At 35.4% G+C, this 72,089-nt stretch overlaps 1 protein-coding gene and 1 long non-coding RNA gene across 6 annotated transcripts; both read right to left on the reverse strand.

Annotated features, from left to right (window-relative positions):
- Positions 1-22,225: 22,225 nt before the first annotated feature.
- Positions 22,226-30,571, reverse strand: LOC107838871. Of its 2 annotated transcripts, none has more exons than XR_001664824.2 (3): positions 30,164-30,361; positions 30,019-30,077; positions 22,226-22,361 (listed from the first exon to the last, which is right to left on the reverse strand). It is a non-coding gene; the product is annotated as an uncharacterized LOC107838871 (long non-coding RNA). The 2 variants fall into 2 exon arrangements; XR_001664825.2 differs by having other exon boundaries at positions 22,232-22,361; positions 29,991-30,077; positions 30,164-30,571.
- A 12,571-nt stretch (positions 30,572-43,142) lies between these two features.
- LOC107838872 (DEAD-box ATP-dependent RNA helicase 15) lies at positions 43,143-52,300 on the reverse strand. 4 transcript variants are annotated; one of them, XM_016682110.2, is made up of 12 exons: positions 52,115-52,275; positions 51,853-51,987; positions 51,012-51,112; positions 49,283-49,455; positions 48,934-49,165; positions 48,685-48,803; positions 48,113-48,169; positions 47,848-48,032; positions 45,243-45,387; positions 45,072-45,155; positions 44,918-44,981; positions 43,143-43,590 (listed from the first exon to the last, which is right to left on the reverse strand). In XM_016682110.2, exons 2-12 carry the CDS (start codon positions 51,963-51,965, stop codon positions 43,583-43,585), a joined length of 1,281 nt encoding a protein of 426 aa, XP_016537596.1. In that variant the 5' UTR covers positions 51,966-51,987; positions 52,115-52,275; the 3' UTR covers positions 43,143-43,582. The 4 variants fall into 4 exon arrangements, with proteins under 4 accessions (XP_016537596.1, XP_016537593.1, XP_016537594.1 ...); XM_016682107.2 differs by lacking the exon at positions 43,143-43,590 and adding an exon at positions 43,688-43,968 and having other exon boundaries at positions 52,115-52,300; XM_016682108.2 differs by lacking the exon at positions 43,143-43,590 and adding an exon at positions 43,688-43,968 and having other exon boundaries at positions 51,853-51,984; positions 52,115-52,276.
- Positions 52,301-72,089: the final 19,789 nt, after the last annotated feature.

Raw genomic sequence — 72,089 nt, forward strand, 5'->3', positions numbered from 1 at the left:
TAATCACTTACTAATAGTTACATGAATTGGATAGGTAGTAGATTGTAATATTAACTCTGTGCTATGTATGTTTGAGATGCCACTTAGCTCCCTTAGTGTGTTAAATTCAGAACTTGTCTAGTTAATATTGCCTAGATTGTAGGATAGTCGGTTATAAAAGGATCATCGATTATTTTTGTTCTTAGTCCACTTTTAGCCTAAATGACCTTCCCTATGTGAAATACTATCCCTTGCTCTCTAGTTTGAGCCTTATAGCATGTTTTTCTTATTTTACCATTCACCTTCCCATCCCATTGTGTCACACCGTTATGTTTCATGTTCATACACAGTTGGTTTTGAAAAGTGAGATAGGAGGGGGTATTGTGATTTGAGCTTAAACTGTTGATTGACCGCCTTGAATAGCTTAGATTCTCCTAATTAAGTGTTGTGTGTTGTTTTGTTGTGTTGTGTTTCATGAGGACATGCAAACATTCTAAGTTGGAGGTGTTGATGTGCTATAGAAATATAGCACTTTCGATGCTTAAAACAAGGAAAATAAGCAAGTTTCTTACCTTGTTTTAATAGATATGATGCGTTTTGGGTATGATTTGCAGGAACTTCAAATTACAGATGATCAATGCTACTAGGCATTATCTAAGTAAGATGGTTAGATTTTATCAAATAACTAGAGACTCAAAAGGTAATAGTTAACTGGGATCAAGATAAGGGTTAGTAAGGAAATATCCTGAGACTCAAAATGTAAAGGGTGAAATTTGTCATCTCATCCAAAAGATTGTTGATGGTACATAACTTATCGATTCTGTATTCAAGGTGTCGAGTTGGTTTAATAAAGCATGATAAGCCTACAGAGTTAAGAAGCAACGGGGAAACAATCCTAGTGTTCACTTATAATTGATTATAACCGAAATTGATATTCGCCGCATGATATATATTGTGACTCAAAACCCCCCATTTACTTTTCCAGTTATACGCGTTGATTATAACAGTCGAGCACCACGATTCCACGTATTCCCATGGAATTTGACCCCAACCTTTATTGGGTTACTATATTTGATAGAGATTGGATAACCTTCAGAGTGAAGGTATAGCTCAGATGTTATCAGCTTTGGGTCCAAAATCAAGTTAAAATCCCATGTAGGGTTCGCTTGTGAAATTGCACTTTTGAAATCGTCAACACGTCCCTCTATGCTCAAGGATCATTTATCCTCAAGAATAGGTAAATTTTGAGGTCAAATGATACCAAAATTAACTCAACAAATATCTAGGGATATGAGTCTAAATAAAAGAATTAAACCATAAATTAAATGGAAACTTACAAGGATTTTGATGAGGAAATGGTTATCCCAAGCTCGCTACACCCTATAATCTCCTGATGATCACTCTCCCACTCTTTTACACTCTCTATGGGTTTTGGCGCTTGAGGCTTGTAAAAATGGGGATAATATTGAGTAAAGGAGGAATTTAATACCCTCCAGGTACCGCTTAAGCGATCATAACTAAAGTGGTCCACGGATCGCCTAAGCGATCCCGCCTTAGGCTGACCTCCTGCTTAAGCTATCAGTACGTCTCTTAAAAGATGTCCACTTAAATAAATGGGCCTTCGCTAAAGTAGACCAATTGTATGTCCATAGCTGCTTAAGCAACCACTTGTCCGCTAGCAGCCTCCTTTTAAACAACCAAAGGTCAGCTTAAGTGGAGGCACTAGCTGAAACATAGAAAAACTTTAAGTTTCCATCGACCCCTTGAGATTTATCCAAAATCCTATAAGCACAAATAAACTACGGTACCCTATCAAATTTGACATTTCGGATTCAATAGAGCCATGAATTTCCATCCGAGCTCGTTTCAATAAAATGTGGGCCCCACACCCGTAGGCCATTTTTATCAAATTCTAACCAATAGCCTAAAATAAGTCTGGAAGCCTTGGGACCCAAACCAAAGGTCCCCCTAGCGTAAAATCGATGTTCTAGAGATGATGAAATTGTCTTATGAGGTCGTTAAACTAAATTTTATGCTTGATAGCCAATCCTTACTAGCAAAGACTTCAAAATAGAAAATTGGCTCTAAAAACCAAACGAACTGCCCAGTAACTGAACTGTCAGCATTAGTAAGTCACAAATGACTTGGGATGGCTATAAGTAAGCTCTAAATAGAGAAAATGTATGGAAAGTAGAAAATGATTTGAAGGGTCATTACAATACCCATATTGTTGTACTTTTGATTCAAGTCCAAAAAACTTTGTAAACCTCAAAAATAAAAAGTAAATATGGAATTTTAATAAAGAATCATGTTAATCAGGCTGTAAGGGGTTTAAATATGAATACCCATCAAAAATTGAGTTGAAATAAGATTAAAAATTGAAGAAAAACTCATATTTCACTTTACTAGGTAAAACCCAAAATTTCAAGTTTAAAATCCAAGCTTTGAAAATGTTTTTTACAATAAAATCAAAGAATAATCATAGAAAATAGGTTTAGAATCCAAATCAAAGTTGAAGAAAAACCCTCTCGGAAATGCCTCAAATCGTGTTTTACAAGCTTGAAAAAGGTGTAAATAGAAAAAAAATTATGAAATTAGGGTTTATATATTATTCTGATGAATATTACCTCATGATTGTGGGACCCATCATAAAATTATGAGGATCAAAGTTGACCATATCTAAATTAGTCTTCATAATCATAAAAAAGATCTCGCAATTTTAGCGTCCTATCTCTTGATCACAATGAAAAATTACTTGACTCTTCCCAATCATGGCCCTTGTCATGTGATCATGATGAGTAATTAACTAAACTGGACACCAACTATCATTCCTATTCTAGAATATTCCAAAATAGACCCTTGAGATTCATTTGGTACCTCACAAAAATAATTTGTTAGTACTACTAGTCTAATTTTGACGTTCTAAACTTAGTATAATCATCGGATTCACAAAGAGTTTGTTACAAGTTACAACCCAGGAACCCATTTAGGCTAAATAAACTATTTCTCACTCAAACACTCAAAAATCATTATAGATCCTTGGAACTTCAACCAACCATCCTACTGACCCAAAATCTACATTCTAGATCAAATAGATCTGATAAAATCACCATTTGACACTTAAATCATATAATGTTGACTGAAGTCAAATAGAACACTTTAAAGTCTACTCAAAACCTTAAACACATATAAATTTTATATTGGAATACTTTGGGAACTGACCAACCATCCCCACAATTCATAGATGATAGAAATTAATAAAAGGAAAGGGTAAATAGTCAAAACACAAAAAGATAAAAATTTACCATGAGGGTTGTTACATCTATAAGCTAGGAGCACACCACAAGACCAAATTACACATCTCATTGACCGAATGGAATCAGCAAGTATGACAAGTACTAGGCTTTGAATCAAAAGAGATTTAGAAGTGGCTCGAGCATAAAACAGGGATACTCACATGGTATCATAGATGTTTATTATAAGAAAAGTAATATTATATTATAAAAATCCCAACAATCTATAATAAAACATGATAATAATGAAATATACAAAGTTGTATGTGTGTGTATATATATATATACTGCAATGCAAAATGAGTCCAATATAGTGAAACTCAAAATCTTACCTCAAGCCACCTAATATCTTACCTCGAATGTAATAGAGAGACCCAAAATCTTTTCTGGGTTTGCCCAACATCTCAACTCAAATAGAATTAATGGGACCTAAAATTATACCTCAAGCCATCCAAAATCCCTCCTCATATGGAACAATGAGTAACCAAGTAAAGGTGGCATGATCTAAGATCCTACTCTAGACATAGAAAAAATAATGGCATGATCCGATGCCTTAAGTTAGATTTAGTAAAAAGGTGGTATAATATCTCTTTCTAAATGAAAAAAAGTATTTTTCTTCAAATCCAAACCGTAACCATGTGAATGAATTTATGACTATGTAAGTGTCACTCAAATAAAAGTTCCACATGCAACGAGTTCACATGTATACATAAAAGTTCCTAATGGCAGCTCAAGTCGTACAAGTCCTTACAGTATAAATAATACTACAGCAACATTATGAGTAACTATGCAATATATATATGTAAGGAAAACTAAATTACACAATATCAAATACATAAGAGAAATGCCAATGATGCAATACAATGATATTATAAGGACGCAATGTCTCACTATCACCTCATATATACCTTTCAAGCATAAGCTTCTAGGAGAGGACCCACAAGGGGTTCACAACCACTATACTATCACAATCTCATCAATATTGGCACATCACTCGGTTAAGATATTTTATAAAGTGTCTCATTTCTTCAAAAATAGTGTTTTCCAGTGGTACCGTTCCATGAATATGGATGAATGAATGAGGTTGCATGCTCATAACCAAAATCATATAATGAATTAATTCAACAATGGTATAAATAAGCTTAAGTCACCCCAAATCTCAATATATAACGATACAAGACATCTCATGGTAACACAATTATAGAGAGTCATATAAGATATTAATAATATCAATCTAAAGCCTCACACAAGCATTACAATAATAATAAATGACAAATAATGCTCAAACAAGGCCAACACCAGCCCTTACGTTGGCATCTTAATGATAACATCATCTCAAGTCAATAATAATAGGAAGACAAGCCCCCATATGGGTAACACAATGAAATAATGATCTCATAAAATGAATGGTTAACTATCTAGCTCGCTCTAAAGAAAGTTAAGCCATAACCTAAAGTCAAAACGCGAGCCTAGACCCCTCAACAAGAAGCCTTTCCTTTATGTGTAGCCTCAAAACAATCCAGATCTATCAAAAATATAATCTACATATCATTTGGGATTTAATGATACCCATATTAGCCACTTTTATTCCAAGTCCAAAACCACTTTAAAAGTTGACCCCAAAATAAAAAAGGGGAAATTGGAAATTTTATTAAATAATCATGTTACCTATAATTTAATGATTCTTAATATAAAAGCCTATCCAAAAAATTGAAATCTAGTTTGAAATCATTAAAAAATAATTTTCTCACTTTATCGAGTAAAACCCAAATCCCAAGTTTAAAATCCATATTTTGAAGATGTTTTTACAAGATAATTAATTAGTAATGATACAAATTATGTTTATATGCTTACCCAAACAAAATTGATGAAGAAGTCTATTTGAAATTGCCTATCCCAAGGTCTCAAGGTCAACAAATAGAGTTGGAATCATGAAAATGGGATTTAAATGGTGTTTTGATGAACAGTGTCTTCAATGCATGCACACTCAACCTTGAACGTGCATGGAGAAGGAACCCAACCCAACCTAACAAGTAGCTTTATTCATGCACGAAATCTTTGTTTCATGCACGGTAACTAGGTTGGTCTTAAACATGTGTGCGAGCTATAACTCGGTGCGTACAGAAGGACCACATGGTGTACCAACAGTTATGGCTCTGTGCATATAGAAGGACTACATGGTGACCAATAGTTATACTAAAACTGAAGCTAAAGTGCAACAAAACTCCAAATGAACCATCATAATTCATTTAGGACCCCATGAAAATAACTTTGTAGTGTTGTTATACTAATTTTGACGTTCCAGACTCAATGTAACCATTGGATTTACAAAAAGAGGTCTTTTTCAACAAGTTACCCGCAGGAACCCTATTAGGCTAAAATAACTAGTTTCTCATCTAAATGATCAAAACTTAAAATAAATTCTAGGAACCTGAAGCATCCATGGTACTAACCAACAAATAATATTTCAAATTTGATGGAATTGATAAAACCACCATCTGATGCTCGGATCATAAAATATTAACTAAAGTCAAATATAGCAGTTTAAGGCTACTCAAACATTAAAATCACATAAATAATTCCCAAACACTTTGAGAAGCATGTCAACCATTCTCACAACTCATAAATTATATAAAGCAACTATGACAATGTAAAAATGGTCAAAACATAGAAAAAATTAAAAATCATAATAAGAGTTGTTACATTATCCACCACAAAAGCATGTGTTTATCCTTGAACAAAAAAAAGCAAAGAAAATGCTTGAATTGGTAAAAATATGGAGGTAAATACTCCGTATATGATGAGTGGTGAATTTATCACTCATTTGCACTCAACATTCGTGGACACTACTATGATTTAAACCTATAAATGAGACAAATTTATGGTTAAATGCTTTAATCTCCACATCTTGCAAGCATACAAGTGATGAAAAGAAAAGATGTGAAATCGAGTTTAAAAAGATCAAAAAAAGAAGTAGAGAAGCAAAAGATGGAAAACCCTACACAGGAAACTGGACTCAGAAACCGCAATCGCGGTCGCATAGCCGTGGTCGTGGTAGGTCAAGCTTAGTGAAATGAACGAAATCGCGGTCACTAGAGGGCGATCACATTCACTGTGATCATTAGAATATCAGTGAGATTATTGCCGAGCGGGTTGAATGAAAAAGGGAATTCAGTAAAATGATGTAGCTAATTCCACTACCTATATAAGGCACAAATCTTTTTCCCTTTGGATTATTATTGAATTGGGAAGATTGAAATTTAGAAACTTAGTGAACCCTAGAATTTTGGGAACTCTTGTGTATTTAAAATTTCAAGTTGAGTTTTGTGAAATTGAAGTGTAAAGTGAAGATTCTCCTTATTCTCCACCATTATGGATGCCATGAATGAATCTTTTGGTATATTTTTTTTCCTCTACTTCATGAGTTGCTAAGTTTACTTGTCTTGGGATTATGTTGAACTAAGGTGCAATTATGTATGGGTTGTGATGTATTTATATATATATGCTAGTTAATTGATGATGGGTTTTACTATTGCTTGGTTAAATTAATTGGGATTTGTAGGCGAAAGCCCCAAATACCCCAAATAGGTTTGTTGATGAAAACCCCAAATTCTTAAAAGCACAAACCATAATTGAAAGAGGGATTTGGGTTAACTTTTAGAACCCATATCATCCTTGAAAGAGAGATGTGGGTGACAAGGTGATAGTAGACAATTAATGGATGTAGTGTGCTAATTTTCACTATCTTAGATATAAGGGTGATTAAGAAGTTAACTATATCTTGGGCATCTTCCTAGAAATAGGGATGCCCAATTGAGGTAATAGGTGGTTGAGATTGACACACTTGTTAGGTACCCTAAAGGGTCAACGAGTGAAATTTTTGAGGTTTTGTTTACAAACTAACTTCAAGGACTTTCAACCTAGCTTACCACATCATTGACCACTAAAATTTATACCAAATCTTCATGCGTACATGCATAATTTTCCCTTAGGTAGACATAACCCCAAGATCCTTCTTATCTTGAATTTAAGTCACAATTGTTTCTTTAATTTATTTATTTGAGTTGATATTGAAAAAAACCACACACAACAACCCCCCCCCCAGACAAGCATTTGGTGTGTGATGTGTCGAAATAGTGGTCATTCTGCAGATATGTGTGCTGCAAATCCTGAGCTTGTAATATTCGTGGGCAATGTTCAAAGTCCGAATTATGGCAATGCCTATAACATAAAGTGGTAGGCTCAGCCATTAAATTCAGGATGGAACAATCAGCAGCAGCAGTTTCAGCAACCCCAAGTTCAAGTAAATCAGACCACAAATAGCAATTTGGAGGAGAAGATGAAATAGATTCTAGCTACTCAATCAAAATTGGCAGAAGATATGAAGAATGAGCAGACCATTACAAAGAGTTTAGAGTTACAGTTAGGTCAAATACAACAGGCACAAAATACCAAGCCTCAAGGTAGGTTGCCAAGTGATACTAGAAATCCAAAATAATTTATGGCAATCACTTTGAGGAGTGATAAAGGGATTCATGGAGAACCTCCAATGAAAACTAAGAAGGTAGATGCTGATTTAAGTCCTAAATAGGTAAATGACCAAATTGTTAAAAAGTTGAGGAAGTTTGAGTACTCAAAAGAAGAAGTTTTTAAGGAAGGGACGAAGATCCCACAACTACCTTTCCCACAAAAGCATATAAAGGTAAATGAGGATGTGGGCTTCAAAAAGTTCTTTGACACATTTAGAGAGCTACACATAAATTTATTTCTTTTAGATATTTTGCATGGAATGCCTAAGTACGCTAAGTACTTGAGGGATTTGGTTGCTAACAAAGTTAAGCTATAGGATGTGGAGGCTGTAGCACTCATTGAGGAGTGTAGCTTTGTGGTAACTCAAAAGATATCAAAAAATCTCAAGGACCCTGAGAAGTTCACTCTCCCCATTCAAATTAGCAACAGCAAGGTGGCTTAGGAACTTAGTGATTTAGGGGCAAGCATCAACTTGATGCCCCTATATTTTTTCATTATTTTAGGCTTGGGAAAGCCTAGATCGAGCTCTATGCTACTGCAGTTGGTAAATGGGACCATAGCCCACCCTGAAAGAGTAATAGAGGATGTTCTCATAAAGGTTAGTAAATAGATTATTCTTGGTGACTTTATTATTTTAGAATTTTAGGCATATAAAAGAGTATCATTCATTTCAGTACATCCATTATTAGCGATAGGAGGATATTTGATTGATGTGAGAGAGGGCACGCTCACAATGAGGTTTGAGGATAAAGAGGTAGTTTTTAAAGTGTACAAACCGCTTAACACACTATCCCATTATAAATACTTGTGTATGATTACTATGATAAAGGGGATAAGTGTGGGGTGGTGGATCTTGTTCCATAAAATACCTCTTCAGACTACCTCATTAATTACCATGAGCGACAACCACCTAAGCCTGACATATTATAGATTAATGAGCCTAAAAGGCTATATTTGAGAAAGTTTTTTACCTTGCGAGTTCACACTCAAGAGTTTAGAAATAAATAAGAAGATGGCCTCCAAGTATGAGGAAAAGGATTAAGGAATTTGGTTGAGTTGAGTTCGATCATGTCGTGACACTAAAGCAAGTGCTGCTTGGGAGGCAACCCAATTTAAGTAGGTATGTTTTATGTTTAGTTTTTTAGTTTTTACTTCTCTAGTTTTTGTTTTTGTTAAATCACAAATTGATGTGAAGTCTTAGTATAAGAAAACCTGAGCTAAGGAGCATGGCGGAGAATAAGTATGAGGTCCTCGGACCCTCTTGATGTATAAAGATGCTACTAGCTAGGCCTAGAGGTCTCAGTAAGTATTTCTATCTCTACTTTAAAAGTATACTTTAGGGACAAAGTAGATTTTTAAGTGTGGGTAGGGAATTCCCATTTTTAGGAGTAATTTAAAATTTTTGTGTTAGGAATAAGTAAGATGTTCTTTTTCGTTCTATATTTAATTGCATGATGCAAGTGGGTTTATATGAAAAAAACATGTTGATTGTGTGAATGATTACTTTTGAGACTCCTAGGCTCATATTTATGACTCTTATACTTGTTGGCTTAAAGTTGAATTCATGTGATTGTTTAGTTGAGAGTCTATAATGATCCTATTTGAAGTTGAGCATGTGTCATGTGTTATGTGAGGTATTTGTATATTCCTTGTTGCATGTGATATTTAGAACTTGCATAGTGTGCGTGCAAAGTGAAATAAAGAATGTGGGTTTAGGAGATGATAAAGGTATTTCTTTGATATCCTTGATTTATACCTTATTTTTTACCTACCCTTGTGCATGATCTTAGTAAGCCCTGTTGAGCCTTTAATTTTATTTTTTTTGGCAACCTCATGTGTAGCTTAATCCCTTCTTTGATAGACCTTAATTTGATCCAAAGTTCCTAAGCGCTTTAGTGTAAAATTAATGAGTTTAGGTGTGTGAAATTGAAGAAGGAAAAGTTGAAATTAAAGCCCCAAAAATGGTATCTATTGGTGCTTAATAGTGATATGTGTTGAGGTGGGGAGTTGACTAATGTAAAGAAATAAAACTTTGTTCAAATTGAATGTGTTGTACATAGAATACTCCCACCATAATGTTGAAAATAAGCTTAATAAGATGGGATGAAAAACAAAGGGGAATGGGGTAGATAAAAGTGGTGTAATTGGATTGTTGGAGTTGAATTGAATTTCAAAAGCGATGTATTAAAGCACTTAGGGAAGATAGTCACTATTAAGCCAAAATAGTTCCTACCTGTCCCTTAGCCTATATTACAACTATTGAAGACCTACTTGATCTTAAGCCTTAACATTTTGATATTAGTGGAGTACTAGACTAAGGGCAAGCTTATGGTTCATTATGTGTAACTTGTGAATTCCTTGTGAGAGTGAGCGTACTTGATTCTTGTATCCATTCTGTATAAATTGCATTTATATGAGTGATTATGGGTAACTCTCTCTTGTGGTGAGGTCACATGTTTAATGAATTTGGGTGTTTTGTATTATTTCTTTTACTGAGCAATAAGCATGAGTTTTCCAACTTGGTGAGTCAATTCTTGAGGCTAGGATATTTTTTAGTAGTATTCTTGAGCTTTCAATTGTGTATGTAACATTCTTAGTGTAGAAACCTGCATTCTGTGTAGTCATTGTAGTACTAACTTAAGTGTCTTGCATGTAGTAAAAGTGTAGAGTTTCCTCAGCTTATGATGCTTAGAGTTAAGAGTTGTTCGGGAAAGAACAAGGGTTTAAGTGTGGGGTGGTGATGTGGGGTGTATTTATGCATTTTAGCATTGTTATCCTAGCTTATTTAGACTTATTTTTGTAACACCTTGATTTTCTGAACCGGAATGCTAGACGGTGCTCATGACCCCGAGGGACCACAAGCTAACCCATGACTGATATCTGTACCTGTACATTGCATAACATACATGTAATATGCGTAAAACATAAACAATAGACCATAAAATTCAACTGAAATAATTATAACATTCATGTGGGTGAAAACTACCCAAGATAACTGAAGTCTGAATCAAAACTGAACTAAATCTGAACTGTATCTGAAAGCACCGAAGTACTGACTGAATAAGGAGTTGAAGGAACATATCTCCAACTAAATCCGTAAACTAAAAACTAACTGAAACAATAAATGAATCGAATCATATCATCCTCGAATGAAGAGGACTTACTGAAGCTCTGTATACTGGAATGTGAATGCTACTACTGGTCTGGAACTCGTGTCTCTAAACCTATGGTGTAACATGAAAAGAAACCACCATAGCGCAAATGCGTCAGTACAACTGGAGTACTGAGTATACAAGTGAGGTAGGCTAAATGAAAAGGATTTACAAGCATGAGCAATGCTAATTGACCGACTAATATGAACGTGAGAGTGCAAACATACATACATAATAACTGGAAATATAAATACGTAATAGTGGATCTGTACGCTAATACACGATTTACTGATTTCTGACATAACTGAAACTATGGTTCTATCAACATGGGTGACTGTTATGACAGTCCTGGGTCTGATGGAACTATCTGAGTTCCGTAATATAACTGAATTTGACAGTATCTGGCAGTCCTGGTATACTGATATCTAAAGAACTATCTGAGTTTTTTTATTGAGACTGAGCCTGAAACTGTGGGAGGTAGTTGTTTAACCAACATGCCCCAATAATTTATATAGCTAAGTTAGGGTCCAATCTCCGCCCCGATTAGAGGGGTGTCAATACTGCGCACTGTTAAAGACAGTTGTGAGTGACCCTCATCTGGCAGGTACTCAAATGAGAATGGTGGGAACCCTAAACTGACAGGTTAAGCCACCTCATCAACTCTAGTCTGACAGGTTAAGATGTCTCAACCTACGCTGGCTACGTAGTTTTGGAACACAAGGATGACTACTAAAAATCACACCCTAAACTGAAAGGTGAGTTCCCATCCTTGAGTTCACTCTGTGCTAACTTTTACTCCCATCTAACGAGACTGAACATGATTTAACTGACTGTACATGGACTGAGTAACTGACTTCCGTTGACTGACAGAATAGCACTACTATCTGAGATTTTGCTGAGATCATGAGATTTTGGAGGTTTCCTGAGTCACATGACTGACTGAGTTCTATAGATCATGGCTTGACTGAGATTATCGGGGTAACGTGACTTGGCTCTAGGCACACAACTATATTTTTCGGGTACGAATATCCCCAGGACTCGATGGAAGGAAACTGACACACATCACATGACTTGATCACAAGAATGGAGTTCACAATTCATAATATCATAATTAGGGGATAATATACCACATGTAGTTTTCAACATCTTGTGCATGGTAGGGAGTGCATGGGATATATATCATGTACATTCACTTCATTATCATAAATGCTCCATACCACAACAATAGCAACAAAACAATGACATGGAATTCATATTAAATTATATAATTAACATAGACTTGTCATGTAGATAATATGGGACCATGTAAACATGAAATTTCTAGCATTCTAAGCATTTTATCAAACATCTTGCATGCATTCTTTAAGGTATAGGTGTGTTCATGAATTTCACCATATAAAACTATCCAAATTCATGGGTTCTAACTACATGATCATAACCTTCATGAAAATTCATCAAATTACTACTCTATAGCACAAACAACAACCACCAACATGAATACAATCATATCACCACAAAACATGTATGATTTGATATTTAAAGATTGATTCTTGAACTCCATGGACGAAAGGAATCCGTGGATGAACACTATGCATACTTGACTCAAGGTTCTTGATGTTTTTGAACTTTAAGGGTTTGAAATCCTTTGATTCTTGAAGAGGATTAGGTCTTGTTCTTGGAGATTAAATTTAGAGAGAAACCCTATTTTTTGTTTGTGAAATAATAATGAGCAAAATGGTTGAATTCAGACTCATCTGAGTATATATAGGTGAGTGGTAAGTGACCAAAATACCCCTATTAAAATTACCTGGAAATAAATTGAACGTGGCATGTGACGGTCCGTCAGACACTTGACGGTCCGTCACTTAGCCAGTCAAACGTGGACCAGAAATGGGGTTCACTGGATAAGAGTTGACAGCCTGGATGACGGTCTGTCACAACTTTGACGATCCGTCAGCTCGTCCGTCAGTCCTTATCCAGTACATGTCTCAACTGCCTTGGCTGTGATGGTCAAAGTAGAGGTCCGTCACTTATATGGTGGTCCGTCAACTTGGCCGTCATACCTGGGCGTTTCCGATAGTTCTAAGTAAAACATCCATAACTTCCTCGTCTGATGTCGAATTTGGACAAAATTGGTACCGTTGGAAAGCTAACTCAATTTTTCACGTGATAGAAAGTGAAAATCTCAAAAATACCATGTGTACAAAGATAGGTTTTCATTTTAAAGTAAGTCCTAGTATCCTTGAGATGATTTCTAGCTAGGAAAAAGGCACGGGTTTTACAATATCTCCCCCTTGAGAGCATTCGCCCTCGAATGGAACTGACTGAGAGGGGAGACAATAATCTAAACATGAGTAACTGGACATGATCTTATGACTGACAAACTGAACGCATTATACTAAACATGCATATCTAATGCACATGTAACTGATTCATGAATGCATGACTGAGGTTCTCGCAATGAGAATGCATATCTGATGCATGATTATGTACTAGACTGATACATGTATGCATGGATGAATATGCAATGGTACTTGATACAAAATTTGTGATGGAATATGAACATGAAATGAAATATCAAGTTGTATTAAATGTTGAACGTGAAACTAAATAAGCTTAAGGAGGACTGTTACCTTGAGCCTAATCAGGGTTGGCGGAGAAAAGGTGAGGGTACTTGGTACGCATATTTGCTTCTGCCTCCCAAGTAGCTCTCTCAACGGACTGATTTCGCCAAAGAACTTTGACTAGAGGGACTTCTTTGTTCCTCAGCCTACGAATCTGATAGTCTAAAATTTTAACTGGAATCTCTTCATAAGAGAGGCTGTCCTGAACATCAATGTTCTGAATAGGGACTACAACTGCTGGGTCACCTATGTACTTTTTGAGCAAGGAGACATGGAAGACCGGATGAACTGAGGCTAGATTTGATGGCAATTCGAGCTCATAAGCTACCTTGCCAAAGCGACTGAGAATCCTGAAGGGACCGACATAGCGGGGACTGAGTTTCCCTTTCTTGCCGAACCTCTTCACTCCCTTCATGGGAGATACTTTGAGATAGACATAGTCATTGACCTCAAAATTGAGATCCTTTCTACGAACATCTGCATAAGATTTCTGTCAGCTCTGAGCTGCCGAAAGTCTCTCTCTGATCAACTGAACTTTCTCTAAGGCATCGAATACAAGTCAGGACCGATGACTGAGGCCTCACTAACTTCGAACCAACCGACTGGAGATCTACACCTCCTACCATAGAGAGCTTTGAATGGAGCTATCTGAATACTGGAATGATATCTATTATTGTATGCAAACTCAATCAGAGGCAAGTAGTCATCCCAACTTCCCTTGAAATCAACTGCACACACCCTTAGTATATCTTCAAGAGTCTGAATGGTCCTCTCTGCTTGACCATCTGTCTGAAGATGAAAGGTAGTACTGAGATGAACTTGGGTACCAAGACCCTTTTGGAACGCTTTCCAAAAGTGAGAGGTGAATTGTGTACCTCTGTCTGAGATGATAGATAATGGAACACCGTGTAATCTAACCAACTCCTTGATATAGAGTTTAGCATAATCCTCAGCTGAATAAGAGGTACAAACTGGACTTGGTCATTCTATCTACAATGACCCAAACTGAATTATGCTGATGACGAGTTTAACCAGACCATTCCTAGAATAACATCAAAATCAACCATGTCTTTAACTCTATCAAAAGGCCACCACAGTTTCTCTACTAACAAAAGCTACCAAACACACCCCATAGAATCTTCTCTTCTGACAACCACAGAGTCTCCTACCGAAGAAACTGAAAAAGGGTTCGATAGACACTCAGAACCAAAACCAAAATACACAAACAAATGAGGACACATAAGAAAGAGAAGACCCCAGATCAAGTAAACAATACACATCATGGGGAAAGAGTTTCAACATACCATTAACAACATCTAGAGATGCCTCGAACTCCTGACGAGTAGCAAGTGCATACAAATGATTTCACCAGTGTCAGAGCCAGAAATAGAAAAAGAAGCAGAAATAGCACCCTTCGGTGCAGGAGCTGATAAGGTAGAAATAGGGACCCTGTTGGCCCCAGAAGAAACTTCAGAGGAACCCTATTGGCCCCAGAAGAAACTCTAGAGGGACAATCCCGTTGCATATGCTCAATCTGGCCATAACTAAAACATCGGTTTCTCCCCTTCTCACACTAACCACGGTACGGCTGACCACAGAATCTGGAAGAAGGATATGATAGAGCAGACTGAGCCCCACCAGTCTGAGATTGGGCACCCTATGCCCCATACCTTTCACCATGCTGAGAGAAACAATCACCCGACGGTTTCGGGTAAGGAGTACTAGTCGTAAAGAAAGAACCAGAACTCTCCCACTTCTTATTAAGCCACTTTCCTCTGTCTCTACATTTTATTGTTGGCCTCCATCCTGATCAGAAAACTTAAACTTCTTACTCTGCCTCTCACCAATCTCAACCTGCTTCTTCTTCTCCTTTTTGACCTGCTGCATATACACAATCCATCTGGAGATTTCCATGTCCTTGATCAACAAGGCAGCCTTATTCTCAAGAATCAACTTACTAGACAATCCTGAAGCGAACATTCTCATTTGGGTCCTCATATTAGATACCAATTCCGGAGCATATCAGGACAACTGATGAAAGTTCAAGGCATACTCTTTGACTATCATCCTTCCTTACTTCAAGTTAACAAATTATTCCGCCTTAGCTTCCCCCAATTCCTGAGGAAAGAAGAGATCCAGGAATGCACTAGAGAAATCATCCCACAAGGCAGAACCAGCATCCTCAGCTCTCGACTGTACCCACTCCTCGTACCATTGGTATGCCACATCTTTAAATTGGTAGGCAGCAAACTCCACATTTTCAACCTCTAAAGTATGCATAACTCGAAAGATCTTCTCCATCTTATCAATAAAGCTTTGAGGATCCTCTTCAACCTTTGTACCAGTAAACATTGAAGGATGCAACCTAATAAATTAGCCAACTCTAGTGGACTCAAACGAACCCCTAGCAGCAGTGGAAGAACCGATTGTTTGGACTGAGATGTCACCAACTGAGTCAATAGGGTAATGGAGCTACAGAACTCAGCATTAGTAACCTCCCCGGGAGGCGACTGAGTATGAGTGTCACCCTCAGGAGTGAGATTAGTGGAGAAGGGTGAGACCCCACGAGGACAGTCAAATGCAGCGACCCTGAATCGGTTATGGACCCCAGAAATTGGATGAGCTCCGTCTACATTGTTCTCTGACGGGACTGAGGAGTTTGCAAGAACATCAGATCTTCTTAGAGGCATGATATGAAAGACGAGCAAACAGAAGAATCCAAGACCTTAAACTTTGTAGCTCGAAATTAATACAATAAGAAAGGAAAACATTCCTAAATGTCTAATAACCTCCCTCTTATAAGTGTGGCGCGCTACACGCCCATAAAAGAGACCCTACTTGACACGACTTTGTCAGACACACAATGATACCAAACCTAGGCTCTGATACCAACTTTGTCACAATCCGGACCAGGGCCTGGTAGTGACAGGCATCCTAAGTCCTACATGGACCAGAGATCACCCCTTAATCAAATCAATCCAACACAATATATCTCTGAGTCGGATAAATTCCGAACGTACAGCAAGATACGGGTTTAATTATATAAGAAAATCAGAGTCTAATCATGATCAACACTATCGGGTATCGCGTCAATGTCAATACCAATACCAATTCTGATACCACTACTGACACCACCCATAGTCTAACAAAGCCTCTAATCAAATCCAAAGAGTATCCGATTGGGACATGCCCTCGACCATAGCCAAAACTAAGTCTAAACAAAGTCTAAAACATAGGACATAAAGACTATAAAATGAAGTCTTCCAAAGTATGAAGCTCACCACTTCAATGTCAACTCACGAACCAACTCGAACACTTGATCACTGTGTAGGAAAAGTAGAAGAAGCTCTGTCCCCTGTATCGCGTGAGGATACAGCATCTGGAGACGGTTAGCAGTTGGAACGCTAGCATGTAACTCAAGGATAGAGGAATGAAATAATGTCATCATTCAAAACCAAGTCAAATCATCATATGTAATCATATGTATACATATATATATTGTGACGGGACAAGGAACAAGGCTTAGCATGAACTTTTAAAATCTTAACCTGGGTTGGGTAGCATAACCGTCATATAACAAGGCACCCACAAGCTATATGCGCCCGGCTTTCCCCTAGCTAGAAAGGCCCCGGTGCATGTAGCCGCATGAACCAAAGAACATCCATAATCGAATATGCCATCATGGGGGACTCAGACCTCCCGACATAATTAAGGTGACTTAAGCACCATTATGAGGGGACTCGGACCTCCCGACATAATCAAGGTGACTTAAGCACCAATGTATACAATATGGGAGACTCGAACCTCCAATTCATATATCCATTCGGGGGGACTCGAACCTCCAAGTCATAGACACCCGCACCAGCTAGCGCAGTTTTCAGTGTTAGTCCTTCCGACTCCACTTTCACGGCCTGGCTACACATCCCTCTTTAAATCCCAATTAAAACATTCTTTACACATATGCACAATCATTAATCCAATTACTTATCAAAGGCATCCCGTTGGTATCGTTATACCAACCCCACTTGCAAGCGTTCAACATGCCATTAACCATTATCATCCAACTTTGGGTCTCGAACCCATTGTCTATACAAAGACATCAATTCAATTCAACCTTTATGGACTCAAACCCATTTAGCCAATTAAACCACCAAGGCTACAATGCAAACCAATTTATAACCCACAAGGTCTTCATAAAACCATTTACCAACCATTTACATTATTGGGCCAATGCCTTAGTTCAAATCATAATTCAGTTCAATTTATGGTCATCAAGACCTTTATAAACCATTCATCCTTCATTAACACTCTTATGTCGTATTAGTTCAAAACACAATTCATATGTGACAAGATTCTTCTCATTGACATTTTCACAGGTTGAGGGCATACCACTAACAAACCATTATTCAAGCCATAAACCATCAAGTTAGGGTTAACCATGACCCCCTTAGTTTAAATCATAATTTCCAAGCACCGACATATACAAAACCATTATTAAAACATGTATGAACACAAGTTAAATCATGAGAAAACAATACTTAACAATATCCATTCAACCCTCAACCATGGATTTCAAAACCACTATTTATGAACCATGAACAATGTTTAAAACACATGATTTGTTTGAATAACAATGAAGAAAAAGTCACATGCCTAAGTTACGGAGATTCACAGAGAGATTTCGATCCTAAAGCCTCTACATGACCACCTTGATAAAACCCTAGCCCAATCTCCTTGAGAAGTTGTTAGAGAGTTTTAAGAGTGTTTTGATCTTTTAAGTGAGGAATGAAAGGCCAAAAAGTATTATAAGACGCGGGGTCTTAAGATCTTGGGGTGGGAAATGTCTAAAATACTCTCAGCTTAAAAGTTGTAGAAGACTCGCAGGAGGGTACGGTTGAACCCCTCCACTCGTACCCACATCATACGACTGGTACCTTCCACTCGTACCTCGATCAGAAAGTTGGACATTATATTCTGTCCAACATACGACTCCCTCACCTAATGCGTACCATCACCATACGACTAGTACCCTTCAAGTCGTACCCTAAGCAGAAACATCTAGGCAAGACGCAACATACGTTTGGGACCCTACTTCTCGTATATACATACGACTCATATGGAGTTTTCTCGTACCAAGAACAGAACTTGGCCAATGTGACACTGACCAACATACATCTAGGGTCCTAGACCCGTATCGACACCATACAAGTAGTATGGTGTGAGTCGTATGATGCACAGAGGGTTTAAGACTCAGAAAATTTGGCAAGGGCCAAAGTTTGGGATGTTTCATCAAGCTAGCTATATCGGAATTTATTAAAAAGAAGAAAAGAAAGATAGAAATGACTGATATGACATTAAGAGAAGCAGCAAAGTTGACATCCATCACTTTGCAAAACCCTAAGACCTTGGATTAGGGAAATCATACCAAAAATGATAAATTTACTCGCATATTTGGTCTAATGGATTGCTGATGTAGGAAGAAATAAAAACTACTAAAAGTCATGTAAAGGCAGATGCCATGATGAATGCACTCCCTGTCAATACTGTCATTCCATTGAACTTATATATTCCCGACTAGTTCTGGGAGTATCCAATAAAAGCTACAAAACTTATTCCTCACCTACCGACTTTGGACATAATTACGATAAATCAACCCAATAGAACCCACTGATATTACCCTACCTACGACTCGAGCAAGATCAAGATCAAAAGCCAAATGCTAGTCACTATAAATATACCATACTGCCATACAAGATCTACTACCTACATGCCAAAATGCCATACATTCATACCAAACTCAGTTACTAATCTACCACAATATCGTATCATCATATCAAACTCCAGTCCCTACTTATCCAAATCATCCTAATTTTCAAAACCACCCCGCAAACAAACATACCATCATCCATTCATGCCTTCAATAATCCACACCTTAAAAGATACTCCTTCAGTTCAAACCAAACTAGACCATTAAGATGAAAAAGAGAGAAGACGAAAAGAAAGAGAGGAAGAACGTGAGCAAAGGATAACCACAATAAAAGAGGTTATTTCCCAATTTATGGACACATCCAATCAGTAAAATATTTTATAGGATTAAGGTTTGAGAAATTTTGCGTACATCCAGATCTAAATCTACTTGAGAGTTAAAAAGGACCAAAGTTTGATACCTCCGACAACGTTGGAATCTTATATCTCATCTATGAGTTTATTGTGACAAACTCAATGGGTTAGGCAGAAATAAGGTACTATTGATGTGGTTGTTTTGCCAAAGTTTTAGAGTGGAAGCTTTAAAATTATATATATCTCATAATCTGCGCAAATGGATTACATAGAGGCTTATGTCCAAAGCATTTGTGGAAAGATTTCAATTTAATGTTGAGGTGGTCCCTGAACGATTACTTGAAAAACATAAAAATGTCCATGGAGATTTTTTCATGAATATGTTGTCCGTTAGAGAGCAGTAGCTGCAAGAGTTCAACCTCTTAATAGTGAAGATGAATTGACCACTACTTTTATCAAGGTTCAACAATCCTATTATGATAGGATTCCTTCTTTTATAGGATAAAAATTCTTTGATTTCTTCAAAGTGGGGGAGCTTTGGAGGATGCCATTAAGTCTAGGAAGATCACTACACAGCATACTATTGAGAATAGCCTAAATGGTGCTATGGAAGTGTCAAAAGGAATGAAATTAGAAGTGTTTAATGTCAAAGCTCCTCATATGTACTGGCCTCTAAAAAAGGTAATATCAAAAGACCAAGTTATCCAAAAAAAACTGTTGGTTCAAATTTTAAGAAGCCTCCCAAAGTACTCAGACCATTGATGGAATCCCAAACTCAATTTATGAAAGATTAAATGCAACAGGTATGCTTTATCTTATAGAAGGAAGACCAGCCAATCCTTTGGAAAATTTTACAGGCTGACCAATGATGTGCTTATCATTTAGTAGGTTGAAACGATATAGAGAGTATTTCTACCCTCAAACATAAGATCAAAAAGATGATCCACAACAAGTTGATCACAATTGAGAAGGCTTCTCCAAATGCTAACATATTTGTTGCTTAAGAGTGAAATCAAGGCATTTCATATAGGGTCTTTTAAATGTATTCCCTATCAAAGGTTAAAAACAAATCTGCACAAAACTAGAAAGAAGTTTGAATTTAAAGTTATTGATTTTCTACTTTTATAAATGCATATTTCACCTTCTTTCCATTATTATTACACTTTTAATTACAACATAAACTATATGATTTGAATTCTTGAGAATGAGATGCATAAGTAGCCTATGTCGTCTTTGGTCACGATTTTGGTTAAATTTCCAATCTCTAATTGTATTCGTTAGAACTATATTTGACTTGATTATGACTATAATGGGATACTAAGGTGCCACACCGACTCAGTCATGTTCCCCAAAAGCTTTTCCTTTATTTCTAATGAAAACAAAGGCATAAATTTTAAGAGGACCTCAAAAGTTCTACAAGATAATGTCTCTCACAAATCAAGTTTGCAGATCACGTAGAAGTGTGCAACTAGGTAGAATTTTGAGCAAGGACCTCAAATTTCCAGGACAAGTTTACATAAGTTCCTTATATGTTCTAGACTAGGGCAGAATTTTTTGAGAGGACATGAAAATAGGTGGTATATGTGTTGGGATAAACCCCTCTGTCCCAACAGACCCACCATAATGAGAAACTTCTGATCTTGAAGAGGTAACCCCAACCTGACCTCTAGCTGGTTCGGATGCTATAGTTCGACCTTTATCTTGACCTTTGCCCCAACTGTGCACTAAAGGCATGGGCTCTAAGTCTCTAGCCAAAGAAGAAAGTGCCTTTACCATCCTTGAGAGAGTGAATAAGAGGATTTCAAGTCACATTAACCTATGAACGCATCAAACAGAATGAAGAAGTAGATTTTTCCTAAAGTCCTATAGCCTCTCGAAGATGGATATTGGACATCTCCACACCAATCCACAAGACTCTACTAGACGCAGATGGTACTTGTGAGACCAACGAACCTGGGCTCAAATACCAACCTATCATAACCCAAAAATAGGGACTATGATGGCACCGGTCATACCCTCCGATACATGTAAGTGTATCCCAACCTAAACACAATAATCAAAGTAAAACAAAAGTGGAAGAAGTAAGAATGGAAATAATCCCCAAATGATATAAAATAGGTATAATCTCAACACAACACCCCAAGTCTTATTGTCACTAGTATAGGCCTATAATACCAAATATAATGAAATAGTCTGAAGTGTCTCCAATGCAAATAAGCAACAACAACAACAACAAACCCAGTGTATTCCCACTTTGTGGGGTCTGGGGGGGGGTAAGATGTACGCAGTCCATACCTCTACCTCTGATGAAGTAGAAAGGCTGTTTCCGAAAGACCCCCGGCTCAAGTTACGAGATATCAAACAAACACATAGTACAGCACAGAAGCAGATGACATAACATAGATACTGCAGCCATAAGGAATATAAAACAGAGTAAAGCAGGAATGCAGGAATATAAAGCAGAGGAAAGCACACAGATTCGTAACAAACATAGAACACGGAACACGGAACAGAACATTGAATACGGAATCATACCAGGAATACACCCCCACCAATTACCTCCCTACATTAGCGACCCGAACAGGCCCTAATCCTCCAATGCAAATAAGCAAATGATAAAAAGAGAAAATCTGGGTACGCTTTGAGATCTGACTGTCGCTACCTCATCTCTGGAAAATCTGACATTGGGAGCCGCAATCAATGTTTAGCTACTCACTCAATACCTGTATGTATGTGCAAAAATTAAAATCAAGCGTGAATATGAATCATGTGTACTCAGCAAGTATCATCGACAACTGACTCTAATCCAAAGTGATGGTGATAACCACCATACCAATCATCCAAGATTACCCTAGATAAACATACACTTAGAAAAACCCCAGCCTATTCTAGTAGATAACAACAATTAACAATGTAGCCCAATCAGTTCAATTAAGGCAGACATGAAAATGTTTAATAGTAATAGTAACAGTAATAGTAATAGGCCACATTAGGAGAGAATTTCACCAATATAGTATATTTTATCCACTCACCATGACCAACCAGCAATCCAGGATAAGATGGGGAAATACATATCACGCACCCAATGGAGGTGACGTAATAGTCTCAATTGATCAAGCCATAACCAATATACAACATATAATAGTATCTCAACCGCAATATCACCCAAGAGAAAATGTCACGTAATGTAGTGATATGGAGATGAAACGCAATGGCCAAAATACAACCTGTATACACCTTCAAAGCCTAAGCTTCAAGAAAGGACCCATAGGGGATTCACAACCTATATACTAATCACAATATTTTATTTTTTCTGAACTTTCCTTGGTCAAGTCATCACACAATCTCACATCAATCGATCTTGTTGTCACATTCCTTGACTAAGGCATTTTATAAAATGGTTCATTTTTCTTTACAAAGAATCCAATTTCTATGGTAGTACCAGTTCTATGAAAGTGAGTGATGAATGAGTATGCAAGATCATAGAAAAATCAACAATGCATAATAATCATCTCAACAATGTATAAATGAATCCAAGTAACTCAAATCTCACTAAATCACAATACAATCCCTCAACACAGGCACTAAAATAGTAAAGGAATGATATAACACACCAGTAAGGTCAACACAAACCCCCACTCAAGCATCACAATGATAATAAGCTCTCTAAGTAAGAAAAAAATTATATAAGACTCCACTCAAGTATTACAATGATAATAATCTCCATAAGGTTTATATAAGCCCCACAGGGGCATCACAACATTGATAATCAATCAAAATAATATAAACATAGAGAATTCACTCAATCCATAGCATGCTTACACAATAAGTTTCCTACCTTTTTCAATTATGACACATTAGACACAAATGCTGAAAAGGGGAAATATACTCATCAACAAGCATGTTCAAGATCTCACTTTTGCTCACATTACAAAGCAATTCTGCAAGAATTCCTCTTTTTAACTTACTCGTTTATAGCCATAATCTCTTTTATAACTTAAATAGTTACTAACCCAAATCTCCTTATATCCAAAGTAGTTACTAAACCCTAACTATTCCATCCAATTCCCTTAAACATGATTCAACCCTCAAGTAGATACTCACTATCAATTAACTCATGATTAATAAGTCATTTATCAACACAATTTACCATAAAATGCCAACAAGTAGAGAGAACAGTCAAGATGCTTATGTTATTACTTTAAAGCCAATAATAAACACTGGTACCTGCATAGATGCTCACCATCTCATCTATATGGGACCCCCAATAATTGTTTATTCATAATATACAAGCAACTAGCACATAGCACATACTACTCGATTATACAAGCCATTGTGATAATTTGCATTATTGTGAGTGATTATGGGTAATTCTCTTGTGGTGAGGGGCACATGTTTGGTAAATATGAGTGATTCTTGTGATGTCTTTGATTGAGCAATTAGCATGAGTTTGCCACTTGTGGAGTCCATTCTTGAGGTTAGGATGTTTTGAAGTAGGATTCTTGAGCTTTCAATTGCGTATAACATGCTTAGTTTTGTAAACTTCCATTCTGTGTAACAATTGTAGTGCTAGCTTGAATGTCTTGCTTGTAGTAGAAGTGTGGAGTCTTTCCAGCTCATAATGCTTATAGTTAAGGGTTGTTCAAGGACGAACAAGGCTTTAAGTGTGGGATGGTGATGTTGGATGAATTTATGCATTCTAGCGTTGCTATTCTAGCCTTTTTAGCCTTGTTTTGAGGATGATTCATGTGCTTAATATGTTGATAATGATAGAAATATGCATCTAAGTGTCCATGTATGTATTTACAATGTTTAATAGTGTTTTCACATGAGTTTTGATTCAAATTGATCATTTAGAATTCAACCGAGAAAACTAGTGTGACTAGCTTGAGCTAGGTGTTTGTCTTGTCTATCGTGTTGGGTTCTAACGTGTTTAATGAGTTCCTAAGGTTGTTATTGTGTATTTATATGTGAAACAACTTGTTGCTAATGTTTAAGGGTCAATAGGATCAAGACAAAAGTCAAAACAATAAGTTAAAATCAATGGGGGCAAGCCTAGTCTTAGCTTGTGTTTCTTGTTCACCGTCTTGGATGTTGTGTTATTTCGAGCTCTAAATTGTTGTGTTTAATGCTATAGGATGCTTGGTGAATGGATTATGATTATATATAAAGGATATACAAGCTTTAAATCAAGTGGAAACAACTCAAAAGGCTTGGAATGGATCAATAGAAGCACAATACACAAATCAAGTGGACTCAATTTGGACACCTAGAATGTCCAGGAAGAGTGAGGGCAAGTGGAAAGGTCTTTTGGCGCGTGCCATACACCAAAAGCTTCAAAAGGGACCCAAAACAGTGTGTCCCCGCGATGAGCCTGCAACGCGCCCCCTATCCCGGTGCAATGGAGCCCGCGATTCGTGCTGTATTCCAGGTCTGGACTGCACGCTAAATCCTTGTCCAATACGGCTTTGGCTTACCATTTTGCTATAAATACATCATTGTACACGTTTTTAATCACTTTTGGACGTCCTTGGAAGATATTGGAGGCTACCACAACTTCTTTTTAGGTTTTATCATTCTTTAATTTAGTTTTCTTTAAGGTTTGTATCATCAATCCAAGGGATTGGATGATGAATATTTTCACTAAAAGCTAAACTCTCTTTCCAGGGTTAAGGCCAAGATCATGAATACTTTCGTTTTGAATTAAGCTTGTTTGAGTTGCTTATCATTATGGTTGCTTGTTTATCCTTGGTTAAACTATTTTAAGGATTAGTTACCCTTAGAATATATTAATTGTCGTCCTTGTGATCACGGGAGGGGGAATAGAAAGATAGAACATGGAAATAAACAAAGTATGATTTGTATTCTTTTATAAAATAAGGAATCCAAATTAGCATCTAGGACAGGGATGTACTTAAAAGTCTTACTTGATTCACATATAGGATGATAGTTTTCAATCACTTAGTTGGATTATTGCATCCCCGCTCAACGATGTAGTTGTAATGTCCAAATTAGGAAAACGGTTAGAGGTCGGGAGACCATGATCATGCGATTAACCCTACGAATCAACAACCAAGACAAGCGATTTAACGAATGAAGTTCAATAACGTACTATGATTGTTCGTAAGCCTTAACCCTGGGCTTCTATCCATTGATTGTCCTAAGTCATTACTTTTCCGCATTAGTTTAGTTTCTTTTGAGTTTTCAATTCTAAAACCTTCTTGTTTACTTTTTCTCAATCGTTAAACTAGAATTAGATAGTTGTTTAACACAAGTCCCTGTGGGATCAATATTCGGCTTTCTTAAAGACCACTTTACTACTTGGTAGACCACGTACACTTGCGTGTGCGCTTGGGCGCTGTCAATAACTAAATCCCAAACCAAAGGACGAGCATGGACCAGATTTCAGTGATGAAGTTTGTCAATCATCAAAACATGAGCATAACAAGAATCAGGCTGGAACCCAACAAGCTAATAAAGAAAGTGAAGCACAATCTTCAAATCTGGAAAAATAAACTACTATCATATGGAGGAAAGGTAGTTCTAATTGGAATTGTACTAAAAAGTCCAAATACCTGCTTTCAACAGTGGTACCAACCAAGTACACAATCAATGAAATTTACAAAAAAAATTGGTAGATTCTTTTGGAGCAATAAGAAAGAAAGAAGAAACGGACATTGGGTTTCTTTGACAAAAATATGTATTCTAAAGAAAGGAGGTTGAGATTTCAGGTCACTATATGATATCTCTAAAGATTTATTTGATAAACTATGGTGCATATTCAAGACCACGCCAACACTCTAATCTAACTTTATATGGAACAAATACTGTAAGGGATCGTTTGGTTTAAAAACAAGTTATACCAGGATTAGTTATGCTGGGATTAGTTGTCCTGGTATTATTTTTTAGTGGTTGTTTGGTTTGTGGTACTAAAAATAATATGTAGTGCATTGTTTGTAAAAATATATTGTTTGTTTACTAAAATACCCTTCACAGTATTTAGCTTAATTATTTTCCTTCATATTAAATCATACAAAAGAAATTAAAAAGTTACTAATTTTTTTTAACTTTATTAGTTTCTTTTTCTTAAAAATATGTTAAGAAACTTATGTTGATATTTCTTAAATGTTTATAAAGCTCTAATATTTCATGTTAAATTACTTATTTTGTTCTAAATTCCATAAAATATTGATAATCTCATTTTTTATCAAAAAATCTCATCATCAAAAAATGTGAAAAAGAATTACTCTCATTTTTCATTATTTAGTATCATTAATATTTGGAGAGTCAAATTGTATATTTTTAAGAAATAAATTTTCAAATATTTTTAGCTAAACATAAAAATATTTTTTTATTTAATAAAATTAAGCATGTATTATGTTAGAAAGGGAATGTCAACATACTTTAATAACTTGTCCATGATAAATTTATTAGGAAAAATGAAAATTTATGTCCATGATAAATTTGTTAGGAAAAATGAAAATCTAAAGTACGATTAATAAACATTTCTACAAAATAGAAAGACGATAAATCTTTGCATCAATTTTGAACTTGATTGTATAAATAGTTTTTATGGTGTCACTATCATTTTTCCATTACTCATCACTTTTGTAGCATTTAATAAGCTCATATAATTGTTCAAATTTATCAAAATAAATAAAAATTTGTAGTGATTAAAAAAAAATTAATGTGAGGACTACTAAAATCTCACATTCTCTCTTATATATAGTAGTAAAGTAAAGTAATATATAGTATATCAGTAAAATCATTTGAAAAAACGTTATTAGCTATAGTTTTGAAAAAAGTTTTAAAATAATAGCTAGCTAGATTCTCCATTACTCAACATAAAAAATTATTTATTTGATTCATATGATTTTGCTCTTTATTTGTAAGTCTGAATTTTTTACTTTCCCCAAAACATATATAACGATGAATCGTGTAGTAGTTAGATTTATTTTTTTGGAGATTTTTAGATAAAAATATTTGAGTAAATTGGTAGAAAAAGTAAATAAAAACGATGAAAAAATTGTGTAGAAACAACAAATTATTATACACAAAATTTTGTAATTTATTTTTGCATCTCATCTAAAATTTGAACTTCATATGATAAGTTTCATATTCATTCGCATTTAAATCTAACCTATCTCGTTATACAAATACCTTATATTTTATTTTTAAAAAAAAGTAAAATAATATTTATAAAGTGATAATCAAAGAATTTAGGGGTTATTTTTTCATTTTGTAGTTTATCCTAAGGATAAATTGTGTTGGGATTGCTATCCCACCACATGTGTGGGATAACTTATCCCGGTACTATTTATTAGTACCAGGATAAGTTATCCCGAATATTGGCAACCAAATAATGCATCAAAAAATTTATCCCGGAACTATTATTTTATCCCGGGATTATATGTTTTAGTACCTCACACCAAACGATCACTAAAAAGGTTAAAATAACAACGATCTAGTGGAAAAGTGGTTCTCAAATTTAAATAAAAAGATGTTGGAGCCCACGAAAGCTTCAAATGACAAAATTTGATGGGAACTAAAGAATGGATTAACATATTTTTGGGAAATAATTAGACAATGTTAGGTGCACAAAAAATAACTCATCTAGACTTCCCAAGGATAATGGGTGAGAAGATCTAAGCTTATCAATATAGGATACTCCAATATTGAAACAATTTCTGCCAACCTCATTGGTTGATCATGTATAGCATAATTTGCATCTAGATTATGTCTCAGAAACTAAGGACCAACTATGGTGGATAGAGACAAGTTCCAACAGATTTATAGTTGGAAGTTCATGGAACATTTTAAACAAAAAGCTCAAGAAAGTGAACAACTAGCAAATATGTGGACAAAGGAGTTCCATTTAGAATATCATTCTAATGGAGAATGTGGAAACACAAGATGCATGTGGATGATATTCTAAGAATGAAGATTGAAGTGGTGTCAAGGTTTTGAAGTTGTAAGTAGCCAGAGAAAGAGACAATGGAGCAATTATTTATCATGGTAGATTTTGCGAGGTCGATATCAGAATACTACACTGATGCAGGTATTCCAGGACCTTTTATCCAGGTCCAATATTGAAGTGGTATCAAGGTACAGATATTATGAGTAGCCAAAGGAAGAGAGTGGTGCATTTATTTATCACATGAGATTTTGCAAAATCATATGGAAACATTAAAATGATGCAGCGGGTATTCCAGGTCCTTTCATCCATGTCCAATAAGAAGTTTTGAAATGGTGGGAATGTGCAATGTAAGGCAAAACTAAAACCAACCTTTCAAGAAACCCCTGGCTTTATTTTTCGGAAGCTATGGAAGAGGAGAAATGTGATTGGATATGGGGGCACTATGAATACAGGGAAAGTGATCTATGAGATAAACATAAATCTACTTAACCTAGTTAAGCTACGACGATCATGGCTAAGAGAGATCCCAGCTCAATTTCCTCAATTAGTATTGTATTTAAAGGGTTACAAAACCGACATAAGGTACCAATTGGTGAGATAGGAGAGGACTTTGAGGAGGTGGTATAAGTGCAATACGGATAACGCCCATAGAGGCAATCTAGAAGGGATTGTTGTAGTTTTCTCCATTAGGGATTAGAATAGAGATCTACTATATGCAGGGGCAAGGAAGATAGGGGTTACTATTGGCATCTATGCAGAAGTTATAGTAATATAAGATGATGTAGTAATATAAGATGTTGTTTAACATTGTCTTACACAACACAGAACACCATTCTTAATTGAAATTGATTTACAGGCCAGGGTAAATATACTTGAAAGCATATTGGGAATACCTCGAATCATAAGGATGGAAGAGAACAAGATCAATTTCTGGAGTAATAAGGGTCAAGTATAGATTGCTCACAAACTGAGAGAAGGAAATAAACTGGTGGACTTTTTAGCTAACATGGTTTTTAATTTTGCAGGTACACTAAAATTTAATAATTTTCAGAAAGTACCACTACACGCAAGAAGCATAGTGAACAATGATAAGCATTAGATACCAAATCTAAGACATACTACATACAAGAATAGAGAGCCAGGTTAAAGATACAAGAAAAGTAATACAAAGGGGAAAATCTAAAGTATAGTCTCCTTAAAACAAGATACGGAGTTCATCAATCACAAATGAAAACTACAGTACCAATTAAAAATCAGTAGAGTTAGCAGGTGCAAAACCAAATTGATGCTTTTTCTAATAGATTTCTTTCTAAATGTACGGTATTATTCTCCTTTGACGGTCATTTTGTTAGAAGAAACACATAAGGAGAAATGTCATATTGGGTTTGCAATACAAAGTTTGTTGAGATCTTGATGGGTGAAAAGGAAATTTTACCACAAATGGATGAAGTTTATGAGTTAACCTTGAAGTTTCTTCATTTGGTAGCAAATTTTGATGCGTCTGGTGAGAGCTTGGAGACATCTAAATAGGAAATCAACCCAAGAGACTTAATATAGAACTTCGTAGATGACAAAGATTTATTTATTTAGCAATAAAGAAAAACAAACCTCTAGAATGGAGGATTTCTTGAGGATCGATAGATACCTTGAAGAAGTTTAATTTATTTCCGAGGAGTTAGAGAACATCAAAGTTTCCCTCCACCGTTTTCACAGCTCCCCGAATAGGTGGTGATCTCTAATCAGCATCTCTTGGACCACTTCCACTTTCACTTAATTCATTTTGCCTTCTAAACTCCCCTTTTTAGATTCATTAGTTATGGTTTTGTCTTCATTGTGGTTTTTATGGGCCTTGACCACTTTTGGACCAGGTCGTTTAAATATTGTTGTTTTTGCTTTAATAAGACACGGCCCAACTAGGCCTTCTTACTTGAAAAAAGATGTCCCTTCTGAAACTCACAACCCAAATTCCATTGTGAGAGGCACCCACACTTACCGTTCTATGGGGGAATCATCAAACCCAAACAACCACTATCAACACTTAGTCATTTTTAATAGGAATGAAGCAATTCAATATTAATAACCAATATATAAAATAGTTTAAAACCAAAATAGTGAAGAATAATATTAAAGTCGAAAAACGCCCTCCAGAATTTGAAGGTCACCCTACCATAATATATAAGCAAGAGATTTCATGGGTACAACCCAGAAAACTAGAAATAAACTAAAACAGTTTCTGTCAAAAACAAGTGGACAAGGATGTAATGAGGGAAAGATTCATGAATGCTCAACAGATAAATCGGTCACTACCAACAGATGAGGTCTCATATGAGCTGCTAGAACATGCGCTACGCTCAACAAAAAGAAGAACACAGGGTAGTATCAGTAAAAAATCACTATGTAGTGGTAGGGTGATAAGTCAACTCAACAAATGTGAACACTCAACCAATAATTTTTAAACAAGAAAAAACCATGTAACATTAAAATTATCCATTCAATTTGTCTTTCCTTCACAGATTCACTTAAACAAGCAATCAAGTAAACAAGGAAAGCATAATACAAGTACAAAATATTAAACTCAAATCAACTACCAAGACATATAAAATAGACCACTCAACTTTGTCACAAATACCTCTTATTGAACTTCAATAACATTAACTCAATTAACTACTATATCAATAGTCCAGACCACACCAAGAACCAATAATAATATAACTAGTTCACTCCAAAAATTATCAAACTCTCTAATATCGTGTACACATATGCTAAGGATCTTATAAAAATCCACTAGTCATAAAATACAACGGATGAGCTCAGTTCATGTACCAAAATAACCCAGACAATTAGTGTCTGCACACTTAACCCAAACCAAGTGTTATGTCACCCTTATTCCAGCATCCCCATCCTTATACTTCCTGAATCTACGAATTTTGTGACAATCAACCTTTATCGGTTCATCTTACAACATCAAACAATGCCACAACATGTACAATCACATAATGAGATAGTTCAACCACACTTACATAGTTAAACAGACCCTTTATACATAATCTCATTTCAGGATATCAAACCAACTTGTTTAATTATCCAACAAAGTTCAACATTTAATATCATGCATTGGAACAAGTAGACAAATAGAAAATTAGCATGCATACATAAATCAACTTGAGTTTATAACTCCAAATCGACCATTACCTAACTCTATCCAAGCCCTACAATGCTCTAACAAACTTGAGGCTTGCCTTTTCTTGAAGCTTCGGCTTGATTAGAGTCTAAAAACAACATAATAAGCACTAATCAACTAGTGCTCTAACAATTTTAAGGATTATAACCTAATCTCACAACTCTAAGGTCAAATTCATGAATCATTTCCTTATCCTAGGCTTTTTCTACCATTCTTCCACTTTAATTCCATCAAACTCATATTTACAAGAATGAATTCTAACCATACAATCAAAACCCATCCACCCTTGATCAAAACCCAAGTCTTACACCTTGTTTCCACTACTTTGCACAAGAAAGTCAACTTAGATCAAGTTAATTTCTCCACCCGATCAAAATCCAGAGATTCTAGGGATTAATTAATGAAAACTAGTTAAATAGTGGATTAATTTACCTTAAAAAATAAATTTAGATAGAAGCTAGTAAACGCCCTAAATTGCACTCTCCGGGCCTTGAACAAATTTGGAATGAAAATAATGTTTTAAGTCAAAAAAACTATTGTTTACTATGCATAATCTAGCTATAATGGCCCAATTCCCATTATAGGGGCCTCGCTATAGCAAGATCTTTACACTATAGAGAGATATCTTACCTTCTGATTGGCACATTTCTTTTGTTGGCTTTAGGTTGCCAACAACTTATCCTGAATGAACCTCACCTTCTCTTGAGCTTTCTTTACTAAGTCTATGCCCAAAGATTTCACATCAACCACCTTAAACCAGTCTATGGGTGATCTATACCTTCTTTCATAAAAAGATTCAGATGGGGCCATGTCAATGCTATGGTGATGATTGTTATTGTATGAGAATTCGTACATTGATAAGAACTGATCCTAATGACCCCTAAAGTTAGCAACACATGTTCTTAGCATGTGGTCCTCTTAGACTGTCCGTCAGTCTGAGGACGAAATGCAGTGCTAAGATCAAGCCTTATGCCAACTCCACTTAAAATTTATGCTAAAATTTGGGGGTCAGTTGCGTGCCTCTATCAGCTATAATGGATACTAGAACCTGATACCAAACTACAAGGACAACACAAAACACACTTCAAAATCAGTCCACAAGATCAAAGATCCGAGGACCCTTTTGAAGACCACACTCGGATTCAACAAACAACAACAAGAACACAATATATTGATGTGCTTATCACCTAAAAACAGCTAACAACAAACTATGTTAACAACAATAAGATAAAGAACAACAACAATGGAACAAGAACAATAAGTCATGGATTTGAATTAAAGAACACAAACAAATGATTACAACATAAACAAAATGGATAGATAGTTAGACCTTGGTTGGTATAATCTTAAGAATCCAAGAATATGGTAATCTTGGACCCTTAACACTACACATAACGATTAACCTAAATCCTACGTTGACACAAGAGGAACTTTACCTCCTCTAAACACCAACGTCTCAAGCCAACATTGCAACACAAGTGATATCCACACTTGTTGCCCTCATTCTGGTGTGATGGCTATTCCAAGCCTTACAACTAAAGGTGTTACATGTTTCAAGTCTTACATCAATGAACAACTAATGAGAAAAATACCTAAAATATTTTATTTATATTCTATTACAAGACAAGGCAAAATGACAATAATGCCCTTATAGGGTAGGGTGGCCATGGAGTGCATTGGACCCAATGAAGTGACCAAAATATCCTTAATGAAGATGACCAAATCATGACCCATTAAGTGTTATCCAAAACCGTAAGTCCTCAAGTCTTCGATGCTCTAAGCAATCTTTCACACACGACCTTGCTTGTGCTCAAAATGGGTCTTCCTTGCATATTCTTGTGCCTTCGGGGTGACTAAGTCTTGAGCCTTTAAATGATGACCTCCAATCATGTCTTCAAAAATTAAGGTGGCCATTTGACTTGTATCATCCTTCCCTTCTTGAAAAGGATTCGACCTCGAATCCAAACCTTGCAAGAACAAAGAGAAGACAAACAAACACCACATCCTCATGACATGAGGGTTAGAATTAGTATAATAAACAACATCAACATGCCAAGGAGGTACACATTTAAGAGATAACCACACGTCCTTTGTTATAATCACGAGGGACATAGAAAAAAAATTACAAAGGAGTTGGCGAAAGGAATCACCATCAAGGGGTGGTGTCCTAATTGAAAGTAAAGTCCACCTAACACATATAACAATATCACTCAAACAAGTGGACCGACCAACAACTATCCACCCTTCACACCCTAAGAAGTTACCGGGATCGAATGGGAGACGTAACCAAGGGCTTACGTCTCGGCCACTCTCACTTTCCCCTAGGGTGTCATCCTCGAAATTAAGCAAGCCCTTTTTATCACTATTGAAAAAATCATGAACTAAAAGAGGGTTGAGAAAGGTGTTTCATAAGTCAACTTTAAATAAAGGGTTCCCATGTATGCACTTCTACTAGTTTCAAAATTTCCACTAGGAATATGCCCAATATAAGAAACACATAAAGACGAAGTAGATGGCATTTCTAAGCACATATCACCTTCTCTTTCACAAGAGTTGTCCTCATATACGTACAAACCATCACGGGAAGCCAAAGGACCACAATCAAAATCATCTTCACAAAGACAATTACAACTCAGGTTTTCTAAATATTCAAGCAAATCAAGATCATCTACGCCCGGTTGATCATTTTGCTCACCCTCACTAGTTGTTGGCAATTCACATACCAACGTAGACTCACCTTGTTTTTCACAAGGGCCAACTAGTGTGTGAATACTCTTATCACTTGATAATGGAACCTTAGTCAAGTTGTAAGTGCTAGCACCAGATGGACACAAATCACTCTCACGGGGAGAATCAATTTCGTCATCTAAAGGATCAACTAGTGCTTGGGTACCTACAACAAGAGTTTGGTCCTCATTAACCTAACAATATCAAGAGTATCACAAAATGAAGACCCATGCACTCCTACACTAGGTAAAACCGCAACTATGTTCATATGAGTGTAGGGGATAACATTTTTACCGCGTAGCTTACATGAGCTACGGTCTTTATCTTGACGTGTGTTCGGGTAGCCCACTTACTCCCTTGGAACTCCCATATGATCCAACCTTTTATTTATCACTTCCCATTGAAGGATAATGGCTTCAAGTTTAGCCAAAATAGCACTTGCAGCCGCGGGTTCCATCGTAATTGCACCTAAAAAAAAAAAAGAACAAGTCTACAAAATAAAACACAAGTTAGTTCGAAACAACCTCACCACACTCTCATACACTTGATCGTTTCACACTTGGATTCACAAGTGTTGCAAGTCGGCTTGTAGTTCGTGATGAGTCGAGGGGTGAGTCTACTCCTTGGTTGGAATGGATTCTTTGTTTGAAGACTCAAGGAAATAATGTCCGAACTTGAACCAAGAAATTCTATGATTCAAAAACAAGAAAAGCACAAATAGCTAACACGAACAAACAGGGACAAAAATTAACTAACAAGCTAGTAGGAGATTCTAGGTCGTCAATTAGTGTTCAAACCAACAAATGAAACTAAGAAACAACAAAATGAAACTAAGAAATCTAAAAATTAAACTCAAAATGTTGCGTGAACAGTAATTTAGTAATGTGGCAGTCTACTATTGGCCTCAATTTTGTCAAAATTTTACTCTCCAATTTCAAGTCTTAACCAATCTACAATTTGGAAATGGTGGATTTGGTTAATTGAGGGAAATTTGGTCTTGGAGCTTTATTTTCAAGTTCAAAACAAGACTTGACCTTCTTGGTACTTTTTCCTTGAAACAAGGTCCTTAAATCAAGGAAAGTAGGTGAAAAGTGGTTGTCAAGTTTTTTGAGTGATGTGATCAAGTCTTTCACCAACAAGTACTACACCTTGGTCTCACCTTTTGTGGATCTAATGTTCACTTTTTGCTTTAACAAAAGATGAAAAGGGTGAAGAACAACAAGAACACAATAACAACACCAAGAACAACAACAAATTCCAACGCCCAACTCCACAAAAACAAGGCCTTCAATAAGGTCAAGGCTTAGAATGACAACAACATCAAATCAGCCACACTTTGTTCACATTAACAACATCAACAAGTTCAAATTCAAGCTTAGATTTGGACACTTTTTAATGTTGGTGAGAAAGAAACCAACACTAGAAACACTTTAAACAACAAAAGACTACAAGATCTAGTCACAAAGAAACATGTCTCGGCCAAGACAACAACAAGAACAACAACCTTCTCGGCCAAGAAACAACAAGAACGGGCAGATTACTCCTTTTCTGAATTTATTTTTTTTTTATTTTTCAACTCTTTTTTTTATATTTTTTTTTCAAGTCTCAAGCCCAAGATTGATCTTATTAGAACAAAATCAAAGATGAATTTGATACCAAATGATACCAAACTACAAGGACAACACGAAACATACTTCAAAATCAGTCCACAAGATCAAAGATCTGAGAACCCTTTTGAAGACCACACTCGGATTCAACAAACAACAACAAGAACACAATATATTCATGTGTTTATCACCTAAAAATAGCTAACAACAAACTATGTTAACAACAAGAAGATGAAGAACAACAACAATGGAACAAGAACAACAAGTCATGGATTTGAATTACAAGAACACAAACAAACGATTACAACATAAACAAAATGAAAATATAGTTAGACCTTGGTTGGTATAATCTTAAGAATCCAAGAATATGGTAATCTTGGACCCTTAACACTATACACAACGGTTAACCTAACTCCTACGTTGACACAATAGGAACTTTACCTCCTCTAAACACCAACGTCTCAACCCAATATTGCAACACAAGTGATATCCACACTTGTTGCCCTCATTCTGGTGTGATGGCTATTCCAAGCCCTACAACTAAAGGTGTTTCATGTTTCAAGTCTTACATCAATGAACAACTAATGAGAAAAAGACCTAAAATGTTCTATTTATATTCTATTACAAGATAAGGTAAAATGACAACAATGACTTTAAAGGGTAGGGTGGTCATGGAGTGCATTTGGACCCAATGAAGTGACCAAAATAACCTTAATGAAGATGATCAAATCATGACCCATTAAGTGTTGTCCAAAACCGTGAGTCCTCAAGTCTTCAATGCTCCAAGCAATCTTCCACACACGGCCTTGCTTGTGCTCAAAACGGATCTTCCTTGCATATTCTTGTGCCCTCGGGGTAACCAAGTCTTGAGCCTTTAAATGATGACCTCCAATCATGTCTTCAAAAATTAAGGTGGCCATTTGACTTGTATCATCAATGATAATGGAATTAACCCACAATATGGAAACAAGACACAAAACATAAGACAAATCGAGGACCAAAACGGGAACATGTCTCGGCCAACAATAATACCACAAGAACGAGATGATACAAGGTGTACTTTACACCAAAAACAGCCAACAACAAGATAACAACAATACACGACTTTACTAGAAGAAGAACACAAACACGATTACAAGAAGTGTAAGGATAGGAAGTGAGACATCAACTTTCACAAGAACTAAGAACCTAAGTGTATGTCACACACTAAGACCCTTAATACTTGTAATTGGCAACACCAACACTCTTACAATGACACAAGAGGGCGTGAACCACTCAAGCGCCAAGGTTTTTAACAATGTTTGGCAATACTAGCGATTCCACCCTAGCATCACCCTCATTTCGGATTTGGTGGCTTTTCCAAGCCCTAAACTAAGGTGGTACACTCCTCACACTAGAGAGAGTTTGGTTCAAGTGTTACAACTTTCAATATCAATAAACAACTAAAGAACTAAAGACCTAAAACTAGTCTATTTATAAACTTATTACAAACATAAGTGAAATGTCCCAAAAGTCCTTAATGAAGGAAAGACAAAAGGTGCCTATGTATGGAGTGTAATGTATGGCCGGTTCTTGGTGTGTGATATGGTGTTCCTTTGCACTTCACTTGCACACTTCAAGTCTCGGGTTCGACGCTCATTCTCATAAGTTCATCTCTATGATTATTCTTGTATCATCCTCTCCATCTTGAGAGAAATTTGCCCACAAATTCACAGTTTCACCTCATTCAATTGGCCACTTAAAGAAAGCCACTCAAAATAGTACGCAAAACATGGAGAACCCGCAAGCTCGATAACAACAAGTCTCGGCCGACATCTTCATTTTAAATCTTGGCTTCCTCTCCATCTTGATCTTTACCTTCAATCTCATTCGATTCAAGTCTCCTACCACCATACAACTATTATCGTAGACCTCATATCCTTCATGTTCCTTTCTACCCTTCTCCTCTACATGGACATATCGGTTTTAGTTCTTGACAAATATCCAGTAATAACTAGCACGACCTACAAAACTCCAAACTTTAGTCACGGATATAGGTCTTGCCCAACTCTTACCAGCATTAATCTTTTGGGTATCCACTCACCCCATTGTCAGAAACCACATGCCCCCAAAAAGGACAGGGACGACATCCAAAACTCACACTTAGAGAATTTAGCATAAAGCCTCCTCTCTCAAAATATCTAAGACTATGCAAATACCTTGCATGTTCCTCCTTACACTTAAGAGTAAACCAAAGCGCCATCAATAAATACAATAACAAACGAATCCAAAAAAAAATTAAAGATACCATTTATCAAACTTATGAATGTTCTTGGCTCATTAGTCAACCAAAGGACATCACTAAGAATTTGTAATGCCCATAATGAATTCTTAAATCTATTTTGGGAATATCCTCATCACGATGGATCTTCAACTGGTGATACCATGACCTCAAATCTATCTTGGAAAATGCAGAAGCACCCTGCAACTGGTCAGAACAATTTATTCTGGGCAACAAGTACTTACACTATATGGTTACCTTATTCAATTGTTGATAGCATATACAGATTCTCAAGCTACCATTATTTTTCTTAAAAAACAACACTAGAGCAATTTTTCTTAACAAACAACACTAGAGCACTTCAAGGCGAAGCACTAGGACGAAAAAAAAACTTATCAAGCAACTCGTGCAACTGAGCCTTAAGCTTTTTACCTCAACCAGAGTCATCCTACACGGAGGGATGGAAATAGGGTGAGTGCCCAACTCCAGATCAATTCAAAATTCACTGTCCCAATTCGAAGGTATACCAGGCAAAATGGTAGGAAATACGTCCTGAAATTGAAACATTACCGAAACTGACTCAAAAATAAAGGGAACCTCTGCACTAGTGTCCCAAAGATATGCCAAGAAGGCTCAACACCCCTTCCCCACTAAAATTTTAGCACAGAGAAAGGAAATTATTTTTACAGGACCAAACTTATAAATAACTTTCCACTCTAAATTATCCATCATCAGCATGTTTAAGGTTATAGTTTAGCATTACAATTCAGAATAGCATGATACGGGGACAACCAAGTCATTTCCAAGATGATATCAAAATCTAGCATATCCAGAATCACCAAATCTACCCAAGTTTTAAAGCCTATAAATATCACAGAGATATACTGGAGTCACCACCACATAATCTTTAACTATAGTAGATACATACATTGGTGAATCAAGCATATAGCTAATTATGTCCAAAGCCAAGGCAACTTTAATATTAAGTAGAATCTAAATAAAAAAAGATTATAGTTATCCGATCACAGATAAGAATGATACCTGTAATGACTACATCTGAAGCTTCCACCTCAAAGTTGCCTGGAAAGGCATAGCAATGGGCTCTATCAGCAATTTGAGAAACCTCTATAGCATGTTATCCACCATTTCTACTTGCATTACCACCACCCCGATTACCAGCACGACCCATCCGATAACCATCATGTCCATCCTATGGACGACCTCCACCATTTCTACCACTATCACTATCAGGCGAAACCATACTCTAGACTACTATTGACCCTGAGAACCTGACTGCTTACGATTAAGACAATTCCTTTGGAAATGCCCAACACTACCACATGTATAACTAGCCCCTGATCCAATGAAGGATAGCTAGCAGAAAAATATGAATCCCCTAGGCTTCCCACACCTGAATTATGTTGAGTGGTCCCTGACGGACCCCTGTAGATACTGTCAGATCGAATTGAATCGGACGTGCTTGGTAGGCCTGATCACCATGGCCTCTGGAGTAAGATCCTCTAAAGTTGCCTACATTTCGGGATAAGATCCGCTAAAGTTGCTTACATTTCGGGCCTTTTTCAGCATTATTTTTACATGCCCAACCTATTTGATCCTTCTACTTTCCGTGCAAAAATCAGACACATCATTAAAGGTTTTTCCTAATGTAGTTATCTGCAATTCTAAAACCTACAAGTTAGTTTTCAAACCCTTCATAAAGAGGCGAATCCTCTCCTTTTCAGTATCAAGCAACTGGGTGGTGGCATATCTGGACAAAGTATGGAACTTAGCCTCATAGGCTGCAACAATCATATTGCGTTGTCTAAGGGCGAGAAACCCATACTTCTTCTTGTCATGTAAGGTACATGGCACATACTTTTATAAATGTAAGGAATAGAGCTGAGTCCATGTCAACAAAGGTAAAACTGAAGAATGACACTCCGCATACGCCCTCCACCACTGCTTAGCATCATCTTGTAATTGAAAGGTCACAAATTCTACACCATGCTATTCCACAAGACCCATCATTTGCAACCTCTTATGACAGTCTACAATAAACTTGAAGGCATCCTCTGTCCCAAAAGCAAGAAAAGATGGAGGTTTCATCTTCAAGAACATACTCATATATCATGCTCAATCCCAATCATAATAGATCCCAATATCAGACGAGGGAAAACTTATGTCCTAGAAACCTCATCCATACTAGGGCCTACTGCAGCATCATATTGTACCCTCGGATGCTGGTGAACAGGCGTTGTAGGTATGTCCCCTGTACCGGCTAGCCCACTCAGAAAACTAAGGACCTGTTGAATCATCTTAGAATATGGGGAGGGGTACACCTCCCGAAACTAGTACGGCTTCCCTCGTTTTGAAATCTCCTCATTAATAAACTTATCATGATGATCCTCGGGGGAGGAGAGGGGGGAGAGGTGACTCAAATCTTAGCCTGTCTGGATTAACTACAGCCCGGGATCCACCTCTGTCAAGTGTTATCCTTCTCTTCCTATTTCTCTTTCACTACTCCTCACCCATCCTCTACCTCGGGATGTGGGCTCCATGGCCAGAACCGCTTATGTGGAAGCTCCATTTCGAACTGTTTTGCTCTTGTATTCACCATATGCGAAATAATAGAATGAAGAGGTTGAGTACCAATTTGGAAACCCCAAATGCCAATTGGAATCAAGTCAACCACCAAGACTTATAAAACAGACAACTCAAACACCTCCTTTATTGAACTCCAACAACATTAACTCAGTTCAACTACTATATCAATAATCTGGACCACACCACGATCCAATATTGAAAAACAACAATATAAACTTGTCCCCTCCAAGAACCATCAAACTTTTCAATATCATGTACATATATGCTAAGGGTTTTATAAATGTATACTAGCCATGACCTGCAGGGGATAAGCTTAGTTTATGTACCAAAATAACCTAGACAATTAGTGTCTGCACACTTAACCCAAAAGTGTTATGTCACCCTTATTCCAACGTCCACACCCTTATACTCTCTAAATCCATCAATTCTGTGACGATCAATCTTTACCAGATCATCTCACAATATCGCAACATTTACAATCACCCATAGTTTACAATCACAAACCTTTTTTATAGAATCTCATTTCAAGTGATCAAACCAACTTGTAATTATCCAACAAGTTCAACATTCAATAGCGTGCATTGCAATAAGGAGATTAATAGGAAGTTAAATGCACGCATAAATTACTTGAGTTTATAAGTCCAATTCAACAATTACCTACCTCAATCCAAGTCCTACAATGCTCTAACGAACTTAAGTCTTGTTTTTTCTTGAAATTTCAACTCGATTGTGGTCTAAAACTAACATAATAATCACTAATCAAATAATGCTCTAACAATTTTAAGAATTACAATCTAATCTCATAGCCCAAGGGTCAAATTTATGGATCATTCCCTTATTCTAGGGTTTTTCTACCTTCATTCCACTTTAATTCTATCAAATTCACATTTACGAGAACGAATTCTAACCATGTAATAAAAACTCATCCACCCTTGATCACAATTCAAGTCTTACACCTTGTTTTCAATACTTTACACTAGAAAATCAACTTAGATCTAGTTAATTCCTCCACAATGATCAAAACCTAGAGATTCTAGGAATTAATTAATGAAAAATTAGTTAAATTGGTGGATCAACTTACCTCAACTAAGGAATATAGATGGAAACTGGTGAAATTCTCCCTAAATTCGCTCTCCCGGCCTTGAACGAGTGTGGAATGAAAATAACGTCTTCTATTAATTGCGCATAGTCTGCTATAGCGGTTCAACTCCCGCAATAGCAACCTCACTACTTTAGCGGGATCAACCCATTATAGAGGGATTTATCGGCTATAGCAAGACTAACCATTATTAACTTGAGCTATAACGGGGAAGCAAGCCCGTGGTAGCAGTCTGCCTCCCGTTATACCAGCGCAAGCGAGGCGATAACTCTAAACAGACTTTTCTGCCAATTTTACAACATTAGATTTTGACATCCCAAACTAGCCCCTCTGTGTCAAACATTATATTCAATTACAAAAGTTTCTACAAACTCCTTAACCTCTTAGCTCGCACTATGGTCTTAATTCATATAATTATTACATTACCGAATTTACCTAGACCACACCGCACTAAAAATTCATTCGAGACTAGCCTTTAGCAAATCATTATTAAGTTACGCTATAGCGAGGAAGCAAGCCCGTAGTAGCAGCCTGCCTCCCACTATACCAGCGCAGGCGTGGCGATTACTCCAAACAGTCTTTTTGACCAATTTTACAACACAGACTCAGATTTGACATCCCAAACTAACCCTTTTGCGTCAAACATTATATTCAATTATAAAAGTTTCTACGAACTCCTTAACGTCTTAGCTAACACATTAATCTTAATTCATATAATTATTACATTACCGAATTTACCTAGACCACACCACACTAAGAATTCGTCCAAGACTAGCCTACTAAAACTTTTAACCTTTATCCTAAAAAATGTTGACATTCCAAACTAACCCCTTTACGTCAAACATTATATTCACTTACAAAAGTTTCTATGAATTCCTTAACCTCTTACCTGACACATTATGATCTTAATTCATATAATTATTACATTATCGAATTTACCTAGACCACACCACACTATAAATTCATCCAAGACTAGCCTACTGAAACTTTTAACCCTTCATCCGAAAAGAATATTAACCCAAATTTGACACACTAAGCTATACCGCGACGAGGATAAGAGTCATTACAGTTGGTTCGCATGTTAAAAATTGGAAGGACATAATACAATGTCAGTAAATGAATTTATTAAAACGAACCATGGGATTGCCTTTGTTTCTGAGATAACTTACAGCAAATCAGCCTGTCGGCAAGAAATCTGCCTAAAGGAATTAAGCAGTTGAAAAGTTGGCTATTACAGTCAAGACGAGCGGAGATGATGTATGAATCTTTGCATTCGGGAACCTGGAATTGTCACTTCACACTGTACCAAAAATGAACCTAACACAAGTCAACATCGCCCTGCAACAAAGTCTAGAACCGTTGATAATTGCTAGGAGACTAGTTTGACATATGGGGTAGAAAGAGGTAAAAGTACCCAGTAACCAAAGAACCAACCACAGCACGGCCGGGATAAAGGTGCATAATCATTTCCACTGTGGCGGCATTCACAGAAGTTCACGGTGATATCCCCCAATGAATTTCAGCAATTGCAGCTGATGATACCCAAGCTTCAACAAGCTGCAAAAAAAATCATTTCGCACAGGCAACTTCTGAGGAAAATAACTCTCATCTAGCCGGCTATATAACATTAGCTAGCAAAAGTACCCGAAGCAAATGCAGAATAAATTCATTTGGGTATTAGCTAAAACACTTCATAACTCGATATCACAACATCGAGACATTTGCATGCTAATGCAAGAACAACATAGAATCCATTAAGGGAACAGCAAATCCAGAAAGTGCCAAAGCACAGCAAGTCTCCACAATTCTTTAAATTAATCAGCGCAATATGCAGAACCATGTCGATACATAAAGCATAAACCTCACTATCACTTCATGTCTTCAGGCAAGACAACTGGCACATCTGCAGAGGATCTCATTACCATTAAGATGGCACTGCATACAAAGATGCACGAGATTAAGCTCCCAAATGCAATTGAACAAATAAGCAACAAATACATAATCCACAGAAGACTATATCTTCACCTAGAAAATACCCCAAATACCCCAAAAGCAATAAAATTTGAAGATGAATAATGTCAACTTTTTGCATCAAATCACGAACTTCTTTTTAATCAGTATTATGAAAAATACCCACTCAAGGGATCATGCAATTCCTAGTAGAAGGGTTCTACTATATATCCCCTTTTCCTTTATAAACCAGTAAGAGGCAGTAATTCTAGAAAATAGAGTACGAACTGTACAAAAAAAATATTCTTTTTCTCCAACAGAATCCACTTTTTCCACTTATGAATATATTGAAGATGAATAATGTCTCACTTTTTGCACCATATCACATACTGTTCAATCTTTAAGGTGAACACTATTTGTACCAAGTTACAAACCACTTACGAAACGTACCTACTCACGGAATCATGCAATTCCTAGTAGGCACCAAAGGATTATACTATACATCCCCTTTTCCTCTATAAACCACTAAGGCAGTAATCTAGAATATAGAGTACGAAACATACAAAGAAATATTCTTTTTCTATGACAGAAATCCACTCTCTCCACTTCTGAATATCATTGGTTATGGCACACACGTCTTCCCTCCCTCTACCAAAATACCAACCCTGGCTCTTAACAATGAGGATTCTAACTTGCGACATGTACCAATCACCAATCCCAAGGATTCTAACTTGCGACATGAACCAATCACCAATCCCACATTTTAGTACCTTTCCCATCTAACAAAAGCCACAGGAATTATCCAATCAACTTTATTTTATCCTCATATATAACCATTGTGGCTACGTTCACAATCAGATCTGTCAGCGGAATAAAAATGTAACATCAAATATAGCCAACAAAACTTCAGAACTAAGTATCAAGGAATACGTACTGTATGTAGAGGTATCAATCTGCTCAGGAAGTTCTTTAATATCTACTTCAAACCTCTCCTGAACCTACAATTGGTGTAAAGCACAAGGAAATAGTATTAATGTGGATGGTATTATTAAGCATAACAGAGTGAAAGCATGAGGGTCTGACTGAACCTGATTGAGAACTTCAGAATCTGATGCAGATGACACAAAAGTTATGGCAAGCCCTTTAGTTCCAAATCTACCAGCTCTTCCAACCTATCAATATATTCAAGGTCATATAATAAGACTACAAGGACAAGCTTAGAACCTAAAGCAATGAGCTGAAAGACAGGCAGGACATACTCTGTGTAGATAAGTATCTGCAGAATCTGGCATGTCATAATTAATAACAATGTTCACCCTTTCGATGTCTATGCCTCTACCAACCAAATCAGTTGCCACAAGAATTCTCTTGTGTCCTTCCTTGAAACCCTTGTAGCGTGTCAGTCTACCAAGCAGACAAGAATTAAACTTACATAACATGCAAGTAAAAAGATGTCAGCAGCACAACATCATCTCTATATAATTCACACAAATGCCAGATCAGAGTGAATAACATATGCACAAGAAATAACTCAAGCAAAAAAGAGAAATTTGGAGAGATGCAACAAACATTGAAAACACTTCTGGTCCTTGTACTTGTCACACAACTAATACCACAAACCTTTGAGGGAAAAAGTGATCCAGGGATTCAGGCATATTTTACGCTAAAATTGCACGCACATAAAATTAGATTAATTAACTATATTCTGAAATTCATTTTTCAATTGAGATGGATGACTATAATTTACATTTTAGGCACCTTTTTAAAGTATTTAACGATGGTAATAAGATAATTGTGTTTATTTTTTAATTTAAAACTTAACCCACCTCAAGTGAAATTATTGTTAATTAATGATGTTTGTCAGCATGGACTGCGTACATCTTACCCTCCCCAGCAGAGGCGGAGCCATCCCTCTTTAGGGGATTCGTCCGAACCCCCTTCGACGGAAAAATATGCTATCTAAACATGATTAAAATTATTTTTTATTAAAATTATTTTTTATGTGGTTATAGTAGATGTTACAGCTCACCGAGGACATGACCCTAGATAGGAAGGTCTAGAGGACGCAAATTACGGCAGAGGACTAGGGCCAGTTTGGGTTGCTAGTGTAGGGAATTACTTGGTGGGGGTTTTATTCCTGTTATGATTCCGTGTTCCGTGTTCCGTGTTCCATGTTTCATTACGAATCTGTGTGCTTTCCTCTGCTCTCTTCTGTTTTATATTACTTATGGGTGCCGTATTAATGTTATGTAATTTGCTTCTGTGCTTTACTATGCGTTTGTGTGGTATCTCGTGCCTTGAGCCGGGGGTCTATCGGAAACAGCCTTTCTACTTCTTCAGAGGTAGAGGTATGGACTGCGTACATCTTACCCCCCAGACCCCACTAGGTGGGAATACACTGGGTTTGTTGTTGTTGTTGTATTTTATCCTAATTGAAGTTTTACTAATCTTTTAAGATTTCATTCATTGAAAGAACATACAAAAGTATTTTGCTAAACCAGGCTTTCAATAATTTAATTTAAATGTTATCTTTACTTATAAATTAACTTTATTGGCGTAATCATACAATAATTTGTAGCATCAAATATTTTTTATATTACTTAAATATTGTATTTCTTGAAATAAAATGGGTTAGTCAATAAGTTTAATTGAGAAAAAAATAATGAAGGTAATTCAACATAAAACAACAATCATTCTAGATTGTTAAAAACTTTATTTTAAAAAATTCAGTGAACTAAAAAGGTAAACAGTTTTAGTGCATGCATTTGTTTGAAAAATAAAAGAAAGTCCAAAATATACTCTAATAAAATATTGTTGTTTAACTTACAAAAGCTTTTACTTCCTTCACTTTAACTTGTTTGTGTGATTTTGATTTAGCCCAAAGTTTAAAAGTTTAAAAGCGTGACGAAGATTTTTGAATTTTGTGATCTTAAACTAAGATATATGTGGAAAGAACCAAAATATTCTTTAATCTTGTAGTCGTAAACAAGTCATACGGAAAGATGAATTAAAAGAGTGTAAAAAAAGGAAATAGATATTCTTCTATTGAAACGGATATATGATTTAACATTTCAAAAATATTGAGAAATTATTGAACTACTTCCAACTAATACTATAATGTTACAAAAACAAACAAAAAACAAGAGTAGCAAAAAACAGAAAAAATTATAAATATAAATGTTAATGTAGTTTGGGTCGGGCTTAGCACGAGCCAAATGACGCTAGTTTTATGTTATGTATTTAAAATTACGTAAAAAGTATAATAGTTACAATAACTAATCATTTAATTATTTGGAGACACATAAAAGAAATTTGTCGGCTCGAAATTCTATTAGTGCACATAAATTGGAATATATAATTTGAAATTTTCATGAAAAGTAATCTAAATCACAATAATAATCAAATTAAAATATTTGAAAGATGTAAAAAAAATTTGTTTGACTTTATAAATTCTATCAATGTCATATAATGGAGTAACATATATTATTTGAAAATTATAATAATTAACTTAAAATATCTACAACTATATAACAAATTTGATTGGTTATCTTAAATATTCTATTAGTGCCACATAATTTGAGACAAATATAGTAACATATAGTATCTGGAAATTATGTACATATAGTATCAGAAAAGTATGTAAAATACTATAAATCAATCATCAATAACTTGAAATATTCAAAAATCAAACAAAAAAATTGGTTGACTTTCTCTTGTGTCACATAACTTCTGATTAAAAAAACAGCATATTGGGCCATGTTGGCACGGCCTCCAATAGGTAGTAGTAGTAAAATTGACACCGATTAAAAACGGACTGCATACACAGATAACATAGAAGGAGTTGAACACAACAGTTAGACAGACCTTTCTTCCTGACTCATGCCAGAGTGGATGCAGATAGATGGAAAATTACACTCCACCAGTAACTTGTTCAACTCTGCTGCTCTGCTCACACTCTTGACAAAAATAACAACTTGGTTGAAGTCCAAAGCATCCAACAGGTCATTCAGCTTCCGGTTTTTCTCTGTTTCACTCAATTTGATGTAGTGCTGCCATCAAATAGAAGCAACTTAAGGAAGATAGTTGTAACTAATAAAATGTAGCAAAAGATTAGGCTTTGAAGCTGTACCTGTACAAGTCCATGCAGTGTCAACTTGGCCTCGTCGTCAACATAAATTTCCATTGGCTGAAAGGAATAAAGGTTATAGCAAACGATATTAGGAGCTTCGTGAGCTAACGGAATCTGATTACGAAATGAACGATGGATGTAGGTCCTCCATCTGTGAGCTCTCCTTGCAGCTTAGAGTAAAATCACCCAACTAGTCCCATTCTTGCTCATCGTATTTCTACAACACTTATCAAAAAGCTTCCATTGGGACTCCAAGCATCAACCCCCAGGTTATCCCATTTCGACTGAAGACCTTCCCCACCCCTCTTGACATATTTAACTATATGACAAGAACATGTAAGAACAAACATCAACGCACAAACTCAAGAAAACGAAGAACTACAAGCTTAGCCGAAAAACTAGCGTTCAGCACAGCAACCAGCTCCAGAGACACCTCATCTTTGTTCTCTTCCCCAGTAAAATTAAGTTTAGACAAAGATATACCAAATAAGTCACAACTATCGCCTGCAGAAAGCTGAAATTATGGAAATACGACAGACTTCTAAATTCAAGAACTGGCCACAGGACATTACATCTTGCATGAATTTCTTGCAAACCGGGCGAATCTCCTTGCTGAGAGTAGCAGAAAACATCATGACTTGCTTGTCATGAGGAGTCATCTTGAAGATTTCCTGCACGTCTCTCCGCATGTCTGCACATGTAACAGATATACTTGAGAAAAAACTACCAAAAGAAAAGATCATAGGAATTTTAGCAACCAAAAGAAAAGATCATAGGAATTTTAGCAGTGAGAGTTGGAAAAAATGCTTGCTAAGACATACCAAGTGACTCAAGCATCTTGTCACATTCATCTAGTATAAAATGCCTCACATTCCTCAAGGACAGGTCCTTATCTCTTGCCAATGCAAGTATTCTTCCAGGAGTTCCAACAACAGCATGAGGGCATTCATTCTTCAGCAGCTCTTTGTGGAGTTTGATGTTGACACCACCATAGAAAACAGCAACCTTGATATCGGGCAGATAAGTGCTGAACCTCTCAAACTCATGACAGATCTGCAGATAGTGTACTCAGTTAGCAGATTAAACAGTTTTCATAACTTGAGCAAATTTGACAATCCTTTTAACATTGAGTGAATGGAAAGCAGAAAACTTTCAGATCAGTACACATACCTGATAAGCTAATTCTCTAGTGTGACATAGAACCAGGGCAGCAACCTGACCAGCAATGGGCTCAATCTGTTGCAGAGTTGAAAGGACAAAAACAGCAGTTTTTCCCATTCCAGATTTAGCTTGGCACACGACATCCATTCCCAGAATAGCTTGTGGAATGCACTCATGTTGCACTGATGATGAACCAAATACATCGGAGCCAACGAGACCCCAGTTTCAGTTTTAAAATTTTACCATTGTACATCTCCAAATTAGTAGTGATAGGAGTAATTTACCTGAAAACAGAAATTGGAAAAAAATTGTCAACAACATTGTAAGAGATAGATTATGGTCTAGCATATCCAAAACAAAGTGAACTAATTAGTACACTCCAAAAACCCTAAAAAAAATAATACCAAACCTAAAAGGAAAAATTGAGACCAAAACCCTGCTATAGTATGTAGTTCCGTCAACAACTAAAAACAAAATTCAAACCATACAATAGTTTCTCTCCCGAGAAATATGATACATAGAAAGCTAACAAGCTCAATATAAAATAAAGGACTGAGCCCACAAGTACATAAAGGTGAATGCAAGCCAAAATAAAAGGTTCAGTTGGAAAAGTTGGACCTGACAATCACAACTGCATAAATGTCAATGTCCTCTTATGGATTCCCTCACTCCCCTACAAGACTAGATTCCGTCAAACTTCCTATAAAGTAACAGACAGCAAAGAACACATCGGATTGGATATCCAAATTGAAAGAGTGAATATTTTGGTTTAATTAGTTCAATTTATGGATTTTGAGGTTATCAGAGACCTAATATTATAAAAATTCCTGAATTTACTAGTGATTATACCAAATAGTTGACAGTAAGGTGTAGTTGTTAAGAGAACCTGTAGTGTTTTTTGTAATTTTTGAGACAGTTTATGTTTCTCACGAGCTGTTTTTGGTCTGGTTACTTGTACATTTAGCTGTGCTGGCAACTCATTGTACTCAATCTCTATTCTTAGTAAAGGGGAGGTTTTCTTTTTGTGTAGATACAATTTTTGTAGTTTGAAGTTGGAAATTTGTTAAATTCTTCTGTCATTGAATGATCAATCTTTTTAATTATTTACGGCAGCAGATACATTTTATCTTATCTGGCAAGCTAGTGTTGATTATTCACCTTCTTTTCCCCTTGTTGTCATGCTGTTTATATGTGTCTTGCACATCAAAATGTAAAGAGGAATTATTTCTGTATTTTGGGTCCTTTAGAGCTAGAGGTATTCTAATTATAACAATATCCATAAACATGCACTACAAAGACATGACAACACATTTCTGAAACTACGATTTTTCAATAAAGGAACTCGACACGACATTTCTTATATTTAGTACAAAAAACCCTCCCATTTCTGCTTGAACCAGAAACAAGAGGAAGCTAGGTATGGAATATGCCTTGTACTCAACCTTAAACCCTAAAAATGCTTATACTCCCAGTCCACATAACAAGAATGTAATATTTTGGTAAAATCAGGCAAACGTGTATTTATTTCTTGATTGTCAGCTTCGGGGAAAACAAGGTTAAGCCCACAAGGTTAAGAACTGAGTGAGAAAATACACAGAACAGTCCACACCACAAGTAAGTTCAAAGAGTAGTATAAGAAAGCTTAATATTAGCTGGTCATCACTTTTTTACAGGATAGTACTGAAATCAACAATTTTAGTTCAGAAGGACAAAAATACCCAGCTACAAGGTAACTTGCCTTCGGAAGGATGCTCAAACCCAGAATCGACAATTGCCCGCAATAGCTCTGGCTTTAGAAGAAAGTCTCTGAAACCTGAACTGTGAATCCCAACATAACCCCTGCATACACCGGAAAAGACAGGAATATTTAACCAAAAATCCAAGCACAAGATCACAGATAAAGAATAAAAATCAATCAAGTAAGCCTCCCCCCAAACAAGTTGGAATTGACTACATGAATCCTCCGTATTTCAAGATACTCAGACACGTTTCTTTTCATTAATAAATAAAATGACTTCTTAAAATATAAATAATGGCCTGGCCCTACTGCAGCTCAATCACAAACAAGCAAGGTTTGGCTATATTAATCCCTCTATATTCCACTCTATTTATGCCAGTTAGATTCTACACCAATAAAGAGAGGACAAAATAAAAAGGCCACTTTGCAAAGCAGTGAAATCCTTCATTTCCTCAAAAAAAAGCAGTCAAATTTTCAAGCAGATAAATTACTCCAACATAAGAATACAGACACAACAAAAGAAAAACTTCAATAGGTGTAGATTACTCATTAAAACCTCTAATTTTTTACCGTATGGAAGTCAAGAGCTCAGACAAACCGAAAAAAAAAAAAAGGAGATATATGCTTTTTTTGAGGCAGCAAAAGAAGAACATATTTCAGCAGAACAAAAATTCGCAAGCAGATACTTCCCCTCCGTAAATACAAAAACAAAAATAAAGAAGTCTAAACTTTAATTAATAAACTAACTAATGAGGGTTAGAATAATGATTGAACATAGGATTATTGAAATTTTTAGAAAATATACAACAAACCAAAATTTAATGCTAGCGCGAGATCTCACTTTTTGGCGGACTCGCCATTGACTTTTGTAGCGGAATCAGGGATTTTTTCGTCATCTTCTTCATAGTCAAGAAGCTCTTCCTCATAAGCATCGTTCTCCTTGTTTTCTCCCATATTTAGCTATCTACTATTACTACTACACACCAAATATACGCCAGATCCAATAACAACAACATCAAAATTCTATAATATAAGTAAACAATTACGCAAAAAACATCGAATGCGTGTATAAAAAGAGATATTTGATAAGAAAGATGCTCTACCTCAATCGATAAGATATTTGATAAGAAAAGTGGGAATCTAGGTGGGGGGAATTAGGGCGAGGGTTTCGGAAGCTGCAGAAAAAATGTCAGAAAAAAAAAACGTGAACAAAGAGAGGTGGGGTTTTGTGATGGGAGGGCAGTAATTAACTAAGGGATGACGAACTTTTGAATGATTTTAACCGGCTAAATTTGAGAAACAGATACAAATTGGTCGGCTTTTAAAATTTAGTCTCAAATTAAAAAAAAAATAGTCTTTATTTTTTAATTAATATTTTTGAATAAATTTTCTCTAACTAGTGGAGTAAATTATATAAATGAATATTATAATAGATAATAACTTTATATTTATATCTTTTAATTTTTATTTTTTTTATTTTTTAGTAATTGTTTGGATGATGGTTTCTGATGGTATGGTATGATATGATTAGTAATAATATCATGTTGGTTTTTGTTGTTTTTCAAAATATATGATATAATATGATTTAGTTCTATGGTAAGGATATCATGAAAATCCTCAATCTTTTGAACCACCGATTTGGTGGTATCCATGATTATCTAATTTATGTTTTCAATTATGCCCTTATCAAATCTTTTATAATTCTATCTCACCCTTCTTCCAATTATGCTGATGTTGTTGTTAGAACATCTTCGACTACCTTGAATTTCAATTTTTGTGTCTAATCTGAACTTTAGCACTAACAATAGTTACAGTTTAGTTACCGATGAATGTTTCTGTTGAATCTTTCTCATCTCTGTTGTGAATGTAAGTGTGCAATCATGGTTTAAATGTATCCACAATTTTTCTGATGAATGATATATGCCTAAGAATGGCAGGGCTCGGTGATTTATTTTGACAGACTTTCTTTGTCAATTGCTTAAGGTTTATCTTTGTAATTGTGTTCTTCAAAAAGTCTATGGAATAGTTTATTTTACTTTTATTATGTAAGTTGAGATTTCATATAAAGCCACTCTTTATCGATAACTGCTATGCTCATTTATTGTTTGTTCTCGCTGTGTTGGCCTGATGTAGGCAGGTAAATAGATTATGATAAATTTATTTTATTAGTAATTATTGATAAATTTAATATTTATAATAATTAAGGGCATTTTAGTAAACTTATCGATTACGATATAATACCATACGTCAAACCAAATAATAAAACTGTTATTAAACAATAGTGAACGGTACAATTTATTCAAATATTGTATTGTATTTAACTGTACAGTACGATACCATATCATACCGTACAGTACCATATATTATGAAACCATGTCAAAGCACCATTCAAACACAGTGTTAATTTTACTTTGATTCTTATTTTTTCTTTTCTCTTTTTATTTTTTTATTTTTCTCAAACCGTTTCTTTTTCCTTTTCTTCCTCTCAATTTGTTTTTTTTTACTTTGATTTTTTATTTTTTTCTTTCCTCTTATTTTTTGTTCTTTTTAGTTTTTCTCAACCCTTACTTTTTTGTTTTACACCTCTCAACGTCTACTTTTATAAAAAAAAGAAAACTTTTTTTCTTTAATTTTTTTTAAAATTCTCGACCTTTATTTTTATTTAATCCTTTTTTATTTTTTCCCATTCTCTCTTACCTTCCACATTTTCTTTGATTTTTTAAAATATTTTTCTTCATTTTGTTCTTTTTCTGTGATTTTTATTATTTTTGTTTTTTCTTCGATTTCTTCTATTCAAGTTATATCAAGAGTTGACACTATCACATTATAAAAACAAAACCTATGACTTTCAAACAACAAGTTACATTTTATGGGCAAGAGTTGACAATACCACATTGTAGAAGCACGATTTATGACTTTCAAACAACAAGTTATGTTTCATGGGCAAGAGTTGACACTACCACAATATATTTTGATTTATAAGATGTTTTATGACTCTTACTTTAGAGGCAAGACTTAGCTCAAGGACTTTCAAACAATAAATTATGCCCCACGGGCAGACGTTGACTTTACCACATTGTATTTTCATTTATGAGATGCTCTACAACTATTATTTTAGAGGCAAGACTTAGCTCAAAATTTTTAAACTATAAATTATGTCCTACGGGCAAGAGTTGACTCAACCACGTTATATTTTCATTTATGAGATATTCTACAGCTATTGCATTAAAGGTAAGACTTAATTAGCTCAAGGACTTTCAAGCTATAAATTATGCCCTACGGGCAAGAGTTGACCCTGCCACATTATATTTTCATGTATGAGATGTTCTACAACTATTGTCTTAGAGACAAGACTTAGCTCAAGGACTTTCAAACTATAAATTATGCCCCACGGGCAAGAGTTGACTCTGTCACATTATGTTTTCATTTATGAGATGTTCTACAACTTTTGTCTTAAAGGCAAAGATTTAGCTCAAAAACTTTCAAACTACAAAGTATGCCCCACGGGTAAGAGTTGACACTACCACTTATGTCTTCATTTATTAGATGTTTTACAGCTATTGCCTTAGAGGCAAGACTTAGCTCAAGGACTTTTAAATAATAAATAATACCCCATGGGCAAGAGTTGATACTATCACGTTATGTCTTTATTTATGAGATATTCTACAACTCTCGCCTTAGATACATGACTCATCTCAAGAATTTTCAAAGAGCTTCGTAACAATAATTCATGCTTTTAAATTTGCTTTGATGTCAAAAAAAAGATCTCTTTGCGGATTATCTAATTTTTTATTTATTAGCAAGATCTAATAAAAGTTGAGAAAAAAACGATCAAATAAAATAGAGAAATAAAACAAATGAGAAAAAAAAGGAAAGAAAAAAATAAAGATTAAGAAAATAGTGAAGAATTAAAAAATTGAGAAAAATTAAAATAAGAGAAAAATAAAAATAAAGTTCGAGAAAAATGAGGGAAAAAAGAGAATTGAAAAGGAAAAAAACGATCAAATAAAATAGAGAAATTTAAAACAAAGAAATTGAGAAAAAAAAGGCAAGAAAAAAATAAAGATTAAGAAAAAATGAAGAATTTTAAAAATTGAGAAAAATAAAAATGAGAGGAAAAAATAAAACTAAAGTTTGAGAAAAATAAGGGAAAAATGAGAATTGATAAAAAAACAAAAATAAAGGTTAAAGACAAATGAATTTAAAAAAAATAGATAATGCTTGAGGAAAAAAAGAAAAAAATAAAGGTTGAGACAAATGAATTAAAACATGAAAATAAAATTAAAGAAAAAAATAAGAAGTGAAAATAATAAAAAATAGAATAATAAAATTAAATAAAAAATAAAAAAAGTGAAAAGGTGAAAGTAATAAAAAATAGAATAATAAAATTAAATAAAAAATAAAAAAGTGAAAATAATAAAATATAAAATTTGAGAGACAAATGAGTATGAAAAGATTAAAAATATATTTGAGGTGTAGAGGGGTAAAATGGTACTTGTACTATACTTAAAAAGTAAGGAAAAATAATCTTTAAAGACATTTGAGTCAAATATCTTATTGGAGTCAAATATCTAAAGTCACCCATATTTGGGTCTATGACATATAATTTCTTGATTTTAACCTTTTCTCGTTAAGAAGGCTTTTGCCCATGAAAAATAAAATATTTTGAGTTGGATTTGTGTTTGGTCATAAAAATAAATTAGTAGAGTTTTTTATGAAACTTTTAATAAAGTAGAATAATTTTTATAGTCAAACACTATAATTTCACTTTTTTACCAAAATGAAATAATTTTTGGAAAAAAAAATCTCAGGGCCAAATGCGCTAAGAGTATGTTTGGTGCGGAGAAAAATATTTATGTTTTCCAATTTTCTCATATTAACTTATTTTCCTCAAATTTAAGAAAAATGACTTTCCTTCAAAAAGTAAGAAAAACATTTTTCAAAACTCACCTTCAACCTCAAACCTCAACTTTTCACACTAAACCAAGTCTTGCGTACTGATTTTCGACACTAATTCAAAATTTGACTCTCAATTCTCTACTCGAGACCCAACTCTCGATCTCGATTCAAGATTCAACTTCCAACACTGACATCGAACTATGTTTTAAAAATTGGGGCTCGATCTCAAGTTTGGAGTTGGGATTCGGTTGTTGGGGTTAGGTCCCAAGTTGGAGATCGAGGTCAAGTCTTGAGTAGAGATTCGTCATTATGTCTGGATCTAAAATTGGAATTGGGAGTAGGAGCTAGGTTTCAGATTGAGTGTCGAGGTAGGGTCCTGGTTCAAGTATCGAGGTCGGATCATGATTCAGAAGTTAGGGTAGAGTCCTAGTTTGGGTAGCAAGGTTATATTCGGATTTAGGTATCGAGGTCGGGTCTCGAATCGAGTGTCGGGATTAGATTCTTGTTCGAGTGTCTAAGGACCCGTTTGGATAGGCTGAAAAAAATGGCTTTTAAAAAGTTGTTTAAAAGTGTTGAACTTACTTTAAAAATAAGCAGTTACATGTTTGGGTAAAAGTGCTGAAACTGAAAAAAAGTTATTGATGTGTTTGGTAAATAAGTGCTTTTAAGCAGTTCTTTTGTCAAAATGTCTGAAATACCCTTATAAGTTGTTAATAATATATAAAGTTGATTATTATTAATTTTTATTGCTAAAATGATTCAAATTAAAATTAATATATATTTTAATATATATATATATATTAAAAATATTTTCATGAATGACTATTAATTGTGCGCTAATTTTTTTTTTTAAGAGTTTAAGTGTTGAATGTTTTTATGTGTTTGAAAAAGAAAGTTATATATTAAAAGATTATTTGTTTCTTCATGATTACGTTAAATTGATATCCCCTTTGATTGAATAAGAAAATGAGACTTCACGGGATGTTCTATTGTCTAGATAAAATGCCTTTGAAGATGATCACTGCTTACGAAAATGCTACACGATTAACTCGTTCCCCAACTTTGAGAAGCATCTCAACGGAAAAAGCCTTTGAGAAATCCTCATTAAAACATCTAATTCGACATTGACCTTTTACAATTTTATTTCAGTTCAAAAAAAATAAAAACTAAATCTGCATCTTTAGTTTTGAGAGCAAAATGAATATGTTGGAGAGTAAAAGAAAATTAGGGCTAAAAAGGGTATATTTGGAATAAAGGACAATTACAAGGGTTATTGTGATGCCTTGAAAATTTTTTTCGTTAAGATCTCGGACAAAAATGTGTTGAATTTTGTTCTTTATCATGATTAATAATTATTTTGTGTAGAATTTCTTGATATGCAACCCGTCATCGCGTAGAGAATCGAATAAGCTTTCCAACGATATGTGGATCATCCAAAACGAACACTCGGGCGATGAGTTATGATCATTTCGATCTAACCGTGAATAGTGGTAAACAGTAAATGTGCAGGAAAAAAATACTGAGGCCAGGCAAATTTTAGGGTCAACTTCAAACGATCATAACTCCTTGTACATAATGATCTGAGTGAACTACTATATATCAACAGAAAGCTCTGAAAGTCCTCTTTCCAATGAAATTGGTTTCATCTAATTTGGCCATCGGAGCAAAAAGTTATGGTCGATCAACTTCATCCTATCAAAACAGTCTACCAAAGGACAGACTTGACATTATTTGATTTTTAAGGGTATTTTGGTCATTCTCACTCCAATTCATCCGGGTAAACCATGGATTTACGACCATTAAGAGCATTCAATAGCTCATTTTTCTCCAAAATTTCCTAAGGCTCAAACCCCAACCCTACTACTCCAAATTTCATCCTTTTATGTCTCTTAATTGAATCGTAGAAATTTTAAATTGATTTGGGATTCAAGTTGATCATGTTAAGGGCTTCGAGAAGCACCTTTTATTTTCGTGAATAAAGTTCTAGAGTCGGAAGTTCATATTCATCTTCCATTTTTAGGTATGTGGGGCTTTGAACAAGATTATCCTTTCGATCTTGTGTCCGGTATTTTTGTTGAATTACATTGACATGAGATTTTACATGTTTTACCATGAATTGGAAGTATGGTTTTATATCTTATATTATTATCCATGAGCTATGGGATTATGTCATCCGATATGTGTATGATATTGAGATGGAATTATGTCCAAAAAGTATTTGATTATGAGAGTATGATGATTTAATTTGTTAAGCCTTGATTTATACTATCATTCCACTATTTCCTTACTATGAATTTATAATTGATATTGGAAATTCTATATCCCTACTATGGGTTGATGTCTCAAGTACCTTTAAATGAGAGTTGGATGGCAAATTGAGAAATGTTGATATTGAAGTTGCAATGAGTCTTGGTATTTTTCGAATGGTTTTGATGAGTTAAATTGTTGAAATTATTATGTATTGAGTCTTCATATCCTTGTCCAAATGTCGAGTCGGTTATGGTTCAATGCATTGATACCTTGTTGATGTTAAGGAAGATTAAAATATTTTGACCTAAAATGTGTTGAGTTAGGAATCCACAAATTGATATGATTTGAGAAATGAGAAAGAAATTTGATTTGATAGACCCTTGTGATGTTGTGGTGGATTTCCTAACGCGTTCTGAGCTTGTCGGGGAGTAGTACTTAGCACCGAGAGGGAAATTTGGTATTTCCCCAAACCTATGTGCCACCGTAGGGTTGTTTGATGATGATATTACTGGCCATAGAGCCCGATTGTGATTCTTGCAGTCTTAAGGTTGTACTCCCTGGCAAAGAGTATGACGCTCCCGCCAACGGGGGTTTCAAACGTTGGTATTCCATGTAGCTCACGTGGGGTTGTCGGTTATAGGAAACTCCCCTGTCCATAAAAGTCATGTTTATTGAAATACCGAGTCACTCCGAGTTTTGATGTGGTAAGTCAAGTTGCCTATAATGATCTATAATGATTTATGAGGTTTTTCTCTTACATTTCCTTGGATTCTGAACTGTATCACTTAGTAGAGTCCCATTTTATCTTTGGTTAAATACTGTGGATAATTGGCTCATCTGCTGCTCCAGTTTTTTAATATCAGTTGAGTGCAAATTTATTAGTTAACACATGGAAGATATGTCAGTCTTCATTGTAGTCACCCCAGAATTGGTCGCCTCAACTCCCTTTAATAGTTTCTCTATCATGTCCTCTATGGATATTTTGCTTGAATTGGTGGCAGCATTATCATGGCTTCCAGGAGGTACATACAATCCACTCCTGTCACTTTTATTCTTCCAATCTCCTGGATAGTTCCAACCTTGGTTTCCTTGACCACCGGTCCAAAAACCCCCTGGTTATGCAAGTAGTTACCTCTTCCTCGGTGTTTGATTCACCTCCCTTACTGTGGGAACCCACAACTTTTACCTTTTCTACATTCCCTGATAACAAATGTTTTGTGAGTAGATCCATCTGGGTTTTTATGTAAGACATATCCTATTCATGCTCCTCTTCTCTCCTACTCTACTCTTTTGATATTACACTAGACCAAGTATTGCTTGCTACCACAGAATCTCTTGTGTGTTAAGCTCTACTTGTCTTAGTTATTCTTTCTAACATGTCTGCAGCCTCAGTAAAGGTGATCTCCATAAAAGCTCCTCTTGCAGCACTATCCACTATTGGCTTTATAAGTGAGTTCAAAGATCTGTAGAATATTCCCATGAAGTGTTTATCAGTCATCTTATGGTTTTGGCATTGAGTCAACTTCTCTTTAAACCTCACCCAAGTCTCATGCAAAGCTTCATTAGCCAATTTCCTAAAGTTTTTTATTTCATCCCTCAACTATAACATTCTGGAGGAAGGAAAGAACCTTTCTAAGAAAGCTCCTTTCAATTGCCTCCAGTTTGTTATAAAATCAGGAGTTAGCTCATTCAACCACATAGTTTCCTCTCCAGACAGAGACAGTGGGAGCAATCTCAAATGAATAGCATTTTGTCCTACTCCAGGATTATCAAACGACTTACAAATATTGATAAAATTCACCAAATGCAGATTTGGATCATCACCAGGTAATCCACCAAAGAGTCCTTTTAAATTCAGTAGCTGGATCATAGTACTGGTGATGTTGAATTTCACCCCAGGAGCTAGTGGTGGTGGAATGATTTCCCCTATATCTCCAGCTCTATCTAAATCATCCTCATCATTGTCAACATCAAACTGCACAGCTTGGCGGTCTAGTCTTCCTCTGAATGGACGATTTCGATTTACAAGTACAACTACTTCCGCTGCATGCCTCCTATTAGTCGGGTCAATTAAATCATCATCTCCTAGGTCCTATTCATCTAGATTAGGTACCCGACCTAGGTTATCTGCATTCTGTTAATTTAATTGACCATTAGACAAAGCGGATAATCTTTAAGCTTCTTGTTGGTTAGCCATTTTTTCAATGAGATAAGGTTTAGGATTAAAGGGTAATAATGGTTGTCCTAAACTTGTGGTTTGTGGTATAAACAAAAATGAGCCTGTAATGAACAAAAACAACAAATAAATGTAAAATAAGGAAACTTGACTAATAGTCAATTAACACACATAAACTCGATCGACAACAGTATTCCCAAGCAACGGCGCCAAAATTTGATACTCTTACAAGAGTGTAAGCGGTTGTTATCAAATATATAACCCAACTAGGTTGGGGTCAAATACCACAGGAAATATGGTGCTAATTAAGTTATATGTACATTAGTTGACTTTTAATCATTTATTTTCGTAAAACAATAGGGGGGATTTGATTCAGTTCACAAATTAATGGTTTCAGTTTCACAAGATGAGATATGTGTAGTAGTATTCAAATTCAGGGAAATAACAAGCTAGGTTTATGTCCACCTTGTAGTTTTCAATACTTTTTAACTGTGGGCTTTACGAATTCATACATGCATCATGCTTACAGAGAAGCATATTGTATTTAATAACATAATCCTAGTGTTTCTCAACCATCAAGGACTAATTCACTATAGTTCTCTCGAATCAAAAGTGTTTACAAAAACAATACAAAATCTCCAAGTAGTTAATCTTGTTAAGCCATTAACATATGAAATAGGGGTTGGAAATCCTATTTTCTTATCACTACTCTCTTTTCCAAACAACAACCTTTCTATCGAACAAGTTGTGTTTTAAGGCACATCCTCTATATTTGCAACCAGAGAATTCAAGATAAACGAAGATAGTATGATATAAGAAAATCAATGCATGATGAATTAAAAAATCCAAAGTAATAGATTGAATGTTACAACGCTTCCATAACCCTAACTAATAAGCTTAGCTACTCATGAATAAAGCGGAAATCACAATAGAAATATTCATCATACCAAAAAGTGAACCTAATTTTTGGTGGAGAAGAAGAAGTTGCATTTCTCCCTTAGTGCTAAGCTGCCACTCTCAGTGCAAAAATAATACAGAATAATGAATAATACGTGACTTTTCAGCATCAAGTAGTTTTAATAACTTTTCCCTTATAATTTCCTTCTAAGTCCCCATACAACTCTAAATGACAAATTAGTCTTGGACATAGTTTTTAGGCACCACATTTGGTCCAGACTGCTACTCTCTCTTGTGTCATATTCCATCCGCATTATATAGTGCCATTATGTTTCCATATACCTCATTAATACCTGAAATCATGCTAATCACATCGGTTAGCTCAATTACATAGAAGTAGAGTAAAAACATAAGAAACTAGGCACTTTGTTCTCTAAACTTAGCTAAAATATGGGTAAGTTATGGTGCTTAGGCGTAAAAATACACCAAAGATCAACCACCACCAACACCACTAATATCACCATCAGCACCACCAATGCCACCAATACCATAACCACCACCACCACCACCACCAACACAATCAATACCACCACCAATACCACCAATACCAACACCAACACCACTAATAACAATACAAACATCACCAATAACACCACCACCACCACTACCAACACCACCACAACACCACCACTAATACCAACACCACCACTAATACTAACACTGCCACTACCACCACTACCAACACCAACACCAACACCAATACCAACACCAATACCAACACCAACACCAACACCACCAACACCATCAACAACAACATCAACAAAATAAAAACAAATAACAAAACCAACAACAAGCAAAATAAATAAACAATAAACAAAAAACACCAATAGTGCAAACAACACCACCAACATCCACCAACAACACTACAAACACCATCCAACAACACCACGATAGTCAATAAAATACTGTAATAAAAATCAGAGTTTTCTCAAGTTCTTCTTACCTTTTTTAGCATTAAAGCTCAAAATTATTAACTTATTCTCAAAGATAATACAACTAAAATTATTTTTTTCATAACTAAAATTCATTAATTTTTAGAAAAAACAACAAATGTAGAACTCTTTTTGAACTGTGTTACCTACAAAGAGAGAGAAAACGACAGATACAAGCAAGAAGAAATTATAAAATAATAACTATGTGGTCAAAAATAGGAATAAAATTAATTTGTTGTGAAGGGTTGAGCAATCTTTTGATTAGTTGTTGTTTGTATTGTTAAGAGAGAAAGAGAAGAGAGAGAACTAGAGATTTGAAATGATGTAACATTTTTCTTGCAATGAAATATAATGTAATGATTTGAAAATTGATTGAATCCTTGTATTTTTATACGCATTAATTATGGGTTGATTTTTATTTTAGAAAAGAATGACAGGTTTTGAAAATGTTAATTTGGTCTGAATTGATCTTAATTGAATTTTTATAAGAGACTAGTTTTAAATGTTTCATAATAAATAAAATTAATTCCACTTAAATTAGTTTTCAGTTATTAAGTTCAATTGAAACTTCAATGAATTTAATATTAATTTAATAATAATTACAACAAATAAAAACATATGTTCCAACATATTACTCATTTGCGACAACAGTTGAATAATATGTTGGAAATAACCAAACATATAACATTATTTGTAGCAACGGATGAGTAATCTATTGCAACAAATGATGTTATCTATTTGTTCATTTTTGATAGGTGAAATATATGTTGCAACATATTGAATCCGTTGCTATACATTATACAATAGTTGATCATGTAATTGTAACAACATCAATTAAAATTATAGGTGAACTTATTAACTCATCCTTAATTATAGATAAATCAATTTAGATATTTCAAATGATGGCTTGATATGAATCATTTCAACTTAAATTGATTAATTGATGACTATGGTCAGGACAAACACAATAGTTGATAATGTAATTGCAATGACATCAATGGAAATTATAGTTGAACTTATCAAATCATCCTTAATTCTAGCAAAATCAATGTAGATATTTCAAATAATGGCTTGGTATGAATTATTTTAACTCAAATTGATCAATTGATCACTCTGGTTAGGACGAACATAATAGTTGATCATATAATTGCGGCAACATCAATTAAAATTGTAGTTAAGCTTATCAAATCATCCTTAATTCTAGATAAGTAAATTTAGATATTTCAAATAATGTCTTGATATGCATCATTTCGACTTAAATTGATAAATTTTTGACTATGGTCAGGACAAACACAATAGTTGATCATGCAATTGCAACGATATTAATTGAAATTTTAGTTGAACTTATCAACTCGTCCATAATTTTAGCTAAATCAGTTTAGTTATTTGAAATAATGGCTTCATATGAATCATTTCAACTTAAATTCACCAATTAATGACTCTAGTCAAGACAAACACAAGGTTTGATCATATAATTGCAACAACATTAATTGAAATTGTAGTTGAACTTATCAACTCATCCTTAATTATAGATAAATCAATATATATTTTAAATAATGGCTTGATATGAATTATTTTTACTTAAATTGATCAATTAATGACTCTAGTCAGGACGAACAAAATAGATGATCATGTAATTGCAATGAGATCAATTGAAATTATAGTTGAACTTATTAAATCAACATTAATTATAGCTAAATCAATTTAGATATTTCAAGTAATGACTTGATATGAACCATTTCAACTCAAATTGATCAATTGATGACACTGGTCAGGACGAATACAATAGTTGATCATTTAATTGCAATGACAATAATTGAAATTGTAGTTGAACTTATCAACCCATACTTGTTTATAGCTAAATAAATTTATATATTTCAAATAATAGATTGATATGAATCATTTGAACTTAAATTAATCAACTGATTACTCTGGTCAGGATGAACATAATAGTTGATCATGTAATTGCAACGACATCAATTGAAATTGTAGTTAAACTTATCAACTCATCCTTAATTATAGCTAATAAATTTAGATCTTTTACATAATGACTTTATATAATTCATTTCAACTCAAATTGACCAGTTGATGACTCTGTCCAGGACGAACACAATAGTTAATCATGTAATTATAACGAGATCAATTAAAATTATAGTTGAACTTATCAACTCATCCCTAATTCTAGATAAATCAATTTAGATATTTCAAATAATGGCTTGATATGAATAAATAGAAGACTAACCTATTGTAATAGATGACATATCTATTGAAAATTATCTACTAATTATAGACATCTATTAAAACAGAGGTTCAACCTATTGCATCAAATGACTTATCTGTTTGAAATTATCAAATAGATATTGCCATTTGTAGCGAAAGATGACTGATTTATTGGAAATTATCAAATAGATATTGGCATTTATTGCAATAGATGATTTATGTATTGAAAATTTTCAAACAGATGTAGACATCTGTTGCAAAAGATGACTTATATGTTCGAAGATCATTTGAAATTTAAATCAATTTTCAATATAAAATTAAAAAATACTAAGGAGGTCAAACAATTTTTGAATAACTCAAAAATCTCCAACTTACGTTGTCTTATCTTGTATTTTCAATGTCACCGTCACTGACTCCTCTTTCTCCTCAAAAAGTTCACCACTATAAATTAATATAAAATCATCTCTAGAATATTCTCGCCTTCAACCATAAAATAATTCATCTCTCTTTTTTCTCTTTCTCTCCTCTTTAGGGTAATCCCAAATGTCTCCTCTTTTTTCTCACTTTTTTCTCTTTTTTTTGCTTGAGGATCCTTTTAGATATCAACCAATTTATATATTTTCTCTCCTGAAATTTGTGTTTTGATCCATTTGTTTTTGACATTGCAGGTATGATTCACTATTAGATCTGGGTTCTCTACTATTATTCTTGCTTTCTCCTCTTCTTCTTTGCCTGTTTCATTAAATTTTTCATGTTTTCTTAGATGAAAATCGAAACTGTGTATATCATATTTTTACATTGGTTATTTAAATTAGTTATTTTTATTTATTTAGCCATTACCCATATCCTATTTAGTGAGAAAAATAAAGGTGTTTTTTAAGTCTTGAATAAACGAACTATTATTTTTATTAAATAATCAAAAAAAGTCATGACCCTTGAGTTATTCCAATAGATGGTTCATTTGTTGCAACATATTGGTCATCTATTTGAAGAACTCAAAACCTGGATTGAGTTCTTCGAACAGATGGCCCATCTATTGCAACATATTGGTCATCTGTTGGGAGAACTTAAAAAATCATTCTTGGCAGTATCAGTATTGTTTTTTTTTCTTTTTTATTTGTTTCCTTGTTTTTAATATTGTTGTTGATATTGTTGGTGGTGTTGGCCCATATGTTGCAACATATTGATCATTTATTAGGAGAACTTAAAAAGCCTTGTAGGCAGTATTAGTGTTTTTTTTTGTTTTATTTTCTTGTTTGTTTCTTTTATGTTGATGTTATTATTGATGTTGTTGGTGGTGTTGGTGTTGGTGGTGTTGGTAGTAGTGGTGTTGGTATTAAAATAGGTGGAACATATGATGGAAGATATTAAAATAGGTTTTCCAACAGATTCTCCATCTGTTTCAACTGATGAATCAGCTGTTGGAATAAATCAAAATAGCTCTTCCAATAGATGACCCATTTGTCGCAACATGTTGGTCATCTGTTGGAATTCTTGTTGTAATGTGTTATATTTATTGAATTTTGTGTTACCCTTTATTAAAATTATGCAGAAATCAATTGTAATAGTTTTTTATTTTTCTCTTATTTGTAGATAAAAGATGTTTCCCAAAAGAAAAAGAAGTAAAAGTAGATCAACTTTTTTCCGACCAACATAAAAGGCTAGAGTAAAGATGGGTTCGAAGGAATAAGCTGCTTGAAGATGGAACCACTTCATATGTGGGAGGTATGTATTACCGATCATGTTATCATGAAAATACCATAGAATACACTGATATTTTGCATGTTGTTGTTTTACCTATTAGGCATTGATCATTAAAACAAGATATTGCATTTTATAGTTAAGTTTGATAGGTTTGAAATGATGGCTGAGGGACCAAGTAGGTGGTGTCGATACCCTGTGACACAGCCCAACAAGGGGTTTTGTCGTAATGGACATCCCAAGTCCAACTAGGACTGGGGACCACCCTCTGTTACCCAACCAACCACCATTAGCATACCTTAAGTCGATTGAATTTCGAACATGTAACAAGATAATGTAACTCTCTAGATTACAAACTCTGGAATAGGTTTATTACCGAGACCAGCCTAACCAAGTCCGACCATCCCATACCAACCGTCCAACCATGCCAAGACAAACCAACCATAGATCCAACCATAACCAAATAAGTTCCATTAATGATTAAATATATAATCCCAAAATAAAAGAGGATGAAACAACCAACAATATCATCAATCGGTATCAGCCTCAATACCAATACCAATTCTAAGGGTTACACCAAAATTGATCCCACCCATTCCAACCTATAGTAGTTCTACAAAAGCCTCTAACCAAAAGAATAAAAATATCCTGTTGGGACGTGCCCCCAACCATATCCAAAACCAATATCCATAAATAATTCAAAGTGTGAAATAAAAATCCATGAAATAGAGTCTTCTGAATAAGTGAAAGCTCACCACTTCAATCCAAAGCTAACCACCAAATGTTCGAATGCAAAGCAGGAGTAGTAGAACAACCAGTTCATGCATCGTGTGGGGATACAACACCCAAAGATGGGTTAACAGGTGAAATATAGCATGAACTCAGGATAAGGATAAAATAATGTCATTTTAAAATTAAGTAAAACCATCGATATGCATACAAACCATACATATATATTTAACCATGTCAGGAAAGGGAACCGGGTTTAGCATGCCATTTAAAACCTTTACCTGGGCTATGTAGCTCTGGCGTCCTAAACCACCCATAGGCTATAAGGGTATAGCTCCCCCTACTGAAAGGGCCCCAGTGCGTGAAGCCGTAAGACCAGGGAAGAAAACCTAGGATGACTAGTACATCCCCCAAAATATAAAGTGTGACATCATGCACACGGTCACTAGGACCAAACCTTACATCGGCAAATATGAGTTTCCAGTTTTGGTCCCCCCGGGACATCCACCTTCCATGGCTTTGCTACACCCCTTTCTTTAAGCCCAATTAAAACCATTTTCTAGCTAAACTATTTTTCCATTATTGTTAACCAAGGATATTAGTAGTGGTATCGTCATACCAACTATAACTTGCAAGTATTGTCCTTAGCCAATCCTTAAGGGATTTCCATATACCCCATATAATTTCTAGTCAAACCAAAACCATGGCCACAAAGGCCTTTCTAATAAATTAAAACCATTTATACCATTCATATCATTTAAGGTTCTATTACCAAGTTTGAACTATGCATAAGTTCCATCGAAAAACCAATATTATGGTAAAAGCATTGTTATAGGCATTTTATCAAACACTTTGGGGGCATAGTATTCCCAAAACCAAAGCCCATTACTAAAGAACCATTCCCATGAAACCAGTTATCCAAAACCACCATTAATGCACATAAAAGCATAATTAAAAACATGGGAAAACTATAACCAATCATTTATAACCAAAACCCCCAAATCATATTTGAAAACCCAAAATCATACAACATTCAAATCATGAAAAACATTGTATAAAACCATGCCTTATTGTAAAATAACAATATTAGAAGAGAACATGCCTTAAAATAATATGATGATGGAGAGAAATTACCGAGACAAGCCCCAAATTATTCTGTAAGATGAAACCCTAACATTCTTTGCCCAAGAACTCAAGAGAGTATTTAAGAGTGATTTCAAAGTGTTTAAGGATAGAATAATAGGTCAAATAACCTCCCAAGTGCATTATAGGTCGTGGGACCTTATTAGGATAAGTGGGTAAGTATCTAGATTGCCCTTACTTAAACTACATTAAATTCCCATCATAGGGTATGATTGATCCTTACGAGTCGTACCCATCCTGTACGAGTTGTACCCACATCTCGTACCCTAAGCTTTCCCCCTTAGACCCAACACTCTCCAAGGTATGACATACCTGAACCCAAGTCGTATTCAAGTGTATGACTGGTACATATAAATTATATCCCTAGCAGAATAGAATCCAGGGTATTTGAATACTGACCACCATATGAGTCCTGGGTACGAATCGTACCCTATCTTACGGCTTATGGTGAGCCACTCATACCCAGATCCAACTTAAGTTACCAAGTCTAAGGTTAAGTGAAGTAAACAAACAACACATACACAACTATACAACTCATACCACCCAAATCGTACCCATTCTAGTAACTACATCTAACCCACCAACCAGTACTGGTCAGCATACGAATGGACCATACCACCTGTACCTAAGTGTATGACTCCTTCCCCTAAGTTGTACTTTGCCCAAAAACCAAAAATCAAGGAAATTTTCTAAGGACCAGAAACCAGGGTGCTTAAGTCTCCCCTATTAGGAACATTAGTCCCCGATTGATGTATAGGGTAGGGGTAATCATACGCAAGAGTCATTTGCATTATAAAATATATTTCCCATCTTTAACAAAGTTTAAAAACAAAGAGTCAAAGATACTAATATTTCCTTTAACAAACTCAGAAAATAAAGATGTATTGAAGACACAAACCTTCTGCACGAATCCCAGGAGAAGAAAATAGATGCGGATACTTGGACTTCATATCCTCCTCCACTTCCCATGTAGCTTCTTCCACCTTATGGTTCTGCTATAGAACCTTAAACGGAGCCACATCCTTGGTTTGCAACCAATGAACCTGCCTTTCTAAGATCTCAACCGAGACCTATTCATAAGACCAAGAGTCTGAGATATCCAACCCCTTCAAAGGAACCATTGAAGAAGGATCACCAAGACACTTTCTCAACACGAAGATATAAAATAGCAGATAAATGGAGTTAAAACTAGAAGGCAACTCCAATTCATAAGAAACATTTCCAACCCTTCATAAAACCACATAAGGAACAATATACCGAGGACTGAGCTTCACTTTTTGGCCAAACTGCATTACTCCCTTCATGGGAGATAACTTGAGGAACACCTTATCCCCCGATCTCAAACTCCAAGTCTCTATGCCTTACTTCTGTATAGGACTTTTGGCGACTTTGGGCAGCCTTAAGCCTATCTCAAATTACCTTCACCTTTTCCGTAGCTTGATAGATAGAATTCAGACCAAATATATTCGCCTCACCAAGTTTAAACCAACCACTAAGATATCTACACCTCGTACTATATAATTCCTCAAAAGAGGCCATGCCAATACTAGAATGACACCTGCTGTTGTTAGAAAACTCTACCAAAGGTAGATGCTCAATCCAACTGCCACTATAATCAACCACACATGCCTGAAACATATCCTCCAATGTCTGAATAGTTCTTTCTATTTGCCTATCCATCTTAGGATGAAAAGAAGTACTTACACCCATCTTAGTACCCAACCCTTTCTGAAAAGACCGCTAGAAATGAGATGAAAACTACATACCACGATCAGAGATAATCTGAACAGGTAGGATGTATTCACTCAGAATGAGCTAGGCAAAACTATGTACCACGATCAGCCAGTTTCAAAGCAAAATCCTCTCCCAACAATTCCAAATCATGAGTAGGATAATTTCTCTTATGTACCTTCAACCGGCTGGAAGCATAGGTAAATCACCTTTCTATGCTGCATCAAAACACAACCAAGTCCCACCCTAGATGCTTTATAGTAAACTACAAACCGATCACTGCCCTCACGCAATGTCAAGACTAAAGCCAAAGCTAGCTTATCTTTCAACTTCTCGAAACTCCCCTCACAAGCATCCGACCAAGAAAACTTTACTTTTTTCAATGTCAACTTAGTCAAAGGAGCAACTATCATCGAAAAGCTCTCCACAAACCTTTGATAATATCCAACCAAACCCAAGAAGCTCTGAATATCAGTGGAATTCATAGGTATAGGCCACCTTTTGACCACAACCACCATTTATGGATCCACCATGATCTTCTCGCTAAAAATAATATGACCAAGAAAACTCACAGCTTCAACCAAAACTCACTTTTGGAGAACTTGGCATACAACTATTATTCCTTCAAGGTGCAATACCACACGGAGGTGATTAGCATAATCTACCTCACTTTGGGAATAAACCAGAATGTTATCAATAAACACAATGACCTGGAGATTAAGAACTACCTGAAAACCCTATTAATCAAGTCCATAAATTCCACCGAGGAATTAGTCAAACCAAATGATATCACCAAGAAATCAAAGTGCCCATACCGAGTATGAAAAGCCATCTTAGGGATATCTTCCTCCATAATCTTAAGCTGATGATACCTAGACCGAAGATCTATCTTAGAAGGAGGAGTAAAATAGTCGATTCCTGCATCGCGTGGGGATATAGCCCCAAAGACGGGTTAGAAGCTGAATTCTAGCATGAACTCAGGATAAGGATAAAATGATGCCATTTATAAATCATAGTAAAACCATCCATATAAACACAAACCATACATATATATATAACCATGTTGGGAAAGGAAACCAGGTTTAGCATGCCATTTAAAACCTTTACCTAGACTGTGTAGCTCTACCATACTAAACTACCCACGGGCTGTATGGGTTAAGCTCCCCCTTCTAAAAGGGCTTTAGTGCGTGAAGCCACAATACCAGGGAAGAAAAACTGGGATGACTAGTACATCCCCCAAAATATAAAGTGTTACATCATACACACGTTCACTAGGACCAAACCTCACATCGACAAATATGAGTTTTTAGTTTTGATCCCTCCGGGATCTCCACCTTCTACGACTGTAATACATACACCTCATTTAATCCCAATTTAAACCATTTTCCAACCATACCATTATTCTATTATTGTTAACCAAGACTATTAGTAGTGGTATTGTCATACCGGCTATAACTTACAAATATTATCCTTAGTCGATCCTTAGGGGATTTCTATGGACCCTATATAATTTCTAATTAAACCAAAACCATGGCCACCAAGGCCTTACCAATTCACTCAAAACCATTTAAATCATTCATGTCATTTAAGGTTCCATTATCAAGTTTAAACCATGCATAAGTTACATTGAAAAACCAATATTATGGTAAAAATATTGTTATAGGCATTTTATCAAACACTTTGGGGCATAGTATTTCCAAAACCAAAGTCCATTACCAAAGAAACATTCCCATGCAACCAATTATCCAAACCACCATTAATGCATATAAAAGCATAATTAAGAACATGGGAAATCCGTAACCAAGCATTTATAACCAAAACTCCCAAATCATATTTGAAAACCCAAAATCATACAACATTCAAATCATGAAAAATATTGTATAAAACCATGACTTTAGTTAGAAATAACAATGAGGGAAAATAACATGCCTTAAACCAAGATTATAATGGGGAGAAATCACTAAGACAAGCCTCGGCTCCTTAAGATAAAACTCTAGCTTTCTTTGCCCAAGAACTCTAGAGAGGATGTAAGAGTGTTTTACAAGTGTTTAAGGATAGAACAATAGGTAAAATAACCTCCCAAGTATAATATAAGTCATGGGACCTTATTAGGATAAGTGGCTAAATGTCCAGATTGCCCTCACTTAAACTTCATTAATTTCCCGTCATAGGATATGATTGACCCTTACGGGTTGTACCTATCCTGTATGAGTGGTACCCACATCTCATTCCCTAGGCTTTACCCCTTGGACAAAACAATGTCCAAGGTATGACATACCTAAAACCAAGTCGTATTCAAGGGTATGATTGCTACCCATAAATCATACCCCTGGTAGAATG

This window comes from Capsicum annuum, chromosome 8 (assembly GCF_002878395.1).
Source record: "Capsicum annuum cultivar UCD-10X-F1 chromosome 8, UCD10Xv1.1, whole genome shotgun sequence".
NCBI classification, from domain to species: Eukaryota; Viridiplantae; Streptophyta; class Magnoliopsida; order Solanales; family Solanaceae; genus Capsicum; species Capsicum annuum.

Coding starts and splice junctions, on each gene's coding strand:
- LOC107838872 (XM_016682107.2), bottom strand. CDS start 51,965: ATGGGAGAAAACAAGGAGAACGATGCTTATGAGGAAGAGCTTCTTGAC. Junction 51,113..51,852: donor AATGGCGAGTCCGCCAAAAA/GTGAGATCTCGC, acceptor CGGTGTATGCAG/GGGTTATGTTGGGATTCACA. Junction 45,388..47,847: donor GGCATGAGTCAGGAAGAAAG/GTCTGTCTAACT, acceptor TCTGCTTGGTAG/ACTGACACGCTACAAGGGTT.